Below are 60,948 nucleotides of genomic sequence, written 5' to 3' on the forward strand. Positions count from 1 at the left end.
TTTTTTGGCCGTGTTTTTGGACCTGAGCTTTAGGCGTGGTGACAGGAGCAGCTCTCAGACATGCACAGGCACGCACCCACGAGAGGATAAGGCAAAAAAAACGTCTTTACCTGTCTGCGAAAATATGATTATTTTGACAGAATGATTTGAACGGGAGCCCCAGGGAGCAGGTAGGAGCAGGCAGCTTCTCATCACGCTTGGCAAAGCTGACAAAAATTAAAGAAGAAAAAAAAAAGAAAAAGGTGTGTGTATGTGTGTGTGTGTGCGTGCGTGTGCGCATGTATGTGAATGTGCAATCTAACGCGTGTGAGCCGCGCAAGTTTGCCTTAAGCTGTGGCTTAAACCATGGCTAGATCTTGAATGAAAAGGATAAAAGCTATTTACAGATCTGTCATTTATAATGGCAGCTTCAACTTTCAAAGAACATGAAACAAGTATATAAACAGTGAACAAATAATAACCCTTTAAAAATTCTAAACTCTGGTTTTAAACTGAATAATGACATCAATATATAAATAATGATGGTTTATTTACTTAACTGGCATAGATTTAATATTATGGATGGATGAAAAGAAAAAAAGGAGTTGGAGTTAGTTGCAAGGAAATTATAACTCACGTCTATGCACAATTGCAGTTACAAATTTATCATTTTATTTTATTTACTAATACATTAGATAATAGACACAAGAGATTGATCAGATAGCTTCGAAATAGACTTTATGTAAACCTGAAAAAGACCCATAAAGGGTTTTTTACATGAAGGGTTCAAATTCAAAATTCATAAAATTCCTTTAGTGGGTCAATGACCTAATGAATCTAGAAACACATATTACTAGACTTATGACCTTTTCTATATCAACAAATGCAGCTCATTTATTTTAAACACTACTAATGCTACTACTACTTTGATACAATAAGGAAACAATTTAATATTTGATGATGCCACTGAATATGTTATGATACATGTTATGATACAGGCGATCTAATCCACCATGAGACATTTTTGTTTAGAATTTGTCTACTATTAATTTTTGGATGATGACTATTGCTAAAGCAGTACAGAGGATCTATGAGAGTATCAGTAATTCCCAATTATTCCTTATTTTCAAATTTTTATATATATAAATGGATAAAAGTTTAAAAATAATCAAACCGGCCAATCGTCCAAACAGTACTTTTTTAATTCATCCGTGGGGTTTCGTCTTAAAGCCGAGATCACGATCAGATCGGTGCAGCAACATGCAGACTTGAACTAAGTGGGCCAAAAGCTTTTGTCTATCATCAGTGCCGGATTAATGCACCTGTGCAAGATTTCATTTAATGGGATTAATAATTAATAAAGCTGCATGAGTTTAATGAGCTCAATCATTACCCGAGAAATGCCAGGTTAATGGGCTTAATCATTAATTATTAGAAATATACTGTGTGCCAGCTTGGCTGCATTTACACAAAGGCAAATGATGGATTAAAGAGTCTGATGAAATCAAAGGCTACGTATACACTTCCACTTTGGCTCTGGTTTAAGAAGGTGCTTATAAAGGACTTGGCTTCGGACAAAAGAAAAATAATGTGTGCTCTCAGCTTCTGTACCCGAGCAATACGATGAAAATATCATATCGCGGTACTTAACGGCATTTCTGTGATACGTAATGTGCGTCATGATAAACTGTCAGATTGATAAGACCCTGCTAAACAAAACGGCTGTGCTGCATTTAAAATATAATGATAATTTAATTGATTTTTAACTGAAATTCAAATAGAAAACAAAGAACAATTGAAGATCTAGTAAAAAATAAAAAGATAAAATCATGGAATTTTAAAAATGATCATTTTAGAATATACTGTATCAAGATTTCTTAAAATATATTGTTATACAATGTATATATACTTTTATAGGCCAGATAAAATTTAATGTAAATTTCTCAGCTTTAAAAATATTCATATGGACTAAATTAGACCTTAAAGATCTTTTATAGCAAGCCTTAAAACTAACATTAGCCACAAATTTAGTACACTTTCTCCACCTAAGTTTGTGCTATTCATTTGCGTGAAAGTTTTTCTTAACCGCCCTGCATATTCAAGCCCTCGTGTAGACATGATTCATGATTCCGTATGTTCTTGTTTTTCCTTCTGAAGCAGGAAGTCAGGGTGACGGCGTGTTAAACTGCCTGACTGCTTGATTTACACAGCAGCCAATAAGCGTTCAAGATAGGACAAACCTAGACAAGTCTGACAGTAGATAAGTGAGATAGCTCACAATTGACAACAGCCAAAGAGTCTTTTCCTGACCCTTACTGATGGAGAAGGCCAGATGGCGTTCTCATTCAGTCTGAGGAAGCGACCTGTATGTCAGCAGAAAGAGCCGCGAGTCAGTAAAACATCTCGGAGAAGTGTGTCACTTGACCTATGGCCTCGTACGAACTTCCCCGTCTCCCTCTTTCTAGCGAATGAACCAGTTACAGCAAATCATTTGCTTCTTAACCAAGTGATAAAGAAACAAAGCTTGCCTACTGCTAAAAAGCTGCAGGACACACCCCCAGGGCGGGGCATATCGATCCTAGTTAATTAAGTTATAATTAAGTTATGCCTAGATTTTCTGCTATCATTAATAACGTTAAAAGACAGGTTTAAAAAAGTTTAAAACCTAAATTATGCGATGAAATTTCTGCTTAGACTTTCCACTTTCGCATTAATGCAAGAAGCATTAAAATGTCATGAATCTGTTTTTTTCTATTCTACAAATCAAATATAATGTCAACATAATTATATAATTAAGAAAATTAATAAAAAAACATAGAGCTTTTTTAATTTGGCCTTTAATTTCTTTCTCTGTTTATGATCACCACTGTGAGCACCAGGTCACACTCGAGCGAATGGCTCTTCTGTACGTCACACCACCTGCGATGGAAAGAACAAAGGTTCCGAGCGAGAGTCAATAAATAGTCCACAGCTGATGAGCAACACGAGAAGAAACCACTAATGCAAAATATATCCTGGCGCCTCACGCCGCAAACACAAATAACCCCAGTGACAACAGGTCGATGAAGTTGTGAAAGCCGTGTTCTCACATACGCCCGGGCCTTTCAGCAGGTGATCCTGTCGCGGCCTAATAAAAATGTCTGGTTTTAATTGCTCCCTTCTTTTATTTCGAGAACATGCAAGAGTAAAGAATTATGGCCTGTACCGCATGTAAAACAAAAGGTTGGAAATATCCCCTGTGATCATGATCATTTCTGTCCACGTTCGCTGCATGTTCCCGGGCTTCTCGTCAATCCGTCGTCGCTCTTCAGGATCTGCGTTTTATCACGCTGAACGCATGGGAAGGCCAGCTGAGCTCCAGGAATGAGACTTTGTCCCCAGGAATTTTTTTTATTTTTTTTCCTTTCTGCAGTGATTTGGCAGATTTGCAATCTGCACTATCAAGACTATCTGCTTATCGTGCAGGTATAAGCAGTCAGGCTGAATATACTGTATATATTACAACAAAGAGGCTGTTGTTTGAATAAATATTGGCACCTGCTCAAAAAAACCCAAACAAACGCAGATTAGCATTTCATGTATGGTTTGTTTTAACGGAGGCTATGAGTGTAGCTGAGTATTTCCTGCATTTCCCGACATGAACACACACAGTTCCTGTGTTTCTAAGCACATCTTAGCACAGTTAATGACAAGAAGACGCATTTAGGCTCAGTCTTCTGTCCTCACTCCATATCTGTTGAAGATATATATATATATATATATATATATATATATATATAGACGCCGTACAGAAAATACACTGACTTAGAGACATCACATATTGAATAATTAATTAGTGTTAATGTGTATTTTCTGGGTGCGTGTGAGATCTTGTACAGGTTACAAGAACAACCATGCTGTCCAGCCAATGCTCAAGGGAGAAACTGAGAAAAGACTGCCCTCTAGAGTTAAAACGAGATCTGTAAAGGCGTCATTCTCATGAGTTGTCCTAGCCTTATTTTTTTATTCCTTATATTTCTGACAAAACGCTTTTCCCCCAAGTTATTCAAATGATTTTAACATACGTGGATAATATTCGTATAAGTATCGACTCGTCTCAGTTTTGACCAGATGTATAAGGAACACCTGGGCGCCTGAGACGTAACAGGCGTTAGACCTATTTCATGCTAATAATTATTAATAAATATCTGTGTATATGTGTGTATACTTTTAACAAGTAATCATGTAATTACACCAGGACTGAGCTGCGACCATGTAAAGCCAACGCTGTCTTCTTAACCTTTAGGAAATAATGGTGTGTAACTGAACCAAGACTCGTCTGTTTTGAAATTTTTTTTTTTTTTTTTTTTTGCATGTAATGGCTGCTCTTCAGAGAGCAGTGTAAGAAAGAATTCCTTAAAGTGAAATGAAATCTCCTGATTGTGAAATTACTCTGGATAAACATGCCTTTCAACAGGCTGTCACAAGCACCCTGTGATGCAGAACTGAGAAATGTGTAAATAGCAAATATTGGTGTAAACACAAGCGACGTGGGGGCCTTGCTTTCCTCTCCAAGTGTTCTGTTTAGATCTCGTTACTCAAACGGATTTTTTTGTTTTTTGTTTGTTTCTTACAAAAGAGGAAATGTAAACTTTGGCGAAATGTTCAGAAATGTTCTAAAAAAAAAAAAAAAATGTCCGGAACTGTTGAATACGTGAAAAAAGTAAAGGTGTCTATGATTAACTTTCGTCTCGTATAGAGCCTTTCATGCGGTAAGTCACATCAGGCTAAGCTGTGCTTACGGGCCCAGCGCTTAGGGGCCGCGGCAAGGTAATTCAACACAAACTTACTGTAACTCCCGTGAGTCGGTGAAAAAAAAAAAAAGTTCCCAGTCCAAATCCCACAGTCTCTATCTCCGTGTTTCGTTAGCCCTAGCGACTGGAAGGTACGTGTTCGCACAAAGAATGAAATTAAAGGGAGGCAGAGGAAACGAAAGATAAAACGCGAGGCACCACAAACAAAGATCTCTCTCCAAGGTCTCGCCAAGTGTTCCCACATGAGGAAAAAAAACTCTTGCGTGTGGTTTATCAGGTGTTTTGTTTCTCAAAGGTTTTTGTTATGAATGTGAGCATCATACAAGCAGCTGGTTGTGATATTCTCAGCTTTGGGGGGGTTTTAGACTGTATTGTAATTATAATCGTATGTGTACAGAGTGAACTCAGACCAACAATGACCATGCGAAACATTAGATGCTGAGTAAAATCACTTCAAGAGATACTATAAATACAGTTCTGTGCAAAAGTTTTGACCCCTCCATCATTTCTTCATATTTTGCTTCCAAAGAGGCAGAATTTCTTGTAGTCTTGATGACCATCAAAAACACTTTATTTTTTGTAATTAGATTTAATACGAAGAAATTAGGGGTGGCTCAAGACCTTCGCATGAGACTGCTGAATGGTTCAACCAGCAGAGATGTCTGAGACGCGATAAGATCAGCAAGGACGGCTGGTCTAGTCTGGTCAGTGATGTCATGCCACTAGTCAGAATGTGGACGAGATAGAGGATGAGGATGAGGATGGTGTAAAGGAGGTTATCAGACCAGCTGAGTGGTGATATGAGTGCGTCAGGAACAAGGAGGTGTCCGTCACATCCACAAAATTAGCCCTTGTCAACAGGTTAGATTTGGCGTGACCCACCATGAGGAAAATGGTGCAAATGAAAACTCATATGAGTGCTTGTGCATAAATAAAAATATAGCAATGTACAGAAATTCAGACAATCAGATGGTATCAATGGCAATGCACATACCCAGTCATACCCAGTCGTATTCCCAGTCGTATCTTAACTCAAGTGCATGAAAGGAAAGGGCAAGCTTTTTAAAAGCATGCCGTATCACTGCTCAATCCAGCCATTAAACTGCTTTTATCTGCTCCTGAACCCTTCTTTCAAATCATTTGTTTTAACCCAGACATCTGCCCTTGCTGCCATTAACATCCCCAGAGTGGACACTTGTTTGGATGGGAAGTTCTAAGTGTGTTTTTGACGAGCTTGTGAAACGGCCTATTTTTATAAGATGCTCTTAAGAGAGACCTAGAAACCCAGCGTGAGTCTGAGCAATGCCACAACCGTCTCCTTCAATCTACCCCCCTCACATGTCACCGTGTCCCTGACCCGTCTGACCCTGGGGTGAGAGGGAAAGATAATGTTGTAGTTAGCCGGCCCCTCAGAGTTCTCTCGACCCTCCAGTAAGCTCTTCAAGAACTTCTCAGCAGTTCCACTCTGTTTATGTTTATCTTGTTTGTGCTTACCAGATGCGTAAAACAAACAGATGGTTAGGATGGGTCGCTGAACCCGTGGAATGATGCAGAGATGCTCTGTTTAGTTAGTTTTGGATGAATTTTAGAATGTGTCTTCACTCTTTGTTTCATTTTTTTTTTTTTTTTTTTTTTTCATTCTGTATTTGGAAATGGGTTTAGCTCATGGAAACACTAAGGAAAGTATTTGGATCTCGCACAGAATTATGTAGATATGATATAACAATATGCAGCTTAAAAGCTCACTAAAGTTGTGAATATATAAAATTTATGATGTCGCATTAAATCCAATTGTGTTTTTTATTCAGGGCATTTAATACATTCACATTTTTAGCTTTTGATGACAAGTTATGGTATTAGTCTTTTTAAAATCAGTTAATAATGTTTGCAAAAACATTCAGAGCTCATGTAAAAAGTACAAATTTAATGGGATTTAGGACAAAAGTTGAGCATCCAATCCTAGTTTGTACAACATTTGTATCCGTGATCATGAAGTGATGGTGTATTCAAAGCGCATCACTTTTTCCACATTTTGTTATGTCACAGCTTTATTCTAAAATGGATTAAATTATTATTTTTTCATCTACACACAACACCCCATAATGACAACATGAAAAAGGTTTACTTGAGATTTTTGCAAATTTATTAAAAATAAAAAAGCACATGTACATAACAATGGCAATGCACATGGCAAACAATGCAATTATTTGCCATGAAGCTCAAAATTGATCTTGTTTCCCCTGATCATCCTGTTTCCCCTGATCATCCTCGAGATGTTTCTGCAGCTTAATTGGAGTCCACCTGTTGTATATTCAGTTGATTGGACATGATTTGACAAGACACACACCTGTCTATATAAGGTCAACAGTTGGCAGTTCATGTCAGAGCACAAACCAAGCATGAAGTAAAAGGAATTGTCTGTAGACCTCCAAGACAGGATTGTCTTGAGGCACAAATCTGGGGAAGGTTACAGAAAAGTTTTTGCTGCTTAGAAGGTCCCAATGAGCACAGTGGCCTCCATCATCCGCAAGTGGAAGAAGTTCGAAACCACCAGGACTCTTCCTAGAGCTGGCCGGCCATCTAAACTGAGCGATTGGGAGATCAGGGAGAGATCCTTAGTCAGGGAGGTCACCAAGAGCCCGATGGTCACTCTGTCAGAGATCCAGAGGTCCTCTGTGGAGAAAGGAGAACCTTCCAGAAGGACAACCATCTCTGCAGCAATCCACCAATCAGGCCTATATGGTAGAGTGGCCAGAGAGTCTCATCAGACCTGAGAACTTTGTTTCTCATGGTCTGAAAGTCCTTCAGGTGCCTTTTGGCCAATTCCAGACGGGCTGCCAGGTGCCTTTCACTAAGTAGTGGCTTCCGTCTGGCTACTCTACTTCAAAGGCTTTGAATACTTATGTACATGTGCTTACTCATTTGTTTTATTTTTAATAAATTTGCAAAATCCTCAAGTAAACTTTTATGTTGTCATTATGGGGTGTGGTGTGTAGAATTCCGAGGGAAAAAATGTATTTAATCTATTTTAGGACAAGGCTGTAACTTTATTATAACTTAATGATGACTTATATTGCATGTTGTTATTAAAGGCACATCTTAAACCAGATGATTTAAAAACAAAGCAAAAACCATGAATTAAAATATATTATTATATATATTGAATGCGATGTTTATATTTATATATACCTATATACAGGTGGTGTAGTGGTTAGCACTGTCGCCTTGTCCACTTCCAGGGTCAGGGTTTGATTCCCAGCCAGGCTCGATTCCCGTCTCTGTATGCATGGAGTTTGTATGTTCTCCCCGTGCTCGGTTGGTTTCCTCCGGGTACTCTGGTTTCCTCCACAGTCCAAAGATATGCAGGTTAAGCGTTGCCCGTAGTGTGTTAATGGGTGTGTGAGTGTATGTGTGTGTGCCCTGCGATGGATTGGCACCCTGTCCAGGGTGTACCCTGTCTTGTGCCCTAAGCCTCCTGGGATAGGCTCCAGGCCCGCGACCCTAAATACAGGATGAAGCGGTATAGATGATGAGTGAGTATATATAACCTTAAGCAGCTTGGATTCTGTGCCTCACCTCTCTTCCTCCAGACTCTGGGTTTCCAAATGAAATGCCTGTAACGCTGTTTCTGGTTCAAGAGTGGCTTGACACAAGGAATACGGCAGTTGAAGACCACTGCAAAATAATCAAAATGAAGGATAGCGCTGTCCTCTGAGTGTGTTACTCCGCCCCTAACGGTGCGTGAGCGAGCAGTTCGAAAAGATGCGGTCGGCTGGCATCGCGTGGTTCGAAGGAAACACGTGATAGTCTTCGGCCCTCCCGGCTGAGTGGTAGTAGTAGCCTTAATGTGGGAGCCCCCTAGTTGCGGGGAGGTATAGGACACGACTAAATTAGGGAGAAAATCTGGAAAAAATCCAAAATACAAAAACATAATAAAAAAAAAACAAGTGCATGTATTGATGAGATGAACAATTTAATTTTAGTTTTTGTGAACTGCTGACAATATTTCTCTATTGTAATTTAGAGTGTATATATAAAGGAAATGAGATCACAACACATTAAATTAACCCAAGATCATGCAGTATTTGCAGAGCTTAAATAACTCAAATAAAACAAAATGCAAATAATTTGTATAACAAATTGTGAAAATGATTTGGCTAAATAACATTAAAAAATCAATAATTGATGGACTAGTCCTGATTTTCAATTACAGCTTTCATGCATATTGGCTCTCCACCAGTTTTTCTCATTGCTGTTGTGTAACTTTATACCACTCTTTTTGCAAAAAAAGCAAACAGCTCAGCTTTGCTTGATGGATTGTGATCATCCATCTTCCTCTTGATTGCATTCCAGATGTTTTCTGGAGTAAATTGCAGTGCTCTCTTATTTTTATCCAGAGCTGTATATGATATATGGGTTTCACGTTTTGAATTGAATTACTAAATAAGTCAACTTTTCGATGATACTCTAATTTATTGAGATGCACCTGTAATCTAAACATAAGAAACTTATATATTTAGAAACAATACCACATTATACCGTACAATTCCGGACTGAATGACTATTTTTATTTTTCAATTCCAAAGTGTAATTTTTTTATTCAAAATTGGAGTTCACTTCTTTTTTTATGTTTGAGTTACCTCGATATAAAACTTCGACATACAGTATACTGGCGAAGGTATTTGCCTGCATGTCTTTATGGACCTTTATGGCTTTGTGCACCGGTGCGCAGCTAATCGTTTCTGAGGACTGAATAAGTGAATACAAGTTACCATGAGTTTAATGATCAGATGATACAACTCAGATATCGGTACGGACAACAAAACCTGTTGTCATCAATATTCTTCACTTTCTTTTTGCTATTCTTATCCTCACACTGTACTTGAGTTTCAGCTTTAAATATACACTTGTCCGAATGGTTTTCCTGAGCTTGTTTGAATCCCTTCCAATTTTTTTCCCTGAAGCTATCTGGCCAAGCTGTCGTCCGTGGGGAGCATCTCTGACGAGGAGACCTGTGAAAAGCTGCGAGGTCTCATCCAAAGGCAGGTGCAGATCTGCAAACGCAACGTGGAGGTGATGGACGCCGTACGTCGGGGGGCTCAGCTTGCCATCGACGAGTGCCAGTACCAGTTTCGTAACCGGCGGTGGAACTGCTCTACTTTAGACTCCATGCCTGTCTTCGGCAAGGTGGTCACCCAAGGTATCAGCGGAAGACATTGATATATTGTACACCACCATTTTTTATATCTAGCTCACATTTGACAAATTCTTTTGACAGGCACGAGGGAGGCAGCGTTTGTCTACGCCATTTCTGCTGCAAGCGTTGCGTATGCGGTGACGAGGGCATGCAGCAGCGGGGAGCTTGAGAAGTGCGGCTGCGACCGCAACGTGCACGGCGTGAGCCCTCAGGGTACGACGAAAGGGAAATGCTTTAAGACCTGGCGATTAATCAAAAAGACAAAAGCTCATTCCAGATACAAAAGGCTTGTCATGAAGATTAATGAATGATCATGTAAGAATGTGGAATCATTTTACTTTCCTTGTTCTTTTTCGCTCTCTAGGGTTCCAGTGGTCAGGGTGCTCAGACAACATCGCCTACGGAGTCGCATTCTCCCAGTCCTTTGTGGACGTTAGAGAAAGAAGCAAAGGCCAGTCGTCTAACCGAGCTCTAATGAATCTCCATAATAATGAGGCAGGGAGGAAGGTGAGTCCTACCGAGGCTTAATTGGACACCATTCCAAGATTATTAGTAATTCTGAGAGCAAATGCCCACGGATTAATAGCATGTGAATCATGCTGATAAGCTGAACCGAGTAGTAGTCTGGCTGTTCTTAGATTAGCTGCCATAACAAGATATAACGCAAGTCCTCAAGGTCGAGATAAACCCCTGGTCCGAACGTGGGAAGAACTTTTTATTTGTAATGAGTAGGATTCCAGACAGGTTTACTCATCCGATTTATATGCAGAAGTTAAATATAAAACCAGGATGAAAGAGTTAGTTATTTAAATCATGTTGCTAAATAATCAATTAAACTCTAGACATTTTTAGCATCCTTAAATCTTTAACATTGAAACATTTCAAGCCAAAAATGATGGAATAGTAGGATAAAATCTTTACCAAAAGTTTAATTTTACCCATTTGGCGATATTCTATGTGCGCTGTTCACAAATGAATATAAAAATGTGTCTATTCGTCCTCAGGCGATTCTGAACCACATGCGAGTGGACTGCAAGTGCCATGGCGTTTCTGGCTCATGCGAGGTAAAGACCTGCTGGAAAGCCATGCCCCCTTTCCGCAAAGTTGGCAACATCATTAAGGAGAAATTTGATGGTGCCACCGAGGTCGAGCAGCGCAAGGTAGGCACCACCCGAGTTCTGGTCCCGCGCAACTCGCAGTTCAAGCCGCACACAGACGAGGACCTGGTCTACTTGGACTCGAGTCCCGATTTCTGTGAGCACGACCCGAGGACACCGGGAATGCTGGGGACAGTGGGACGGTACTGCAACAAGACCTCGAAAGCCATCGACGGCTGCGAGCTCATGTGCTGCGGGCGCGGCTTCCACACGCAAGAGGTGGAGGTGGTAGACAGGTGCAGCTGCAAGTTCCACTGGTGCTGCTACGTCAAGTGCAAACAGTGCCGCAAGATGGTGGAGATGCACACGTGTCGGTGATACTCTCCTTCAAACCCTCACTTTCTCTCCACTGAACTTAACGAGGGGGGGAAAAAAAACTCCCTCTTTCCTTCTTTGACTCCAAATAGAATAAAAGAAAAGAAAAAAGGGGAAAATGGAGATATCCACCGATTCATCCGAGTATAAAAGAACATGTCATACATGGGACACACTTTTAGGGGCAAATAGAGTTCTTGTTGTTTTTATTATTTTAAGTCCCACTTGAGAGTATTTTTCTCTCCATTTTTTGTGGTTACTTTCTTATTTTTGTATTGTTTTCTAACTTATTGGAATCAGAGTGATTTTTTTTTCCTTTTTCTTTTTTTTTTGTAATGTGACGAGCTCCAGTGGGAGTGGTCTTTTTGATTGGAGGAGGGTTAGATGGACAAATGAACTTTGGTGTGGTTGAAGGAGACGAGGAGACTTTTCCCCTCCTACTATTGATGCTGCTTTAGGATCTTATCTGGAGTCACGGACATCAAGGGAATTTCTAACAGACTGAGATGCAGTCCAGGTGTACATCTATATTATTATTATTATTTTTTTCATTCGTCAACAGCATTTAAGATAGAGGTGGCCATTTTATGCTGCTTTTAAAAAAAAATCACTCAAGTAAATGTACAGAGTCTGTGTTTTATATAAATTTATATAATTATAGTATTAATTTTGAAAGAGTTTCTTGTTTTTCATAGGGAAGAAATCCAAGAAAAGCTTTGTGTTATTTCCATAGGGTGTTGTCAGAAGGCAGGATTTATTATTATTATTATTATTATTTTATTTTTATTTTATTTTTTTCAAAGTTGTGTATTAGATCAATCTGTTAGTTAGCGTTATTGGCATGGATATGTATTGCGACCATTGAAACCTAGTGACCTGTGCACGGTGACTCGAGCACTTTTCATCTCCTGATGCACATACCGCAAAGATAAAAATCTCAGAGCATTCCCTCTTCCACTAAACGTGAAGCAGAGTGACTGAACTATTTATGACCTTGTAAAAAAAAAAAAAAAGAAAGAAAGTAAAAACAACATAATTCCACATTTTTCTATAGTACAACCTTGCTATACAGCACGCTTCTAAGGAACCATAGCTCTGTAAAAGACTTTATACACTGAAGAGGACTATACGCATATGAATGTACGTTGAAATTAAATATATGCCTTTTGAAAGACGAGAGAACGGGACCTGGTGTATTTTTTGATGCTCGTGCAATACCATATCACATATACATGCAAACAATTCTCTCATTAACTGACTTCAAAAAATAACTAGTAAGAAAAAGTAACATTTTAGTTCCATATGCCTGGGACTGTTTACACACTTTAATATTACTAAATTATTGAAAGCTATTATTTCTATTTGAACACAATACCCATCGACAACACCACATTCTTGTTCTTATTTTCAAAAGCTCAACATTGGAAGTAGACTCAGGCTTGTGGAGCGTGAATAATAACACTGCGTGACATGTCCAGCTCACACACCCAGCTGCCTGGTGACACGGCCTGGACGGCACCCATCATACCAAGAACAATAAATATTTATGGAAACTATGCAGCAGGAATGAGGGATGTTGGCCATCACGTACGTGCGGTTTGGTGCTTTAAAATACTAAAGATGGTTCTGCCCTCACCTCAACACCACCACTGGCTCAGCTGTTGCCCCCAATGAAGCTTTTTATAAGTGCTATGTTTCTAAATGAGCTCAGTGCCACGGCAGACATGAGCCAGTAAATATACCAGTAGTTGGAAAAGTTTAATATCTGCATTACCAGCCTTACACTATAGATCACGTAAGGACAATGTGCATGGTGACGGAAGAAATACAAGCTATTGTATTATTGTAGTGACTGGAAAAAACCTTAAAACATGACATGAGGACTTAAGACAGGAGGACACTGTTAAGTATGGTGTCTTAGATATCACCAAGACGTAAATACCATCCAACACTGTAAATTCATGAAAAGCACTGATCGAAACATACACATATTTGGCTGCATCAAGCAAAGGAAACAACTAGGGAGATTTAAAATGACTAATTAGGTTAAAAACTGTCCAGAATATTATTAAAATATGGATGGATCGTGCTGAATCATCATCTTTATCAGGGGAAGAAAAATCAATGAAGTAGAAAATTACAGCTTTGTTTAATAGTTAAAATAAGAGCACTTCTACACATTTCTACAAACAGCTGTGTGTCCATAAGAAAACTACTTGCTAGTAAGACTTATCTGAAAAAAAGGCTTCAGTTTGCTAGGCAGCATAAAGATTGAACTTTAGAGCAATGGAAAAAGGTCATGTGATGTGATGAATCCAGATCCCGGAGCAATGGGTACGTAAGGGTAAGAAGGTAAGAAGCGATGCACCCATCATGCATAATGGACGATGTACGGGCCTCTTTGGTACAAGCCTCTTTGTAGGCATTTTTATGATCTGTGGTTGCTCAGCAAAGTTGGTCAGCAACGTTATTTTGCAATAAAACGAAGTCAGCTGATGACCTGACTGTCCGGAGTGACCAGGGTATCACATTTTTTTTTCATTTGAAAATGAAAGGTTTCAGGTTGTGAAATAGTGATACTAGTGTAAACTGTGCCCTGTAATCGAAGCTAAACTTTACTGCATTGATGCTCCTCATTTCTCCCACTTTTTCAAATACACTTACATCGCTCTTTCCCAGCTCAGATGATTGGCATAAATAAAGAGCACTTGGTTTCCAGAGCTTCTTTTTTAGCTCTATAGCAGGTTCCCTCAAAGGTCTGGCTCTAATAAGCTTAGGGTTTATGAAGTTCAGGGCAGTTTGAGAAGAGAAAGTAGTTGTCAGTTATTTTGGTAGGAAAAGTTAACATGAAGGCACTGTGACCACGAAATCCTTGTAATAACAGTAAATCCTGTGGATTTCTTTTGGACACTGGATGTTTTTGTTGTTGTTGTTGTTGTTGTTCATCGCACCTACTGTAGATGCACCAAATTTGAAGAAAAAAAATTTAATACATTAAGAATGGCCTGATTGAGGATCACCAAAAAACAAATGGAAAGGGAAAACGTGTGTGCACGGTATATAGACCCAGAGGGAGTTTGCATGGTGAAATCCAATCCTGTCGTACCATCCAGAACGGTCCTGTTACAGCCTCTGCCCGAAATTACCACACAGTAATTTAATATTTGTAAAGGCTTTTCCTGAGACATAACACGATTATCAAGATAGAATTCAATAAAGGTTGTATGAGATCAAAGGCTTTAGCCTTTCAGCCTACATTTTCAGAAATGAAAGCTTTCTGTAATTAGACGTAGCAATTCTAGGACTCCTGATAATCACCTGCATTTTGGAAAAGTTTTTTTATTATTTATTTATTTCCATTTGATTTACATCACAGTTTCAGCTTTAAGCTCTGGGTTTCATCTGACAAATTCGGCATTGTGGCCATTACAAAACCATGCCTGAATCTCAGAAAGGAAAGGGGGACTCCGGACTCTCCTTCAAGGCTCGCCTCGAAACTCACGGATCTCCACTAACATACTTCTCATATTAAAAGAAAACAAGTTACACAAATCAGACAGATGTTTCTTGTTTGTGATGACAGTTTCTTACTCCCCCCATGTCCCCTACCTCCATTGCCCTCCTGCATCCATTTTTCCCCATGTGCAATACACATCCAAGGCCCTTATAATATGGGACTGAATATTACGTACTTGGACATGTGATGCCAGTAAATTCCTCATAATAAAAAGGTCCAGTTGAGATATCACCACCTCAGGTGAGTCGAACTCTTGCTTAACTGACACAAGTGAATGCACATACCCTCTGAGGCATTCTTAAAATTCCAGGACAAGCTTATTAAAGTCCATCAGAGACACAGCATCTATACCATATTATGAAGAGTGACTAGAGAAGCCCGTGCACGTACACAGCAAACAATACTTTTAATCCTCCGCTTCTCCAAACCCCAGCCTGTTGGATGAACTCCCAGGTGAAAGCCAGTATGGATTTTCTGTTTCTGTTGTAAAGAATGCACACCGGCACGCAGCCTCTCAGGAACGTGGCAGAAAGTGGCAGCGCACGTCTGAATTTCACGCTTCCTTATTCCCATTCTTTTTGAAAAACATGCCATCTCGAACATGGGCATCTCGAACAATCATTGCGACTGAAATTCAAGTCGAGGCAAGCCCCCAGGTTTTTGCTACGGCAGCCCCTCAATGTGTAGCATTGTTTCAGCACGAACCACAAGAATGCTTTCACAATGGGTCATCCATCAAGAATTGATATATGAAGCCTTTTCCAATCCATGTACTTACGCTTGGGAAGCTAAATTTGAATCCGCATATCAGAACAGTGATGCAACTGTCAAATCTGGAATAGTGCCGAAAAAGGAGGAGGTGGCAGGAGGTGAAATAGAGTCTTGGGACGTTGAGTATACAGAGAGGTTGTACAGGACAGGAGTGGTAGGGGTGTCTGGGGGCTTTATAAGTATCGTCCATGTACTTCTGGGATGTGACCTGTTCAATACTGAGGGGCGTGAATAGATAGAGGTGAGTCATTATACAGTAGGAATGATTTCCTGAACCATTGTGACAGAGAAGCCGGATCAGTCTGCTGGAGAATGAACTCAGCTACCTCTGTATGGCATCACGCTGGAAGGGATGGGATAGATCGTCCATGATTGACAGGAGTTTGTTCACTGTGTCCGCTTATGTGTTCAAATCTGTACATGTGCCATGACCTGTACACCCCAGGACAAACATTATGGAAATTCTCATTGTGAAATCCCAAAACAGCCTAGTAGTAGAAGTAGGTTATGAGTACATGAAGGAGACAGGAAGCTGAGCAGGGTCCATAAATATCCTTGATTAAAGTCTGAGCTTTTATCAGTGCGACTGCAGCCTTGTAAAGATCATGCCCAGATTTGATTGAAAGAATTGATTCTTTTGGTCAAAAGTAGACTAGAAACACACGGGTATACAAAATTGTCCATGATAGTGTCTCCCGAAACCTGACCACGTTCCTATCGGTTCTGCTGGAACAGGTAGAATGCTATCTGTTTAACCCAGTACTACGCCCCGTGATCAAGAACACAGGGGTGGAGAAGATTTTCAATTTGTAATCCAAGACAAGATGGTAACACATAGGATGATGGCAGGGTGTAAGGGGTTGATTGGAAGTTCATAGGGCCCCTGTAGAGGTGGAATGCAACCTGGATAACCCAATATTCTGTTAGGTGATGGTGAGCACAGGTGTGGAGAACATTCAAATATATTGTTATTCAAGGGAAGGACGTAATAAAGAGAATATGCAAAACAAATTCTTCACCCTGGATTTCTTCAGCCACCTGTACCGTCACTCCATGCTGGCTAGCATGACTATTTTGGATTTGGTTGTCCTGTGTTCACGTTATGGATGCTCGACGATCACGGTCACACCAAACACCTGCTGAGATCGGAATCCTGCACCAATGGAGACGGCCCGTAGATGAAACTTATGTATCCCAAAACCGTAAGCGAAAAACATTGTCATAATAAGCCACAGTGATACATGGTGCTCGTCACTGTTGGCTTGCCTGCATGTTAAACATCCCTGTTGCGCTAAGGGGGCTCACGTTCATGCCGAAGCTGGCACAGGGCCACATACTGACAGGGTGAGAAATGCACTGCGCAGGCCCTCTGACTCTGTCTGCTTTTCTTACCATCACACCCACTGAAGTGATTTAGAAGGAAAATCCCATTCTTGGTTTGAACAATGCATCAAAGGAAAGCATTAAACGTTCTCATGATGCGTGCACATGATGTAAAAGCAGACTTGTGTTAAAGTTTAATTACCTTTCAGATTTCGGCATTAGTTTAAAAAGAACAGAACACACGCACACACACACACACACACACACACACACACACAAAGCAGCTCAAAAGAAACCTCTTATTGGGGTCCAGCAAAAATGAGAAATTTTATGTCTGTAAGATGTTTCAGCTTTGCACAAAGTGCTGGCGTGGTGTTATGGTTGAATAGGTCCAGATAAACATTGCATTAAAAAAAAAGCATGCAGGATATAAAAATAAAAATAAAAAAAAAAGTTCATCCTGCTTGCTCTTGTGTCATGTGTGAAGAAGCAAATGATGAGATTCCTTTAGCCGATCCACTGTGACGACAGCATGCGTGTTCCTACAATGCAGCTACGGTAAGTATGAGTTCAGGCTTCACACGTTGCCATGGCGCAGATGGCGAAAGGGTGGGAGGAGAGGAGGGCTGTGAGATGTGGGCTTTTTGATTTATGACTCTGCGATATATTTCATCTCGGCACAGCCTGTCTCACTCCACAGATTCGCTTTTCAACAAATCCCAAGCATGTTCGGCTTTGACTGGCGTATGGGATCAGATGCTTCCCGTAGCCCTTTTCCAAAGGACAAGGGGGCTTATCTACACGTCATCTCCCACTGCGCCGACTTACTCCTGACACACCACTAACAGCACCCTCATGCTCTAACTGGAACTGGAGTTCCATCGATGCTCAGTTCTTTGGCTTACCTAGCATTTTGGAATTGCGTTAGCGCACCAGGTTTGGCCTTTTTGTCCGGTTAAAACAAGGTGCGATCAGGGCATAATCATAAAAAATATTATGCTGAGGAATAGATCACGCTGCTGAGAGTGGAAACAAAAGTCAAATGAGTTTGCTTTGAATTTGAGTCAGGTCTACAATGGTTCAAATTATGGCCAGACAAAAAGGAAATAGGCCAGGGCAGCCTCATGAACAAAACTTAAGTTTACATCTGATGACTAGCTTCTCGTTTTATCTGATAGATGCACCATTTAAATGAGACCTTTGGGAACATAAGTGGGGTGAGCAAAGTGAAATCCTATTGCAGTAGACCTGGAAAGCATCAATTCCGCTCCGGTCACACCTCTGAGGATACATGTCCAGTGTGAAGACAGCATATTGACAGACGTGTGGAAAAGCAGCAACATCAGTTTACCAGTTTCTCAGTTTATAAGAACCACTCAGAACTTGTGATTTTTCCATTATTTTGACAACATTTATAAAAAAAAATATATATATATACAAACAGTTCCATCCTGAAGTGTTTAAAAAAAAAAAAAAAAAACTCTTGCAAACAAGATAGAAATGATAACAGTAAAATGATGAAACATTAGAATGAGCGCATTCATACTACATTACGAGTTTATGTTAAAAAGTCTAGTGTTTCCTTTATTAAAAATATTTTTCTTTAACAAGTTACATCATGTCTAAACTCCCCTAAAGTGTGTGCGTTAATGCTCCGTTAGATAATGCAGTTTTTTCATGCCTCTGTCTCGCTCCACCTGCAAATATGCAGTTTTAGTGTTTGTATTATATTACACTTATTTGGCAGATGTCTTTATCCAGAGTGACTTACATTAGACTGGTAAGCAGTTAAGGGGTTGGGGGCCTTGCTCAAGGGCCCAACAGTGGCAACTCGGTGGTCGGGTTTGTAGCTGGGACCTTCCAATCAGGAGTCAAATGCCGTATCCACCAAGCTTCCCCCGACCCGAAATGAGCTGCTACTGTTGAGCCACAACCCCTAGAGCACAGCAGAGTTAAGAGCTAGGGTTTTTCTTATTAAAAAAAAATATCTGTCTGGCTTGTTTAAACACCAGCCCAAACAAAAACAGAATGGAATGGTCCCTATCCCACACATTATTATGTTTAGACAGGTCTCTGGTGTATGTATAAATGTGCCTGGAAAACAAAAAAAGAGAGACAATCAACACTTGCTGACCAATCAGAATTAAGAATTTTAAAGCAAAGCCGAAACTGTAACACATAATGAGTTCTCAAAAAGTAATCATCAAGTAAACAATTGAGATCAGTCTTCGAGATCCAACTCGTCCTTTACAGGGTAAATATTAAACAAAACAGCTCATTCTTGGTTCTACAATCAATCAACAAACAAGCTTTTATTGGTGATTGTGAATGAGCATGACTAAAGTTTTGGTAATGACAGCACGGTTGGCCATGGATCCGCCACCGGAGCGTGGAAACGACTTCATGCATACACAGCGGCCTGTCACTAGGAGCAGCCTGCATCATGATACTCCCGCTGATAACCACGATTCTGGTGCAGGTGGTCACCCCCACCTAGTTTGGGGAAAAAAAAAAAAAAAAAACAACAAAGAATACCAGGCATTCCACATGCGGCATAATTAATCGCTTTCTGCAGCTATTTAGTGCAAGTGCTTGCTGACAGACATCGTCCAAAGACACTCGAGGAATGTGTAAAGGGACCCAGTACAGTCAACTCGACACATCTCAACCCCAAACCCCCTCCCCCCCTGCGGTGAAGCTCAAACCGTGGTATGTGTCTTAAGGGGCTTTGGTTTCGTCGTGTATGTGGGATTTTACCCTATTGTCACATACACCTAAGCATGAACGAAGAGATTACGGCCTCATTTAGATGAGCTTAGAATCACTGAAAACAAATCTCTGGTTAAGGTGGAGGAAAAAAATGTTGTTTTTGACTCGGAGATGCTTGCATTTAATCTTTACTATAAATATTGTGAATTTTATTAGTGCCAGATGTAGAGAACATGACTGAAGAGATTTTACATTAGACCATGAAAAAATCCTTGATATTCAAACGTAAGCAAAAGTTCCACAGTAATTTTTTTTATTACACTTTTAATTTATATTTTTAATAATTGGTGGACCCTTTGAAAACAGCTGCTTCAAGACATCCTAAATTTTGCAAAATTATGGTGCAAAACGATCACAAATTATTTTATTTTTAAAATGAAATAATGTTTAGTTATTTTTTTCCTACACACTGACAATGTATTTATGTTTATGTAAGTGATATGTATAAAAACAAAAAATAAGAATATCCTTATACATAAAATACTTCAGACTCCAGTGCAGACAAGTGAGCCGAGCTCTAAAAAAAGCATGTCCTGCATAAATTCACTAATCAGAGCTCAGCTATTTGTTATAAACCAAGAAGAAAAACAACAAGGTAAAAGGGCAACATGCATGCCCATTTCTGATGACAGGTGATTTATCAACACCTCAGTGAGCCAGTGTTGATCTAGACCCGGGGTAGTGCTCCAAAGTATCCCCGTCATCCATCATGATCGAGCACAATGTTCCAGTGTTTCTGTATGTGTGTGTATATATATATATATATATATATATATATATATAGAGAGAGAGAGAGAGATGTGTGTGTGTGTGTGTGTGTGTATTGACAATCGGTGCAACATTTAACAAAACAGATACGGATCAGCACGTCACAGCTTAGGTCTACTAGGTGTTTTAAAGTCCTGGTGCTTACACAAACACATTGCACGCTTGGAGACGGACAACTGTTTAAACACGTATTCTGCAAAGAGACTTTTAAACCTTTGAAATGACAAAAAAAAAATATTTTAGTAAAAATCAGCCAGGATTAGTAGACATCATTGTGATTTGATCCTGTAGTCAAATTCACAGAAGAGAAGGAAACAATAGATCAAGTGTCCATGTTCAGGAAATCTCATAAAATTATGCCAAACAGCACCCTCTGCTGGCAGAAGTATAATTGACACGTTCAATTTGTTATATAAAATAAATTGTACAACTATTGGAACTTTACACGGGCTTATTGTTAAGTAGCTTTCATACTACTCATGGATGGAGTAAAAATAAAAGGAGGGCAATGAACATGTAATAATCCAAAGTGTGTCAGAAAGATGGGGGGGAAAAAACAATATGAAGGCAATTATGGTATAAGTTTAATAATCTTTAAAAGAATGCATATACAGTACAAAGGACAGACTTCATACAGAGCATTTGGTCTTACACAAATGAAAACCAAAAACAAAGTGTGATAACTGACTGGAAATTAGATCAACCGTGATCCACCTGGGCAACAGCTATACTACAGTAAATGTGGTGCTTTTACATCATCGTGGGAAAAAACTAAAAGGCAGAATTTTTTTTTTTTTTTTTTTTGGTAAAGCCATTACTTCTTTTTTTTTTTCCTGCATGTTGCTCATTAAATAACAGGTGGATCAGTGTTTCGCTAAGATCCGGGCCATAATTGATGGGAAAGCGGAAAAAAAAAAAAAAAAAAAAAGGTGGGGAGGGCAAAAAAGAAAAACAATTTTGGGAAAAACAAGAGTCTACAACAGGTTGTCAGCTTACATTATTAATTGAAGAAGTAGTTAAACTAGGTAAAGGAAATCAGAGGCGCACACCTTGCCTCCATGCATTACAAGTTTTCTTTTGTGGAGGAAAAATAAAAAGAAACAAAAAAAATTCTGTGGTCCCTGGCAATGTAGTAGGACACGCCACTTGTTCTGCTAACACTGTTAAAAGTTCTCTGCGTGAGAAAACCTGATTCTGTGCGACAAGTCCTTTATTATAACCCGCTCTTATTTACATGGTCACTCTTTCAAACTGCCTATAACGTGGGGATATTGGCAAAAAAAAAAAAAAAAAAAAGATCTTATTTATTTTTTTAAACATTTTTTTAACAAGCACTTCTGGTGACGTCCTAGTGGAAAAGTAATGGTTAGAGGTTTAGCTTGAACGACACAGGAGGATTCACATATGCCTCTGGTACTAGGAACCACTCAGCGGGCTCCACGCATCAGTGAGCAATTAGCCAGTACAAACTTGGTTAAATGACAAAATCCATGTCTCTATGGTTCACTGTGAAATAACATTTACAGAATTACATTTAAAATGTAAATCTAGATTAATCTGTGGTATGGTGATGCAGAGCTCAAAACGCATCCAAGCCCTGCATGTGTGTGAAGGGTATTCTTTAGATTATATTTTACTGCAGAGCAAAAAATTAACTCACTTCTTTTCTTTTTTTTAGGCATTGCTTTTTAAGAGTACAAAGCTGTTGGCCAGCCTTAGCAGGAGGGGGGAGAGAAAGAAAAAAAAAGAAAAAGAAAAAAAAAAGTACTCATAGCAGCACGCATTTGCGCTTCTTCTTGGGCTCAGGGGGTTCCAGGGCTGCCAAAATCGCCTCATCAAATACATTCTTTAGGCCTTTCTGTGGACACAAAGGGGGGAAAATACTCAATGTGGGTCAACAATGACGCAGACAAATAAATAAATAAATAAATAAAAATAATTTAAAAAATGTGAACGAAAATGAAACACTGGAATTTGATGCAAAAAATTTAAACATGCTTGATGGATTCTGAAGTAAGAAAGCATCGCAGCACATCATCTTTAAGCGGGTAATGCAAAAATAAATGAATAAATAAATAAATAAATAAACTCCACAAACAAAGCATAATTTTTCTTTCCTCAACATCCAAATTCACATATACATATCTGATTCAAGTCAAACCCGGACTTGTGACATTTCAGGTGAATGGAGGTGTAAAAGCAAATGACATTTACAGGAGGACCGCCGTAAAACATTTGAATGGTGCTAGCGTTTTAAAGAAGGTCATACGTCTGTGAATGATGATCCTGGCCGAGGTGGCTCAGAGCCCACTACAGTCAATCTTGTAAACACTGAGCAAGTGGAACACGTGATCCTTAAAAATCGACAGGTAACTTGAGAGGCATCGCTCACCAACACCACTTCCACGTTACAGGAACTCGGCTAGGAGTTATTACGATCCCCAGTACAGTCATGACTTCACTTCAAGCTATGTCCACATGTTTGAGCCATTAAAGGAGTTGTTTGGAGGCCAATATTTCATGTGACGTGAAGCAGGCAGTCCAATCATGGCGCTGCCATACTGAGGAATTGTTTTTTACCTTGATGGTATCCAAGCACTAGTGAAATCCTGGGCTAAGTGCATTAATGTAGCGAGAGATTATATAGAGAAATACGTTTTTACTCTCAGAATTGTGTTGCTAATGTACATATCAAAAGTCCCAATTTGACTTGAACATCTATTGTTTAAAATAATAAATAAATAAAAGGAGGTTAAACTGAATCGTAACATGCTAATAGGTCACTCTAGGACAAAAAGTGGATATGATAACAGAGCTCAGAGACACATAAGGATTGGTTAAGGGAATGAAAAATAATAGAAAAAAGAAAAGGACTAAAATAAAACACAGTCTGTGTGGGGAGAGGGGAAAAATTAGGGGGAAGAAAAAAAGCAATAGAGTCATTTGTTCTTGTAAATCAGCACACTTGCTGCACTAAATACATTGACCACAAAGCAATTTTGACAAGGAGGATTAGTTGACATTGAGACTAATGGACAAATATTTACACATACAGTCAAAAGTATGTGGACACTTCTCACCCATTTGTGGGTGAACAATGAGCCACACTGAACATCTTTTAAATGAACTGGAATGAAGTGTTTCCTTTGCTTTTTAGCAAACCATCTTGTTATACCATCATGTTTGCTATCACTTTTTAGCCTTGTCAGGTTCAAAACATGAGAGCTGTGTTAAGGTAATACATTTCTGATTTGATGACCCACATCTGAATGGTAAAAGACATGAGCAGTTACTTTTTATGAGGATGATGTGCAAATTTTAAAAAGGTTTTTAAAAATTGATGACACACTCACGATGGCAATTTTAGCTGACCTTTATTAATGACAAATAATTTCACAAGATAAGGAAATCCCATACGGTGCATCTAATCAGTGTCACCTGATCATAAGGTGTAGCTTTAATATTATTTTCAGAATTTCATATGATACAGTATAAAATAATACACTGAAATAAGGAATGAAGAGGAAAAGACTTGAGCGCAATGCATTTGTTTCAGCTGCTTGATAAGTGTACCTCTTTGGCTCCGCCCAATCTTATAGCAGAAATAAAGAGGCATGTGACCTACGTAATCAATGTTACAGGGTTCAATGGAAAAAAAAAAAAAAAATAAATAAATAAATAAAGGGTCACCAGACTAACAATAGTGCAGTTGTAATTCTCCATAACTGGAGAGGACAAAACAACCTCCATTTAATACAAGAGGAGATGTAAATGCAAAAAAAAAGAAAGAAATCTTGAGTTAAATGATTGCACACAGAAAGATGTAAAAAAAAAAAAAAAAAAAAAAAAAACACTTCAATAATATGAAGCAAGAAACATAAAAATGGGCTTATTTTGTCAGCAATCAGGAGCAAGAGGTAAACTAGGAAGCAGCAAAACATCTGAGGGAGAAGTTAGGCGTAAGAAAGAGAGAAAGCGAGACTTTAGAATATACAGCACTTCCTTTTTCTCTGCGTTTCGGGCGGTTCGAGAGCAGCTAGGATAGCTTCGTCAAATACATTCTTCAGACCTCTCTACAAAGACAGAGGAAGAAGGGAAAGAATAAGCAGCAAGGTTAGCAGTTACAAGAAAACAAACGTTAAGAAGAGAAAAAAAAACAGACTAAGAAGAACAGAGTAGATAAGATATAAGAAAAAGTAAGGAGCTAAAAGCCTTAAAGAGGAAGGAAACCCAAAGAACCGCAGGGGCACATAATGTAAATGATGCGGAGGAACTTGTGTCGAAAGCTCTTACACCACTGGCAGAAGAGCTTGTGAATTTGCAACTATTTGTTTTTGAACTCATCTTAAATATAATGCGAGGTCATTTCCGGATTTTGAAATGTGCAATAATTAAACTGATGCTTACCACGAGTGTGCAAATTCAGATTTTAACAAGATCATATAGTGAAGTATTTAAAAAAAAAATTAGCTCTTTAGTATCTTTCCAGATCAATATAAACATATGCTTACTTCATGCAATATGTTGAAAAAAATTGGTGCTTAAAGCTTTGTCAAATACAAGGGGTGAACAAATCAAAATAAAAGCTATCAGAATATATGTTAAGCTAATTAGCTTTGTGTAAAAATAGCATCGAAAAGGGTTTTAATCAGGGTTATATGGATTTATCCTCTTCTAACAAAGTTTAAAATGCAAAATGGTGCGACAAATTTATAATACGTTAGCAGACAAAAGACCTAGTGTTCTGTCCTCGCATTGCACTTAAGAGATCATTCGACCATTATCTCAAAGCATTTAAGTGTGATGTGCTGCACATCTTCACAATTTACACATGGTAAATTAATTTAAAAGTCTTGGGTGTGGGCAACAATATGTTAAATCTAAACAGTTTTCTGTCAGAAATTATTCTTAAATATTGAAAGAATATTTATGTTTGCTTTTTCCTACATTACATGTGCATACATATACAAACACACATACACAACCTTTAGTGGTAGAAAGGGTTTGTATAAATACATTTTTAATTAGCTTCTGAATGTTTTAGACATATTTTAACTGACAATGTGTGTAGTGCATCAGGCTGTTAGTTCCAACAGTAATGTGATGTATTAAAAAGTTACAGCAATGGCCATAGTTAAGTATGCAATAATTAGACATAGCTACAAAAAAATAAATAAATAAATAAAAAAAACATAGGCTTTTGTGGCTAATGATTAATGATTTGTCCATTCCTGAATAAAGGCTTATATACTGCTGACACAAAGTTTAAGCTTCCCACATTTAGTTTTCACGCGCATCATCTTAAACTGCCCCCCCCCTTTCAATCAACACACAATACTCCACAATGACAAAGTAAAAAAAATTTTGTTTGGAGAGTTTTGTTATTTTACAGAAAAAGATAAACAAAAAAATATTCCACTTTCAGAATTACTCGGACCCATCACTTAGTACTTCGTTAAAGCAGCTTTGTTAGTAATGACAAGTTTGAACAATGAAGACTGCTTGTGAATGATGCTACACCTTTCTTGGCACACCTTTCTTTTAGAATTTTTTTAAATTCTTCTTGGCACAATCACTAAAGCTCAGGTAGGTAGGATGAGCAAGGTCAGTGCACAGCCATTTTCAGGTCTCTACAGAAATGCACTGTTGGGCTTAGCTTTAGTGTTCTGAAGCCACTCCTTTGTTTTCTTGCTGGTATGCCTCGAGTTTTTGCCTTTTGAAATGTAAACCCGCTGCCCAGCCCGAGATCCTGAACACTTTGGAGGCGTTTTTTTTTCTGAAGCTAGAACTCCCAGCCGGCTGTCATGTGCCTTATAGTGAGGAATGGCTTCTGTCAGGCAGGTCTACCATGGAGGTCTGATTGGCGGAGTTGCCCGTCTAACCAACACCCTTCGTCCCGAATTTCTCAGTTTGCCTGGCTGGCCAGGTCTGGGAGGACCGTTTTTTTTAATTTTTTTTAATTTTTTTTTTATCTCTTCCATTTGAGAATGATGGAGGTGGCCATGCTCTTAGGCACTTTCAATGTTTGTGTTCTTCCACAGATCCATCTCTTGACACAATCCAAACTCACAGGTCTGCAGATAATTCTTCTGACCTCATGGCTTTGATTTCATTCTGACATAGCATCTACTTGTGAAACCTTACACAGATGCGTTTTCCCTAATTATATTTAATGAATTCAATTAGGAAACGATTGATACACCAGATCAATGTCCAAAATCCAAATGTCAATTTTAAGAAGTTCACAGGAAGAGAAAAAAAAGAAAGAAAAAAAAAAACTCCAACCACCTGTTTTTTTTTTCTCTCTCATTGTAGAGTATATAACAGAATGCAGGGGAAAAACTTGAAAATGGTATAAAAACTTTCTGTTGGAACTGTGCTTTGCCAAAATACACAACAATCCAAAACTGGACAAAAAGCTTGGAGAGAAATCTAGACACTAAAAGCGCAGAAACCGCATGAAAAACACCACAATGGAATGAAGCAACTGTGTCTCTGAGCATCTGTACAAATACTTCCACTTTGTTCACTAGCTGTGTTTTTATTTAACTTACCTTAAAGCAGAAGCCATAATAGGCATCAATGACAAATTAGCACAATTTAAGCCTTAAGAAGTCCTCATTCACATCTAACAAAGCAACAGTCTGCACAAATGCAACAACTGTAAAGTGATCAGCATGTTCTTGGCATTGTGATTTGTTCAATGTGCCAGCAGAAACTTTAATTTTAACATGTCTATTTACACAAGTAAAAAGTATTTAAATGTTATAAAAGTCTTACCTGCGTGAGAGCGGAGCACTCCACATACTTGACTGCTTTCAGGTCTCGAGCCAGCTTCTCTGCCGTCTCCGGAGTGATTGGCTTCTGTTTGTTTTTTGCAAGCTTCTCGATGGTGGAGGGGTCATCCCTCAGATCGATTTGCGTCCCCACAAGCAGGAAGGGAGTCTTTGGACAGTGGTGGGTGATCTCCGGTACCCACTGGAATCAAAATAAATGTACTTTCAATACAGACGAAATAGACAAGAAGGATCAAGAAGCATAACTGATGCATGAGACCAACCTTTTCTTTGACGTTTTCGAACGAAGAAGGAGAAACGACGGAAAAACAAACTAAAAAGACATCAGTTTGGGGGTAACTCAGAGGTCGTAATCTATCATAATCTTCCTGACCTGTGGGAAGATGGTGAGATAAGGTTAATTGTAGACAGACCCACAAATTGGAAACAAGATTGAATTTCATTTCATAAAAATTCTGGCACATATTTATGGTTGTTTGCACAAAATCGCTAACTGAGGATGAAGGGCAGGAAGTGATTTTCTACACAGGAAGCACTCTCACAAGCTCTCAAAATATCTAAAGTTTGTATTGTTCACAGTTGTTCAAATCAATAAACAAAGAAAGCACAAAAAGCTTTTACCAAAATGAGGACATACAAGAACTTTAAAAAATTCTTCCACAAAGACCTTCATCTGCAGACATAATAAATCTTGTGCGCAGGGACTACTTTGTTAAAGATAATCTATCTTGTGTATGCAGCTGTTTATTTGTTTCTCTACTTTAATCAAACAGCCATAAAGTTAATAATGACAGACTCAACGGCGTTGAATGTTTGTTGCTTGGTTAATTAAAAGGTCACCAAAAGGTGAGGCACACCCTGGCAAAAATTTTATCACAGCTGCTGTGCAGCACCATGGTATTAAGCTCATGGACTTAAGATCATGGACCTAACCACTAACAAAAAAAGTTGCATTTCTTCGCACTGTTACATGATTTATTTTTCTCTTTTAGTTGAATGAATCTACTGCCTTGATTGCAGACACCTCTTTCAATTCTGTGGAAAAATAGCTTGTCTTCATAACTTACAACATACTTTGATTTACTCGTTATTCTCTTATAATACTGTGCAAACCTGTCTAAAGGCTTTTCTTCAACTGAATCACTCTTGCTTTTGACCTTCTGTCTTCCATTTGAACTTTAAACACTATAACAGTAATTTAATTGCAAACAACCCATTAGACAACACTTGTGACTCTATTGCAAATCTCCTAATTTCAGTCAACTTTAAAAATATTTACTTGCAGTGAAAGTGATTCAACTTTAAATTGACTCAAGTAAATCAAAGCATACTATATATATTTTTTTCTTTTTCCCCTCCACATTCTTAACTGACCCATAAACCACAAACTGAGCTCATAGAACTGCAGTAAATTCTAGAGACATAAATGGTAGATAGAGCACAAAATATTCTTGACACATCAACCACTGATCTGGAGGAAACCGAAACAATAAACATCTGATTCCGAAGTCATTGTGAAGCCTTTTTTTCACATTACAACAACACAACACCTTCCACCAAAAAAAAAAAAAAAAAAAAAAAAAACTGCACTTGGATGTTGTGGAAAATTCACCTCAAGGGCAACAATCAAAGAAAAAAAAAATGCAGCCCAAACACTGATTGTTCGGTCTAATTTCAGTAAAATAAGCTTTAACAATATATCTCTTCAATATTGATACATTTATCAAAATATTGTTAAATCTCACATAATGAGTATCCACTAAAGAAGTTCTTCATGCAACACTACCTAAGAGACTTAATTAGCACTTAACCTGATTAGATTTTACTGCTTGTCAGTTATGTGCATGATTTTAACATTATTTCAAAAGCATACTGTATTACTAAAAACAATCAAACATTTGTCAGCACAGAGCATTCAGAAATGTGAGAGGCGTGGAAATTTCATAACACCCTACATAACACCATGTAAAAACCAAAAGGATTTAATATTTTAACCTAAAGCATATGGTGATAATATTAATATACAAATATATAATATTATCATACGCATGAGATTCCCATTGTATTAAGGGGGATCTCTAGAAACAAATAGTCACCAATCACCCCACCAAAAATGTTAATAATAAAACTGATGACTTCAATATGCTTGAGATATCACAAAAAAGATCATTTTTAAAAACTAATGAAATCAAAGCAGTTGACTTGGTTGAAATGTTGTATTTTACCTTGCAGGCTGTAAAGCTAAACTTTTTGTCAGTGTTATAAATATTATAAATTATACCATGAATGTATTCTAAATGACTAAATGACTGATAAATACTAATGGCAGTTTTACAACTACTTTTAATTACTGTACTGAACTGCAGATTATATCCTGAAATGTTATGCATAGTAGAAATGCCTTCCAAAACCAAGATACTATAATTCTGTCATTCTGACAAGCAGCTCATCCATGTGTTTAAATTTGTAAAATCCACAACCCAGCAGAGACCACCACACACTTAAAAGTCTCGCAGGTGGGACTCAACCACGTATGCGTGTGCAACCATGACAGGAAGCAAGAAAGGAAGGCCTGGGTTGAAAACGACTCAACATACATGTAGAAGATTCCCTAAACTCAAACCGCCTTCCACAAGAATCTATGGAATGTAGTGCGACATGTTTGTTATTCCTACAACAATGGCAATGAGCAATTTGGTGCTGATCAACACCAGTGCTCCTCCCTTTCCTGTGTGACTATGCATCCTGACAAAAAGCACTATTTTTAATTTTCTAATTGTACTGTACCTGCAGTATCAAACAGTCCCAAGGTGTAGGGTTCTCCACCAATCATAACTGTGACTGCATAGTTATCAAAGACCTGAAAACAAGGACCACATGTTTAATCCTTAAACAATGTCATACTCATCTCCTTTAGAAGAGCAATAAAAAAAGAAATGTTATAAGTGTTACATGTCATACAAAAAAAAAATATATTTTAACAATGCTTTTAAAGTTCCATGAAAAAACATTTAAACAAGAAAGAGAGAGAGAGAGATACTCACCGTTGGTACATATTCAGAAGGGAATTTGTTAGTTGTGTAGGAGATTAATAGGCAGGTTTTACCAACGGCACCATCGCCAACCACAACGCACTTGATCGTCTGCATAACTGTGCTTTGTTTTTGTTTAACCGTCTACTCTTCTCATTCAAGATCTGCAAAACAGAACGAGAGAAAATTAAAAAATTGCTGGTGGCCAGAGATACTAATTAACATTAAATTACAATCTACTTAAACCAAAAGATAGACATTTGAACTGAACTGAACATGTGCTTGTAAAAATGTAACGAAACAATGGGTTCTCTTGTTAAAAAAAAATATTAACGAGTTTGACATCACATTAGGGCTGCAACTAACGATAATTTTTAATAATCTATTATTCTGCCGATTATTTTTTCAATTAATCTGATAAAAAAAAAAAACAGAAAAAGGCATTAATTTCCAACCCTTTATTTAAAAAAACCCTTTATCTAAAAACTTTAGAAAGTGCACAAACTGCACACATCTGAGGCGCCGAACTCTGCTAGCATCAGTGCGCGAGACCGAGTGTGTTCACTCCGCGCTCAACTAAACTGTTTTATTTTTTTTTTTATAATCAAATGTCTCCGCGTTGTGCGACATTTGTTGCAGCCCTACATCACATTAGCCTCCATTTGTTGAAATTCTAACAGCAAGCTGACAGAGTTCCAGTTCCTATAAACGATAGTCAGATGGATTACAAATTAAAAGAAAAACCCTCAATGCTTTATTAGTTCCACCTGAGCCCTAGAGATTAGTTTAGCAGCTGGGAGATGTGCAATTTTTTTAATATGCTTTATTCACAACACAGACTACAAAGCAGTCAAGAAGGCAACTAAGTAGAGAAGATTTGTCGCCTCTTATTTCAGGAAAAGGTGTATAAAAGTTCCACCCACAATTTAAAAATTATTTTTAACAAACATTTTTTTCTTTTTAAAAAAGTATCCTGACTTGGGAAATGTCAAATGAAAGAAAACGCAGACATTGATCTGGACGGAAATAAAGTAGTGATTGTTAAACGTTAAGCAGGAAATGACCTCGGACCCCAAAGCAAATTTGCTGAGAAAGGGCTTTGGAGGAACTGCAAATGAATCCAAAACTCTTCTGGTTGATCCCCTTTACCCTGCAATGATTGTGGCATTTTCAGGATGACTTTGCCCCATCTCAATGCCTTACTGAATTAGTTTTTGGAATGGTCAACTGCTATGAACCTCATTTTTACTGGCTCTCATACTGAAGCAGATTTTTAGATTGAACATTCTCCTCCACCAGGACGAAAACAATCAAGTAGCACTAAAGCTCTAGTTGCTCGACATCTTACAATCATGCTTTCCATTAGGCTTTTCCTTTCCTTGTTTTAAAAGATATAAAAGAGTACCAGTAGCTTTCTAAGAATGAATCTCAATTTGAATCAAAAGAACTTGCGGAGAGTTTATCACAGTTAAGACAACGGCTCTAGCATCAGATGCTATGAGCATGTCATGTCATGAACATGAAGACATAAGACGAAAGAGACAAAGAGCATTAAGTTTCCCTGCTGGTGCAGACTGTAACACACAAACTCACAGTATGTATACTAGCGGTTCAGTTAAAAATATTTAATAGACATCAGTATATAATTTGACAATTTTTCTCCACGCATAAAAAGCGCAGCAGTCATTTCAGGCAAAAGTTTGGAAACAAACCTGAATACCACAACTTGTCAATGCACTCCATACACATTGAAGTAATCAGTTACAGTAACATCCTTCCAGCTGTAATTATTTACTTTGCTCATTTTTCAGATCTGCTCTACCATATAGCACCTAACAAATACTATACTCTTGCATTCACTGTAGCAAGCAAAAAAACGACTGTAGTCTCTCTCATGGGTGTGGGTAGAAGATTAGCAAAGCAAACCAAATGTTGTAGCCATGTATAATTATTAAATTACCAAAAATCCAACCTTAATTTTTCTTCGTAACACATGTATACACATATAATAATTGGTTAAAGAAAGGACAGAATGCAACCACATTTATAGGTTTTTCTACCATTCCTGAGCATCAAACAGTAAAATGACAGACAGAAACTAATGTTGAAGAAATGCCTAACTACACAATCATCTAAATGCATTGTTCGGATTTCCACTTTACTGAATTAAACAAAATTTGCATGGAACTGAGACAATCTTAACACACTTGTTGCAGAAGTCATAGTTAACTATAAATGACAGGAACAATATTACAATGAAAAAAAAATATATTTAAAGGTTTTAAGTATTTAACCAAAAACATTCCGGTACATTTTTAACCATTTTAATCAGGGGAATGAATCAACCTTTGCTGTGATTAAATATTTATGTCACACTGAGACATATTGATTTGGCACTTGCACTTAAGTTGACTGCAGGATATACAATGTTTGAAGACTCATGTGATGTGAAGTTAAAATAATAATGATAATAATAATAATACTTGCCTGGAATTTATTAAGTCTTGTTTTATGGCTCAGCTCAGACTGATCACATGAAATCTTTTTTGCATAATTTCCAGAGCTTCTTTTAGATTCATAAAATGTAATCTAAATCACTACAGAAATGCAAGCAAAATACAGAGGGGCCAAGCCTTAACACTTGGTCCAACTGTAGGTCACTGCAGCTTTAAGCTCCAGCATAACGTCATCTGTTCAGCTGTGAACGTGCACACACTGGCAGAAAGACAATACTGTAACAGGCACAGAGAGGCAGAGACGGCACATCAGACGCGATTCCTGCCTATCTCACTGCGTAAGAGGAAGTGCTACGTCTCAGTTGGGTTTTCTTTTGCCTCAGTAGTTAGCTGAGAGAGAGAGAGAGAGAGAGAGAGAGAAAGAGAGAGCGAGCAGAATCACAGATGGAGTGGGGCAGGGAGGGACACCCGTTTCCTTCCAGCAATCTGCGGAAGTCAGGCTTGACCTCGTCCCGCTATTCTTATAGAGTCCACCCAAGCAAGCTCGCTTTCTTTCTCCCAGGTGGATATTGTTATCAAGTGACTGCCTCAACGATGTAAAATTGAGGATGTGCAACAGCCTTGAAAGTTGCATCCTCAAGTAATAAACAAAGTATTTTATTTGTGATAAATGTGAGTTAAAGAAAATTCCTGTTTGGAAAGTCTGGATCCTAGAGAAGAGCAGAATTTAGGGAAATTGAGAAATTTGGGCAATCAAGACAAATCTGAGCATCTGTGCAAGAAAGTTAAAAATTTAGCAGAACACTTCTGACCGTTAACACCAACTACACGATCAAAAACGTGAAATTCAAGTGTCGTGTATAGATCTGCTGGAAGACAGAGATTTGGGTATAAAATATATAATTGAAATTGACTTCTCTATCTCTCTCTGTCCATCTCTCTCTGTGACAGTTCTTTGGGAGAAAAAAAAAAACAAATTAACTAGCCAAGCCAGCTTTTTCCCTAAAAAACTAGATGACGACTTATATACAGTACATCTGCCTACCAACGTATTACATCCATCCTTCTGAGCCTTCCTTTATTATAAAATTTTATTTAAATTTTTTTTTGCAAACCAGACCATCAGTGGTATGCTCAACACTGAGTATCAGATGGAAAGTAATAATTACAATATGATTCATAATAAAAACAATAATATTAGGTACCTAAATTAAAGCCCTAAATAAAGCATGTTGTGCAACATTCCTGATACTGACGTTTACCCGCTGAATCATTAATACTCAGGATAAATGAACAATAATGTGTAAACAAATATATACACACGCACTAAAATCCCAATTTTTGTTTATATTTTAAACTCAATTCAAATTGAAGAAATTGTATAAATAGTTTAAAAGCTGTAGAATTAAATTAAAGCAAAAATGAGCTTAAGTGTTTTTTTTTTTTTTTACAAATTATTTACAAAAATAATATATTAATAATAATATATAATATTTTACAAAAATATTTTTAGTCTTTATGATCGGTAGGGATGTGAATCCCCAGGAACGACCAGATACGATTTAAATCACGATAACTTGGTGCTGATTCGATCTGTACTGCATTGACTTACATAAAAACCTAGCAAATCATTTGCTCCTACCACACAGGATACAGTGCTGCCAGCCAACGTGTGAATAGTTCAGAGCTTCGCACTTGTACAATTACAGAAGATCTGCAATATTTTATTGCCTATTACATTTTGGTGTCAGTGCAGCGTTACATGTATTGCAGCACAAAAGAAACCCAGATACATCACTGAACAGACCCTCTCCCAACTTTAATGATCAGGATGTTTGTTTTTCATAAGCCATGACCAAGCTTACACTCTAGAGTCAGGAAATTATATTTAATACATTAATAACAATAAACATGGGTGTACACTAATGACTAAATTTAGGTACATTCTAAATATAGATTATTAGTAGTATACACTCAGTATACCAAGGACTACATTTTGTTTTAGTTTTAAATTCGAATTCCAGCGTCCAGGCTTACATTCTAGATTTTCTATTATATCAATACCTCAAGCGAAAAAAAAACACCTTCATTTCATAACATTTCTTTTGTAGATTATACTGTTAGATATTTAACTTAAATCATTCGATTCAAATGAACCTGACGTTTTGATGTAAACCTATACGTTTTTCTACAATAAGTAAACATTTTAAATAAGGTTAGCATGATGATGATTTGGGAGGCTAACTTTCTCTTTTTCTGGCTAGCTAGCCAACTTTGTCAGCCTTTATTGGCACCACCAGACACAAAACTCTCAAGTTAAATCTTACTAGCCGTACCAATAATCAAAATACTAATTTATCCGCTAATTACACTAGTTTACATGAAGCATGGTGTTAATTTTCCCGAATTTAACCGGTACGGCTAGTAAGGTGGGATAGCTAGCTTGTTAGCAGAAATGCCTGCTCATTTAAAACGGAATGATGTCACCCTGGAGAATGACCGAATATCAAATATTTCAATATACATTTCAATTTATCCCAGGGAAATAATCACAATGGAATATAAAACTCACAACCTGGACCATTTTTTTTTCATATAAAAACCGAAAAGCTCTTATTTTCTCAGCAGTTATGAGAAACTCGCTAGCCTGGCTGCTAACTTTTAACGGATGTCATCTGAGATGCTTTGTTAATAACGAAAACGAGGCGCTCGCACGCTTTTTTTTTAAACGCGACACAATTTTAACCATGTCTCGCTCATAACATCATCAATTTCGTGACTCGAAGGTCTGAAGAAACAAACAAAACAAAAAAAATGAAGATGTAAAGCTTAATCTCAGCCGCACTTACCGTATTCCGCTCTGTTTGTTTCTCTGCGCCGGGCGTTGGCAGCTCGCGCACGGGGTTTCCAAGGGAAAAGAGCAGGGGCACGAGCCCTCAGCGGAACAGCGCCATTTTACTCTCGTTGAAATATTACAGATAATAAAGCTCAGTGTAGTAATAATAACCTGTACATCACACCTCATATCGCTTTAAATAATACACCACATACCCTGAGTGCTCCTAAATATTGAAAAAAAAAATAGATATAAAACCAGGCCTTCATGCGCATAATGTATTCGTCTGTCTTTCTGTCTCTTACCAAATTATGTGTAAAATTCTTTTATTAATAATAAAGAGTTTGTAAAAATTGTTTAAAGGTTAAAGCTAAAATAGTAACAGCTTGATTTTCCTTATGGTGCAGGTTAAACTTTAGGCAGATACCTAAGGACTGCAAAAGTTTCATTAACTTCTGTCCAGACAGTTTTACGTGATGCTGTGACAAAATCTGGCTGGACAAACAAGGGGGAGGAAACCAGAGTACCCGGAGGAAACCCACCATGCACAGGGAAAACATACAAACACTAAAACACTAAAAATCACACAGATCCCAAGGCAGGAACAGAACCCGTACCCTAGAGATGTAAGGCCACAGTGCTAACCACTATTCCACCGTGCCACCTAATGAGGCACTTTTGCTTCTAAATTTATCAATGTCTGAACAAAAAAAATTACATAAAACAATAATCCGATTATTTTGAACTACAAATCTTTTTTTTTTTTTTTTACGAGAGGCATTTAAGTCAAAACAGGGCTTGTGATAAAATTTCTGGTAAGTGAACGCATGAAAGCTGTTGGCATGTACAGAAGACTTTTAGGCGCAGTAAAACATTTGAATGGTGTAAATGTGCATTGTTGTTCGAACCTCATTGCAGTCGTAAACATTCAGCGAGTGGAACCCCTGATCCTTGTCGCCAACTTGCGGAAAACTGTCTGTGGGAACTGTAAAACACAATAATGAATAAGCACCACTTGCACATTATAGGCCTTTAAAGGAATTCTTGCCAGGCCAGAGTGTTACATGAGGAGCAGACTGCCTGATAATGGCTTTGGTGAAAACTTTGTATCTTGATGGCATCCAAGCACTCATGAAATAATGGAATAAGTGCATTAGTGTAGCAGGAGAGTAAATTAAGTAATGAAGGGAGTTTTTATAATTGTTTTCTGGTATTCTGCACATTTAAAAGTCATTTAAAAAATGAACTAAATATAAAGAAACATTTAAAAAATCATTGTACAAAGCATATAAATCTGTCTGTTTCTCAGATGAATCTTGTAATTATTTGGCAAATATGGAGGGAATTTTAATAGAAATACAAATGCTGTACAATGACAATTGCTTATCAGGGTGTGGTGGTACGAGAGGAAGACCAGAGGCTAAAGACATTCTTGATGACATAAAAGCCACAATCATGGATCATGTCTTACTGGAAATCACAGTCTCACTATGGAAAAAGCAGGCTGAAGAGCGCAGCCAAATGTACCCGGCTTAATCTATTGTTTAAAAAATTTCAGAAGGAAACCGGAAACAGCCAAATGAACATAAAAGAGATGAGTTCAATCTTCCACATATCTTACTATACATTACAGTTCTTTGTAGACAGTTCACTTGCTCATAACTACTGAGCCACAATATATACAGTATGTATGTATATATATTCTTCTACTGTAAATGCCCTTACACATCAATTAATTTTAAACTTTTGCGTGCTTGTACACTTTATGAATTGTTTTTTTTTTTGTCCATATTGCTTGTATTGACCTGATACCCATACATGCCACTAGTCAAACACCAAATGTCATAAAATCCTATAGATACAGGTATTCAAATGAAACAAAAAACAAAAATTAGGGGCATAATGTGACACTTTTTGTCAGAAGTACAGGGATTTTTATACAACATCAGTGTCTATTGTTTACCCAGAATGTGTGTGGGGAAGAAAAAAAAGACACCCACATCCATTCCAGTAAGTGAGCAGATCTATTGATGAGAGAGGTCAAGCTTCCAAGAAGACCACAGAAAATGCCTAGCACTGATAGGGATGCCCCTGTGATCACGCTTTCTCCCATCATGATGTTTGATGTGAATATTAACTAAAGCTCTTTATTTGTAACTGCATGAAGTGTGATTTATGTTACCCAGTGTTTTTTTTTTTCGTTACCCAACATTTCAATTTAAAGTCCTCTCATCACATTGGTCAGCTTTGACTGTTTTAAATGTGGTCTGGAAATAAATTAGATTAAATTATTCTCCTTATTTGTTGTTAAACGGTGGTTGGAATTCAGTTGGTTACATTATCGACAACTGTAGGTCTCACTGTCCCTTATCTTCCCAGCGTCTTTAGCTTTCCTTAAAAAAAAACATGACCTTGTCTTGTTCTGTGTCCTGAACTCTTCGTCTGCTTTATCTGTCACTTTCACATACTCTTAGTTCTTCAACACATTTCCTCTCATCACTCTGTGCCTTCATTAGTATAGAGTTATGTACATTGCATTACCGCCATCTGTTGATCTCACTCCCTTTTCAGCTTCCCTATCCTTTAAAGCTGACTTTAGAGTCCTGTCTTCCTCTTAAAAAAAAAAAAAAAAAAAAAATTAAAAATAAGTGCTTCCTTCTCTGATCAATGACTCCACTGCACTGAATGGATTAAATTGATCTGAATTTTATGTTTGCCATGCTGCCAGATAATTGCATGAATACAGAATAGAACACTACTGCTATTACTACTACTAGGCTACTAATAAAAATAATAATAATAGTCATAATAATAATCAGAGTTGTTTATTTTACAATACTTAATCATACTTAAATTGAGGAAAAGCTGGTTTTAGCAGAAAGGTGTCAGAACACACAATGCATCACTGTTTCGGTGGCAAGAAAGGGGACCTTCTCAATATTAGGCAGATGATAAGCGTATTATTTTAAATCTCTTTCTTTCTGTATATAAATTCGCCATTAGGGGGCAGCAGAGCGACTTTTTCTTCTTCTCATTTTCTTTTCTTTCACGTCAGATTAAAAGTCGTTTTAAATGTATTTTAAAAGTTCACATTTTTGGTGCTTAAATTATAAGGAAAAAAAAGTATATAATATAAAAATATAAAAAATATTACATCTACGATGTTATAGTAGTATATATCATACATGCAATGACTTTCGAAAATACCACAAATGTAGTATCAGGTTGAGTCACGTGACATGAAATAAGAATCACATGTCTTAGCCAGCAGGGAAGAGAGAGGCGGGTGGGGATGGGGTGTAAAATCAAGCCGAAAACTGCACATTTCTCCATCGATTTTAACCCGAATGTGAACTGAATGTGAGTAGATGTTGGTCGTACGCGTGTTGTGATGTTTATTATTAAGTTGTTGCAGAGTAGTGGACTGCTCTCACCTACTGCTCAGTGCACTAGGGTGCATTTACTTTTGCTTGTCTTCTTTAAAGTGACAGAGCTGACATGATTAAGAGGACAACCTGTTGATTGTAAAAGAAAAACAAAACAAACCCCTGTTGGTTGTTTCCCTACAGCGCCACCGTCAGTATCACCTTTATCATGGCGTCCTGGGAGCAGAGAATTTCCTCTTTTTTACTAAGTCCATCTCAGTATCTGTCCTGCACCACGCCGGAGAGCTTTCTAGCTGAACTTCTTGACAAACTGAGGGATGGCAAAGCGCATGACAGCAAGAAGGTAAGTCAAAAAAGGATACAAGGGGGGTTTAAGTCAAACTGGGACTCGTGATGAAATTTCTGGTTAATGAAGGAGTAAAACTGATTAACATTAAAGAAGACTTCGATCACAGTAGGCAATTAAATAAATAAATCATTTTTATATTATATATCTATTTAGATTTTAAAATGGCGAATTTGAAGATAAATATTAACTTGCCAGATCTATTTCTCGCTATAATCCCCTGCTACACTAATGCACGTATCCCATGCATTTCACTAGTGCTTGGATACCATCAAGGTAGAAAGTTTTCTTGGTATGTCAGAGCCATGATCGGAAACTTCTCCCAGGTACCCCGTGTCCATGTGGAAATGGCTTGGAGCGTGGTCAGGACTATACTCAATTCAATTTTATTTGTATAGCGCTTTTAGCAATTGTCATTGTCGCAAAGCAGCTTTACACAATCAAAAGAATTATTTAAGTTTGTATGGAATGTGAATTTGTATGAATCAAAATGGTCAGTTTGTCCCTGATGAGCAAGCCGAGGGCGACAGTGGCAAGGAAAAACTCCCCGAGATGGTAATAAGAAGAAACCTTGAGAGGAACCAGACTCAACCAGAATCCTCATTTGGGTGAAACAGAAAGCAGTAAATGATCTGCATTTATACAGTGTGTTAGGTGGCAGGCAGGTCAGCTATAATAGCTGATGTTAATTGATGTTAATATGGAGTCCAGGTAGTTATTGAAGACCCAGGTAGACTTGTAGGAAGTTCCAGTCCTGAACTATCGAACTGTCTAATCCCCAGAGAAACAGTTGCCAACACCAGTCAAGGCCAGAACCATTTTCTAGGTAGAGAGAATCATCCCCAGACACCAGACGCATCCCAGAGAGACACACTGGCGTGTGACGAGATCTTCAGCCAGAAGCGGGGCACCAGGATGGGTCAGACAGGTCCGGAGGGCAGAGGGAGTCTGGATCACTGGCAGCTCGGGAACAACATGTGTAGCTCGACAGAGAGAGAGAAAGAGTGAAAGGGGGGGACAGGAGGAGAGAGGAAAGAGAAAGAGAAGAAGAGGAGTTCACATACGGTGGATGTGGCTTCACAACTGCAGTTGACTCAGAGCTCCCTTGGCGAGGATCGCCGTTCCCAGATATTCAGCCTTCTATAAAACGTTTGCACTGTTCAGTTATTTTACTGCGATTAGAGTCTCTTCACAGTACTGTGCTTAAAGTCTTCTGTAAAGGTCAATCACTTTCAGGGCTTTATTCACCAGAAATCTCACCACCACATGTCCCGGTTTGACTCAAACGCACCCTGTATGAAAAATAAAAATATGAGAGTAAACAGTAAGAACAAGATGCCTAATGTTAAAGATTTTTTTTTTTTTTTGAGTGAATTTATATTTTGAGTGAAACGGCCTGCTTGGAAAAAAAGGCAGCGGGCACAGGAATGGTTAATCTAAGATACAATTTTGATAACAGCTGCTTAAATTTTTTTAATAGAATTTTAGAACATACCTTGCTTGTTAGTTTTTTTTTCTCAAAAAAAAAAACATTTAAAATTGTTAAACTTTATATAAGATTATGCATTTTTTAAAATGTTTTTTTATTTTTATTTTTATGTTAGATACTCCTGCTCTCCATATTATTGGAGCATCCCACAATCCTTTGCCCGACCATGTTAGCGGGAGAAGAGGTGGCGCAGGAGCTTGTGTCCATTCTCAACTGTATTCCGCCCAAATCCATTAATCTAAAATGCCACCTCATGTTGGCCATCACCAACATTCTGATATGCACGTTGGGCTTGTCTAACCGAACAAAAGTTGCAGAGGAGTATTTGCACTTCCTCTTTACATTGATTCGGGACACTAACGATAACGTGGGTGGTCTAAGTCTCCACTCTGTCCGAGCCACCGCTTGCGAGTGTCTTCGAGAAATGGAAACCTGCCAACCAGGTCTTCTGTCACAGAAGCTAGAAGCTCTTTATTATCTAAAGCAGCAAGAAACTACTGTTTTGCACCAGGCTTACTCCATGCTCTACACACAGGCACTCAAGAACGCAGTCTGGATATTGACCCAACAAAACGACATGGATAACGGCAAGCTTAGGAGCGTCTTATCTGGAAATGAAGGATTTGTATGGAAACCTGCAAAGTTTGCAAAGTCTTTAAGCGTGGCACAAGTTCCACAGCTCCCAACCACGCTGGATTACAAAGAACTGAAGTCTGTAACATCCTTGCTTTTGGAGGAATCCTACTTGATGACGTCTCCATCGCAGGGTGCCCTGCTGCGAGGACTCGTCGAGATGGTGGCGATGGTACCAGGCATCTCTCCGGCCATATTTAAGTCTCAGCTGCTCAGGCTTTTCGGGACGACCGAGGTGGAGCTGATGCACGCCACGCTGTTTATGAAAGGCATGTTCACCGACAGCCTCTTCACTGCTGAGGATGAGCATTTCTTGCTTAAACGACTAGTTGGCATGGCGCAACATCCCCTGCTTAGAATTCCAGAGAAGCTCTTTTACATGGACTGCATTCTTCACTTTCCCGAGAACAGACCCATATCTAGCAGTGGAGAGGAATGCTTACCCGTTCTCATTACACCTCAGTTTACTCTATCCCTCTTCCCTAATGTGTTCAACGACAGTACCACAATGCTCTGTAGACTGAACCTTCTCTGCATGGTGCATCTCGAGGCAAATGAGGAAGAGGACGGCCAAGGTCTGAGATATTTAATTGATCACATGATGGCCCTGCTCAGAATAGTAGACAATCATGGGAGCAGAGAATCTGTGGTGACGTCTTTCAGAGCAGTTTACATTTTCCTCCTGCAATTCAGCCATATGGAGAACCTCTCAGAGAAACTTGTCCACCAGTTACGTGAGCTGTACTCCAGAAACTGTCACCTTGCGCCAAATCTGATCAACCTTGCAGATCGAATCCAGGAACGCTTGGAGGATTCGCTTTGGCCAGTCCAGCTGTTAAAGGCACTTCAAAGGTGCATAGTGGAAATGCCTCCTGTGCAACTGACCCTTCAGAGTTTGGGCTGGCACCTAAAAATCTTGGCTCGAGTCGCACAGGAGAGTCAGATTACCCAGAGAAGTACTATTTGCTTCCTTCTTGACATCCTCGTCAATTCCAACCTTTGTGAAAGAAGGAGCTGGAATGTCGGCGCCGCCATTCTCGCGGTATGCCGTAACTTGCTCCAGCACCCTACTCTCAACCAGATGTTCATCGAACTCTCAGATCTCCTGCAGCACATGTCCAGGCGTTATGAGGACACGGATATTCAAGACCACGCCCGGTTCTACTACACCCTTCTTACTAACTTGTCCTTGGAAAAACTTGCAAGCATCCTTGCCAAGGCACCTATAGGAGGACAGATGAAAGTGCGATCTTTGTCAGCCATCACTGCAAGTGAAGAACTTGGCAGTTGTTTGACGGTTCTTCAGACTGAGAGTTGTATCCTCGAGCTTATAAAAGTTCACAAAAATGGTTCTCAGGATGCAGGTCCAAGTGCCGAAGTCCTGAGTGATGCAGACTTATATGAGTTTTACCAGGAGCAACTGAAAACCCCAGGCTTTGCCTCAGAGGTCATTTTGATGTACAACCTCGTTCATGCTAACATGCCGGATCCTAGATTCGATCGAATCTTCACCATATGCCTTCATTTTGACGTTGACACTATGCACTATTCGGATGTAAATGACATCTACGTGCCGTGCCTTTTTAGAGACAGGAAGCCGCATAGCGTCAGCGTGACGCTGAAGCCGCATCATCCATACCCGACGAGTTTACGAGTAAGTGCCATTTTCACCACGGAAGATGGCCAGTCTTGGCACACTCGCTTACCAGACGTTAAAGTTTCGTTCCATGAGATATTTCTTCCCGTGCCTTTACCCCTAGGGACACCACTTCAGGGCAAAGCAGAGGTGTTTGACCGGATTTGGGACACTATATCCTTAAAGGAACCTAGAACTTCAGAGACAAGCCTGTTCTGTTTTAAGACTGGAAGTGAACCTCTTGCGGATCTGATTGAGAAGAATTTCCAAAGTTATCTGATTTCACGAAAAGTAAATGGGTGGAAGGTTCTGTTTTTCCTTCCGCCGCTTTATCACATTTTATTGATGATCAGAGAGGGTGAGGACGCTGTTCAGGTCAGCATCGCTACAGACAACTGGGAACTGCTGCCCCATGTCAACTCCTACTTACAAATCATAACCGCACACTGCAGCACGACAACCGATGATGTTTGAGGACATGGTATTGGAATATGTCTTTAAGCGTGTATTGAATTTTAATTGAAATAATTAAATATGCATTTTTATTATGTTTCTATTATAATCGATTGCCCCAAGTTATATTTCAATGGGTTTGCGTCAAAGGTAGCTACGTACAAAACGTGGCCCAGAAGAATGTATATCAAAATAAATAATTGAAACTGCTATAATAAAATATAATCACAAACTTTAATTTTTATTCTTTTTAAATTACAGCAGCAATGTTGTATTATACAATTTGTAAAAGGTGGTACAACTGAGAAATAAATCAACACGAAACAGACACTGGAGACTCCTTCTGTAAAAGATAAAATAAACTTCTCTTTACAGAATACTGTACAATGTTTAACTGGTATTCACAGATTCTGACCAATAAGGATCGAAAACTCCACAGTGGTGAACATGGTTTAAATCCTTCTCAGTCATATCTTATGGAAAAACATGCAGTACTGGCTTGACTATATTATAATGTGGTCTCTTATACAATACTGTGCGAAAGTCTTTAGTACAAATTTTGTTATACGTGTTTATCATGTCTGCATTATTATGTACAAAACCATTTACTATTTCCAAAATTTATAAAGCAACATATTACATGAGAAACTAGTTTTTAGATGGTTGGTAACTCATTCTCTCATCGTCTATACCACTTTATCCTGTATACATGATCGCTGGGGCCAGGAGCCTATCCCAGGAGACTTAGTTTAAAAGAACCTTCTATAAAGAGTACTAAAGATTATAAGTAGTGTGAAACCCAGGAGCCTACATCTATTTTTGGTTATGTAATATGCTGTTTACTTTACAGGCCATAAATATGTTTCTATGATTTATTAATTTTACATTATGTTCTACCATAAATAGTAAATGTTTTTTTACATAATAAAACACACATTGAACATATAAAACATTTGTACTACAGATGCCTAAACCTGTTCTACAGAACTAGTTATTTATCAATTTTCTGTATTATTGGATTGTGGCCATGGAAACAGCATGATGCGATCATCTAAATCGACTTGTACAGTGGCCCTGAAGTACAGACCATAACAACACCAAGTTGCAACATTTTTCGAAAAGCTAGGGACCCCATTCTTGTTTTTGATTGGACAGAACCAGAGTCGATTCAGAGGTAAGACTGACCAGCATAACTGCTGTAGTGGCTTAGAGTGTATGTGCACGCTTGATGGCTGCCTCGCATATCCTGCATTTGTTTCATGTAGCTTCCACCAGAGGAAGTGTCACCAGAAATTAATACAATGTGCCCATACGTGCCTGCAAGATGCATGTAAATGAGAGGGTTCATATAATGGTAGTGGAGACAGCAGGAACATGGTTTCACACGGGCCATGCGGAAGGTCCTGGTCCGAATCCCAGCCAATGCCCAAACCCAAGCCACTACATGTAGTGTCAGTCCCAAGCCGGGTAAGATGGGATGGTCGGGACTCCGGCATAAAACCTGCGCCAAGCGTGCGTGCAAATTGGATGGCTCACTGTGGCGACCGAGAAAAATCAGCAGGTCAATCAGACAGTATAGCATAAAGTTAACAAACGTGGCAACATTTACGAGAGTACTCAGTTCTCACCAACTGTTTTGACGTGTGTCTTTACCAGTGCACAGTGACAAATATGCATCATATACATTGTGGTGTACATGAAGAAATACGCTCACAACATTGCAGGTTGACAACACAAACACACGGAGAACAGCGTGTTGAGTACATTTCTGCCATTAGACATCACAGCAAAAAATTCTACCTTAAGTCTTTATGTTTTGTGAAATGTTGGCTAAATGTCAGTTTGTACTTCAAGGTCACTGAAGAGTTGATTTCTGGAGTCTGAATTTTTGTTTAAAATCAAGTGTATACTGCTAACATGGTTTGACGCTCTAAAACTTATTTTAAAAGTTGAGGCAGCTCCAATGAGAGAGGCATTGTGTGCAATCTGCAATCAGATACCACTGAAATACACAATAAAGCATGTTTGGTTCAGAAACATATTCTCATAGAATTCTGAATCGATGACTTAATTTCCTGGACACAGATTTAACTTATTTTGTTTTCAGTTATCAGATTTGGTTGTACTCTGTTAGTTTGGAAGACCCTCGAAATTTGGTTCTGTGCTGGCTGGTAGGGCCGTTTGTCTGTTCAGGAGTTTGTCCATTATGCTAATTTCTGCGTCCCGCTTTTGAATGTCTTCCATCGGAGTCCAGGACATGTCGTGCTGCAGTTTGTAAGCGCCGAGGAACTTGTGGGGACAACTAGGACCCCATTCCTTTGGAAGGAAAAAGAGATAAAAGTAGTTATATAAAATAAACATGCAGTGTCATGCAGATGATCATTAAGACATTCATCATTCCTGTCAGATTCTGTTCATCAGTTTTATATTTCACACTGCTGGCTTTTTCCTTTACTGTATAAGCTACAACTTACTCGCTTTAATTACACTTCTAACTCAAGTACCATGCAACCAATTGTGTTAAAAAAAAAAAAAAAAGAACAGAAATAATTTCAGAACCATTTGATTTTTAATTTCAGGGTTTTGCGTAGTAGTAGTTCATTTCTTTGCATGCGTCAAACCATAGCTCTATAACCTCCATAGAAACATTACCCACTTTTGTGGCTCAGTTGTGGTATGGACAATTCGCTGGTGGAAGATGCTTCATACTGCGTTCTAAGGTCTTGTTAATTTGGCTCTTCGCGACAAAGAACATTTTACCTTCGGGGAGAGTATCGAGAAGTACCGCTGGCCGGATTCACGCGTGTACAGATAGTACATGTTTCCTGGCTTCTTCACAACATTACAGGCTGCGTGGTGAAGATCGGCGTCCCTCTTAGCGTCCTCTAACACCTAAAACCAGATATGTTTTAAAATATGTTATTGGTGTGTACAAAAAAAAAAAAGACACATAAAACGAATATGATAAAACCAAGCGATTAAGGAACTGAAGTGGTTTAATGAAGCGATGTGAATTAGTAAAGTGTTTTAGTCTTCTTCCCTCCACAATTATGTTCATATTTATTAAAGAATGTGTATGCTCCTGCTCTCACTTTCTGTACATTATATACAGCTGTCCGCACTTGTTTCCACAGCAACCTCTTGTAGCACACACACACACTTTGCATGAGCTCCGAGACTTGTATTAACCTTATCAAAGAAAGAGTAAAATACGGGACCTTTATACTTCACCAGCTCCGAGATGACACACGTTTTTAAATTTAACGTGTTAATGTGGCAGATGCACTTGTTTGTGTTTTTGCAAATTAAGTGTTACTAAAAAAACAATAATAAGCACAATAACATGAACATGCATCACTTTCAGAGCTGCTGTTCTAGAAAGTTAATCAACACCTTCTGACCAATCAGAATCGAGAACTCGCCAGAACCATGATATTACCTTTCTCGCCTGCTCTTGCAGGTATCTTATTTGCTCAGCGATGACGGTCAGCTTGTTGCATGCGTTTGCTCGGACAAATTCATCTCCCTGAAAAAGAAGAGAAAAAAAAACAACAACAACGCTGTATTGATCAGCAGGAGGAGAATTGTGAATTATGCGAGAGGTGGTGTTTATAATCCTGGCGTACCTTCTGAACCTGTTGAGCCAGAGCCACCAGGTCCATGGGATCTCCAACTCGATTGGTGTGATAAGAGTTGACCAGAACCATGCCGCTCGGGTTGCTGTTGGTTTCCACCATCGTGACTGAAACATGATGGTGAAACGTCAATACCAGCAGGATAGGGTGCTATGTATCGTAAGTCTAACATGTGCACGGTTTATTTGTTGTAACAGTCAGCGAGGATTGGGGCTAACAGCTGTGTGTACATAAGAAAACCACTCGTTAATGAGACTCCTCAGAAAAATTACTTCAGTTTGGGACTGTGTTATGATCTGGGGCTGCTTCAATTGCTAAAGTCTAAGCTTAGCGACAAAATGTGGCAATTAAATGTCAATAAAAAGTCTGCTGATGACCTGAATGTACTGAATGACCAGGTTATCACATCTATGGAGTTTTTCTTCCCTGGTGGAACGGGTATGTTCCACTCTAAGAGATCTCGTTCTGGTTCGTGATTGTTTCTATACTAACCGCAATTTCATCACAGGGACATGGTGGATATGTTTTCTGTAAGGAGGCATTTATTTAATATTTATAAAAGGAATCTCCAGTGTAATTGTCTCTTTCTGTTTGTAACAGCCCGAGGTGCCTTAAGAGAGATATGAATATTTCTATCGCTATTATTATTGCTAATCATTGTCATACAGTCCTTCACATTTTATAAAACACAACTAAGATTATTTTGAACTGAGTGGCACTAACTTACCTGTTGTTAGTTTATCAGGTTGATTCTTTAAACTGACAGCTTTATCCATTTGGCAGCGACAATGTTCACTTGTATTTAATTAATAAAATACAAAAGTTTTAGCTTCAGTTAAAATGGTATCAAAATAGTTGTTTAACCTTTAACTTAAACTATTCTCGAGAAATTCCCTGATTCAGCAAAGCAGCCTGGCTGTGGGGATACCGGAAATGCTACGGGGTCCTGCGCATGTTGATGACATCACACATTTGCACATTGATATAGCGACGTATCCATCGGGGAAAAAATGCGTTTATTTCATATCTGTTTTGTCAAAATATACTTCTTTTAGGCTTTGTTTTATTTAATTTTTATTCATGTATAAATAAAAGCTTACAATTAAGCGCGTCCGTGTAATTATTCTAGTCCTGTAATTACTATCGTAGCAATCTTACTACTACACCGTTTTTAGCACTCCAAATTAAACGCCTGACTAAATACACAAAACATATAGTTTTTCACAATAAACCTTTTTATTTAGAAAGTATTTTCCATACATATAAATATTTTGTTATTATGCACGTTTGTGTAGGAAGCATTAATAAAATAAAAAAAACCGTTCTTTTTGTCTTGTTTTATGACGGTTGGCATTCAATAAATTGCATTACCGCCACCTTGTGGTCTTCATCTCCCTCATCTTCCCTCAAGTAATTTTTTTTTCAATAAAAACTTTACAGAATATTTTCTCCATTGTCCTCTTTCTTTATTTTCCAACACACCTTTTGATTTTGTGACTTTAAAATAATTAATCGGGCAATTTTGTGGTCACATATAAAATATTTTTAGGACCAAACCCCTAATGTAATTATATAATTACATTAATTACATGACTGTTTTGCTTGAAAAAAAAAAAGGAATTCATTTCATTTTTCAGTCATATTAGTTTTGCCCATTGTATGCATATATGACTTTGATAAATAATTATTGTTAAGTAATTCTAATTGGAAAATAATTCTTAGTTAGGTATGCACATTAGAGAGCTTACTATCAATCAAACTATACTTTAACTCTCTGATTTTGACAGTTTGAGATTGACCTCAACATCCACTTTTTACTTGCTTCTTTTGCCAACTTGTGACATGACCCACAGGAATGAGAAATTCTATAATTGTCTCTATTTTTGAGTTAGCAAACAAAATTTCATACACCAGATCCTGGTGGCACATGATTATAGCGCTTACTACAACTCAAACTACACATTTACATTTTATTTAATGATGACTTTATTTGTCTAGCAATGATAGACTGTCCCATGTCTCTAATGCCATTTCTTCTTCTTCATTGTTTAATGGTGGTTGGAAACCAGTACTGCCAACTGTATGTCTTATTCCCCCTTATCTTCCAGTCCAGCCTTCCTTGAAATGTCTAATGCCTCTTTCTGGTGTTGTTTTGATGTTGTCTGGTTTTGTGTCTCAGACTCTTCGTCTCAACACATTTCCTCTCAGTACCACTCGGCATCTAGTTCTATAAGTTGCGTTACTGCTACCTATTGATCTCTCTCTTTCCTCGGCTTCCCAGTCCTTTAAAGAGGACTTTCCAGTCCAGTCTTCCTCAAAAACATCATCAAATGCTTTCTTCCCTAATCAGTGACTCCACAGTCTAAGACTCTCAACATTGCTTTATACTCTCCCTAGGTCTTGGCCGTTTGGTAAAGATTTTAGTGCAACTGTATAGTGGCCTATAGACCCCTCTGGCCTAATTAGCCACAATAAAATATCTCATTTTCACGCCTTAGCAAGTCATGGCCACGAAAAGTGACCAAAGGGTCACATAGTTGTCTCATCAACTGTAATAATTAATAATAATTTTAAATTAACATTTGGTGTTACTAATAACCAGGAGTCTAAGGGGCCACACTACAGTTGCATCCAAATTTTTACCCTACGCCCCGCCCTCTGCATACGCGGCACTGCCCCTCGCTACAGTCCCGCCCCCTTAAGGGCAAAAAGTTTGCATCTCTTGGTGAGGGTCTGTGCTGAGGTGCGCTACGGGTCGGTGTCCATCATGTCCTCCTGCGCCGTGTCTCTCCTCGCTCTACTCCTGGGTTTGTCCATGTCGGAGCCCGGTGCGTGCGAAGCGGATTTCAGCGGTGTTTTGGAGCCGTACGACCTGCTGTTCGACAGCGCCGTGGAGGCGTATTACAGGCAGGACTGGCCCTCGGTCATCCTTAACATGGAACGCGCACTGAGGAACAAGGGCTTAGTGCGCAAAGTGAAGGCTCAGTGCCGGGTGTCCTGCGCCAACCTCACCGCCTTCCATCAGCACGGAGATCCCGGAGAGCTCACCCCGCTCCCCGGCGCCGGGCCCGTGCAGGACCTGGGCTTCTTTCAGCGCGTGCTGAAGCGGGCCGAGTGCGTGACCCGGTGCGAGGCGGAGAAGCTCGGGCCGCCATCCATGCACAAAGTCAGCGAGGAGGTTAAGCTCGAGTTTAAAAAGAGAACTCCGTACAATTACCTGCAAGTCGCTTATTTTAAGGTGAACCATTAATTTTTTTATGAATGAGTTTCTTCATCATCACATCCATGCATCATGCACAGCCTCACCATTATGCATGAAAAATAACACATTATTTATTATTATTTTGTAATAATTCCCCAACAATAACAAAAAAACATATTCATGAGCGCGTTATTAAACCACAAATCACTTTTCTTAACTCTGAACTAGTAATTTTGATTCTTTTTCCACTGAATCGATTCATGAATCACCATGCTTAGCTCGACTCTTTCAGCTACATAAGCGATTCAATGCATTTATGATAACAATGCATTTATTCCTTTAAATATTATTATTGTAATCCTTTTATTGGGATCTATTCTCATTAAATAAAAAACAAGTATTTTTTGTTAATGAGGACGCAAGTAGTTTGCGTTATACAAATTTACACGAGCTGAACATGAATGAGTCGACTCACAGAACGGACTTCTTGTATGAACGGCACATCCCCCCCACCTCCTCCCCCTCGCTGAGATTTAGGTGCCACGTCTTTAGGTGGAGTTACGCTACACGTCGAGACACATTTAAACTTCCCTTACTTAAATCACAGAGATTACATTACTGTTAATTACTGTGAATTTAAATATTTTACTATTTAAATGTCCAGTACGCCATCAGAACATAAGAACGGTGTTTTAAGCGCTAGCATAAGATGCTAACATCACAAACCATTTTTTAAAATATCAGCCTAGTAATAGAAGCACTGGTTACCATGGTTACTGTTTTTTTAGTCGTACGCAGAGGTACTTAGATTCAAGAATTTTATTTGAAAAAAAAAGACAAATAATGAGTATTGTATGTACTAAATAAAAAAAAATAAGACTAAGGAGACAATGATATAAATTATATACCACATAATATAAATATAAAATTATAGAGTTATGTCATAAAAATGTAAAACCAGTGCACTGATGCACATAGTATAGCACTTAGCATGTACTTTACCTTGCTGTAATTTAAACAAGTAAACTGTCACAGATATGTTGTTGTTGGTCTTTCGGCTGCTCCTGGCATGGCTTGGCACAAGTTTTACGCCGGATGCCCTTCCTGACGCAACCCTCCCATTTATCCGGGCTTGGAACCGGCACTGATCCAGTGGCTTGGCGGTTTGGGGATTGGCTGTGATTCAGACCCGGGCCTTACGCATGGCAGGCGAAACACCTACCACTGAGCCACCAGTGCCCATAAACTGTCACAAATATAAAACTCCCACAAAACATCAAGTATTGATATTAATTTAATTAAAGCCATGAGTGAATTAATGAATGAGTGAACAAGTAAATCAATGTACTGTTATTTTTCTTCTACTTTTATTGTTTAAAGGCGGTTGAAATCCTAAAGGTTACATTACTGCCAACTGTAGGTCTTAATCTCCCTCATCTTCCCGGCTTCTTAAAGCCGATTTTTTCAGTTCAGCATTCTTTAAAAAAATGTCTATTACTCCCTTGACTTGTCTTTATAACTACATTTGTACCTCAGCATACAAATTTTATCTGTTCCAGAGGCAAGTTTTAAGACGAAAATTTACATTGCGAAATGCATTTTCCCAATGGAAATACTGTAATATAAATGCAGATAATCTGTTCCAACCACCCTTGATCATTACCAATATTGTCAATTTCCAACACTATAATCATATTTTGTGCATATAAAACAATCAAAACATTTAGAAAAGACATGTTAATTAAGTAAAATATAAAATAAATATATATCACAACCCTTAATTTATGATTAAAATTAAAAATTAAACTGAAAGTGGCTCCTTTTTCTTCTTGCTACCATCCTTGATTACATTCTTAGGACTCATGTTGCTATGTCTTAACTAAATCTTGCTCAGAATGGCAAAAAAACACAAACATATGTACACTTTCTTCGCTCCCACTGGTTGGGCTTGATTCGTTCGTTCGTATGCAGAAAATGCTCCGTATGCCGAGGCAAATTTCATGAGGAGTTTCAGTTCTTAACTACTGTAGTAGACTTGTGACGTAACAAAGCCTCATCTGTCCACATACACAGATGAACAAGCTCGACAAAGCTGTGGCAGCAGCAAACACATTCTATGTAGCAAACCCGGACCACATGGAGATGAGACAGAACCTGGAGTACTACAGCATGATGGCTGGTGTGCAAGAGACAGACTTTAAAGACCGCGAAGCCAGATCGCACATGGTAAAAACAAACAAAAAACACCCCAACAACTTTAAGTCAAGTGTCATTTTATTAAGCATGACATGATATGACATTTTGGTGCAATGTTTCAGGCGGAGTTCCTGGAAGGAAAGCATCTCTACAGCACGGATGAATTTTCCTCATCCATCGAACACTTCGAGACTGCGCTCGAGGAGTATTTTAGCGCAGACGCAGAGTGCCGGGCGCTGTGCGAGGGCGCGTACGACTACGACGGATACAACTACATGGAATACGGCGCTGACCTCTTTCAGTCAATCACAGGCATGCGGCAGATAACGTTTCATTTTCAAAACTTTTACCATGTCAGGGTTTAGTGTGTGTGTCGGTGTGTGGATTGTCGTTGATTGTGTGTGTTTCATTACAGATCACTATCTGTACGTTCTGAACTGTAAGCAGAATTGCGCCATGGAGCTGGCGTCCACCGCAGGGACAGAGAAACCCTTTGAAGACTTCCTTCCGTCGCATTTTAACTATCTCCAGTTCTCCTACTATAACAGTACAATACTTTTTCAGCTCATCCCTGCTACCTGATGTCCAATTATGTAATCTAAATATATATATAATATAACTGAGCAAATGTCCAAATGCTTTTCTTTTTCAGGTGAGCAATACGAGAAAGCCATTGAATGTGCAAAAACCTTCCTTCTTTTTCATCCCAATGATGAAGTGATGAAACAGAACCTTGCGTATTACTCGACCATGCTGGGAGAAGAAAAGGCCGCTGCTGTTGCAGCCAGAGAGGTTCTTACCGACTCCGCTACATGACTAAACTATTTCAGCTCCATGTAGGCGTGTTTGATTATAAAGTATTATGTAATTCTTGACAACGCCACTGCATCACGCTAGAGTTAGAAATGTAGGAATGACAAAGAGGTGCTTTGACAGTGTTTTGGCACACGTGTCATGAATTTTGCATGATGTGAGGGAGTATTCTGTACTTATTTTTAGAGAAAATAAATAAATAAAAGGTAAGCCTGTCTTTTGCGGACGTTACAATGCAGCATCAGGTTGATTAAACACAATAAAATTAGTTTTACTGTCCTGTATTTACACTTTTCACCTTGAGATATATCCAAATGAGTCGAAACACACCACTAGAAGTCATGGAAGAACGTTCTTTCAGCTTTATAGTAGAACTGCTTTACATTTTGCAAAGAAGATGTGCAGCCTACAGTGACATAAACACACGCTTGTCATGAGTGTTAGAAATTGTTAGGGTTTTTTGACATTGTATGAACTTTCCCATGACTCCATCACTTATATCTCTCTTTGTTTTTATCCTTAGGCTGTTCAGCAGTATATCAAGAACTCCTTGCTGGAGAAAGAGCTCTTGTATTTCGGATATGAAATTTTCGGAATAACATTTGTTGATCCTGTAAGTTCCTATTAAACCCTAAAGATCCTTTAAGCATTTAATCACAACTCTGATAAACAAAGTGATATTCTACATTTAAATCCAATTGTTTTATTAGTCCTGGTTACTAATAAAACAATTGGAAGTTTTTAATGGAAATTTTTAAACCTAATTACAAAATTAAGAACTTTGGCCAACACTGCAACTCTCTCTTTGTTGTTGTTTTTCAGGACATGTGGACACCAGAAGAAATCATGCCTAAGAAACTCAGGGACAAACAAAAGTAATACGTTAAACTTAATAATGAGATTTGTTTAAATATAATTATACCACAGCATTGCTGATTTCTCAAATCAGATGCCGTTCATTAATTTGTATAATCGGTTTATATTAAATGTTTTTTTTTCTTTTTTTCTCCTATTGTTTTGTACACATGATTGTACACTCTGCATTTAATCCCGAATTGCCTTCTGTAAGCATCCCACTCGAACGAGCACTGTTGATTGCTGAACCTTTTTTCTTATAATGTTCCAAAACTGGCCCTTGAGAATCCCAGACAACTATAAGCATTGATGAATTTTCCACCTGATGGTTGTCTTTTGAACTTTTTCTCAGTTGACTGAGAATGTTTCCGTTCCATACTCTGCTATTTACTCTCGGGCTTGTAGTGAAGAATCCGTCAGTAATGATTCTCTTTAGAAAACTTTCACCTTCCTAGTATCATTCCGAATTTTACAGATAACCCAACGCTCAATGAGCTGTTTTGTCTTCAGTTATACCCTCAGACCACAAAGAAAAACAACAAAAAAAAGAATCTTTGCATACTTTTCTTCTTTCTTGCAATTCACAAGCCGGGCATCCATTTTTGCTCGCACCGCAGTTACAAATAAACTGATATAACTGATGAAAGAGACAATAAGGATGTAAAATGCAGTGTCTGGAAATTTGCTGTTGTGTTTTGTCTGTTCTGTGTTTAAGCACACCATTTTAGCCTTGATCAATTTCTTTTAACAGTGTTTTTCTTTCCATCACCCTAATAAACGATTATAAGTGCGATTCACACTGTGTCTCTGTGCTGCTCAGGGCTGATCGAGAGACAGCGGCTCGCATCACAGAGGAGATCGGCAATCTCATGAAGGAAATCGAGACGTTGGTGGAGGAGAAGACCAAGGAATCATCCGACATTACCAAGATGATTAAAGATGGTATGAATTGTACATAGAAGTGCAAAAGTTTGTACACCGCAGGAGAAAAAAAAGGAGGAAATGAACATAAAAATGTTTGCAGAATCTCTTTAACTATCTTTAATCCTTTTTAAAAACTATCAGAACTGTTCAGTTGTAATAACTCTTCTGCCCACTTCCGTAGAATATTTATCTGATGTTTTAATTCCAGGAAACAGTAAATCTACACTTACTCCAGAGGCAAGCTCGGCACTCGATGGCATCACGGTTAGCATGGCGTCCAAAGCTCTGAATGGTTCACAGAGAGTTGTCCTGGACGGAGTCATCACCGACGACGAATGTCGGGAATTACACCGGCTTTCAAATGTAGGTGATAACAGTGAGAAATAAACACAGACCATTTTCTGTACTAAATCCAGTGACCTAGCCAGCATGCTAACATGAATTACCCTCCTATTTTACTCTCATCAAAGGGTTCAGTTTCTATGAATATGCATGAACTCACCCAGGTTTTCAACAGACAGGGGTGTTTCATGAGTGTCTGTAAATTATAGTTAGACTGTTGATCCAATTCAGATGGATTTTTTATTTTTAAGATTTGATTTAATAGCACTAATGTCACATCATCTTTATTCCTGCCAAGTTTGTGCTTTACCTTTAAGTCCTGTAGGGGGCGGTATTGCATCAACTGCTCATAAAAATCAAACGATGAAGGAGACATGCATTACTCTCAAGACAGTATATTTGTGGAGGACCGAACAAAATTTTCACCTTTTATTTTTTGTTTCAGTTCAATTTATTTTTTAAGGAACCTGTTAATTTTAGTTAATCTAATAATTTTATTTATCTCACTCTTTTTCTTACATATGCTTTAAAAATATATTATTATCATCATTATTATTAATTGCATCGTTTGATATGTATTATGTGCTGTTCGTTTTTTTTTTGTCATGGTGTAGCTAAAAAATATTCTTACAAACGACACTAAAGTGGTTGTTCTGGACAGAAAAGTGTTGAAGTGGAAACAAGCATTGTAAATTTGTTCAGCTATATCACTTTTTTTTTCCCTTTTTTTTTTGCTTCAGACAGCAGCAAAGAAAGGTGATGGCTACAGAGGAAGGCCAAGTCCACACTCTCCCAGTGAGATGTTCCAGGGCGTGACTATTCTCAAAGCTCTTAAGGTAAGACTTCTGCTCTGTCATGTCTTTACTTTTTATAGATAATACTCTTAGCTGTAATCAGGTGCCACTGCTATCCTTTGTATGCTACTGTTTAGTGAAGTTTGTTTAGAATTGCAACGAAATCTGAGATTTTTTTTTCTGTTTAATTTACTGTTTAGTTTTAACAAAACTGAACAAATAATTCATTTCCACTATGTGTCAATAGTTTACATTATACCAAATGTAGAATTATAAAGGAACTGCACTATGTCATAAACTCAAATGCAAACATACTGTATATAAATTCACCATTTACATTTAGAAATCCATTTTGGAGTCACATTTTGTGGCGATACTGTACATGAACTGCCTCTAACTAAATTGATCCCAATCCAAATTCTGTGTTTTATGTGGTGGTTGTGGTGTGTGTGTGTGTGTGACAGCTCGGTCAGGATGGTGTGCTTCCTCTGAAGAGCGCTCGTCTGTTTTTTGACCTCAGCGAGAGAGTGCGGAAACTAGTGGAGTCATATTTCAGTCTCCAGTCTTCTCTCTACTTCTCTTACTCACACCTGGTCTGCCGCTCCGCCATCGACGGTAAGAGGAGCGCCGTTCACACGGGAATGTCCAATTTTAGCAAATACTTATAAGGCCTAACCTCCAGAGTTTCTGTCTCAGTTTTTTATGTCATGTTATAATACAGTGGAACCTCGGATTACGAGTAACGCGGTTTGTGAGTGTGCCCGCAAGACGAGCAAAGATTTGTAATAAATTTTGACTTGAAAAACGAGCATTGTCTTGGTTTACGAGTACCAAGTATCACATGATCACAACTGAGCCAACGGTTTTTCTCTCTCTCTTGCGCTGCGAAATTGTGGGTAATCGTCTCCCCTGCTGGGTCTTAGTGCGCATCTCTTACTTGTATAATCAACAGCCATGCATTCGTGTACTGTTTACTATAACACTGTGACCACATGTGTATACGTAAAACATATTTTATTTCGTGTTTGTAAGCGTGTACTATTTCTTATAACACACGTGTGTACAGCGCGAGTGTAAAGCAAAAGAAATTCTCATTACAGAGGTTAAAGATACATTATCTCTGTCTCTGTTTCAGCCTGTATGAGCTTATGGGTGTGCTCGCGCGTAATTTGACACTGTGCCGCACCCCCTTTCTGCTTCACACACACACAAACACTCCCCGGTCTACACAGAAACACTGCTCTGTCGTCATTCTTTTTAAAGGTAAAGTGCGGGTTCATTTGTTTTTGTTTAACTTTACAGCAGTGATTCCGTTAGTATGCGCTCACACGAGTGTCATTAGCGATGTTCCATGAAATGTTTCCGACAGTGTTGCGGGAGAGGGAGGTTGATTTATAACAGCTGTTTATGGAAGTGTAGTCCAGCGCGGGAGATGCATTGTGGGTAATGCAGTCCGGTGTGTTGTGAACGCGGATGCAAGATGTAAGCTAAGCTATAGAGCCCGAGTTTTGTTTTCTGTTTAGTAGTTGTTGTTCTTTTTGGATTTAAGTGCAGGATCCACCGGAAAGTTTGTACTATAGCCCGACAATGCAGCAAAAAAAAGAACAGGCGGGCATCGACCAGTTTGTCCATCTCATCATTACACACACACACACAGCGCCTGCGTGCACAAACGGAAACACTTATCCGTCTGTATTTATTTTTAAAAGTACAGGTTAATTTTTTTTTATTTTGTATTAATGATTTTTACGTATTGATATTTTGGGCTGTGGAACGAATAATTTAAATTTCCATTATTTCCAATGGGAAAATTTAATTTGGTTCACGAGTGTTTTGGAAATGGAGCCCGCTTCCACGAACGAATTCTGTTCTTAATCCAAGGTTCCACTGTACTTAGTTTTTTTAAGTTAGTGCATCATCTTCATTCACTTCAGCAAAAAGCTTGGAAATAAAAGAGCCAGAAATCGGTGTAATGACCTTTTAGAAGCTTTTGATTTTCCAGTCATTCTAATTAGGATTTATTTAAGAGTCCACCCTTTATATATACTTATATATATTTATTATACCCAGTGCCTTTTTGCCAGGAAAATCCAAGCAGCTCATCTAACACCTCAAGAAAAAAGAAATAAATGGTCTCTTTTTTTTTTTTTTTTTTTTTGGAAGCAATTTCCAAATAATTAAAGGTACAAGAAGTGCCTGTTCGAATGACTACACAAACACAAAAGATCATGGTTGACGCAGATGTACACACAAAATGGCTTAATAATGTCGAAGTGAACGTATTTATGACCAAGTCGTCATGACCAAGCTCTGATCTGAATTCCAAATACACAAAAAGTAGACAATTTTACCAACCAAGGGTTTAGTGCATTGTATAATCTGTGTCTTTCTGTCCAGAGAAACAAGAAGACAGAGATGACCTGAGCCACCCTGTACACGTCGACAACTGTCTTCTGATCTCCGAGCTCAACGAGTGTGTCAAAGAGCCACCAGCATATACACACCGGGACTATAGGTACATAGAAACCCGGCACAACATGCAGCCATGGTTTAGTTATTACTGTTTTTACTATACTCCATTCTGCTTTCAGTGCCATTCTGTACCTCAATGATGACTTCGAAGGAGGAGACTTCATCTTTACAGAACTCGATGCCAAAACCATCACAGTAAGAGCTGCACATTGTTCAAAATATTTATGGCCATGTAATAATCTGCATCTAGTTAGTAAAAAAATATATTGTAATTATTGTGTGTGTAACACACAGGTATGTTTATTATGTAACATTTACTTGCCATGATTGTAGAATTCATTTAAATTTATTAGTTGTTGTTAAGAATGAGGTGTGAACACAATGTGAACCAGGAGGTTTTTCTCTCCTCTCTGCAGGCGGTGGTGAAACCTCAGTGCGGTCGCATTGTGGCATTTAGTGCCGGTAAGGAGAACCCTCACGGGGTCAGAGCTGTGACGAAAGGTCAAAGATGTGCGGTGGCTCTGTGGTTCACTCTGGATCCTCGACATGACGAAAAGGTTAGTTTCAGTGGAGAGTTGGTGATCACCGCTTACACCTTCATCTTCACACGGCTTGTCATCATAACACTTATTAATAACTAGTTCCGGCACTGTACATGCATAAGTTTGTCTTGCTGATGCTTGGGCATATATTTTGTCTCTTTGTCTTTCTGTCTCTATTAAAACCTGTTTGTCTAACATTTGTCTCTCATACATTCTGTCTCATTTGATGTCTGTTTCTCTCTTATTGTTTGTTTTTTTGGATTAACACTAGTGACCAATATGACAAAGTAGCCCAGTTTTTTTTAACACATTATGACTTAAATGTAAGAAAAGAATTAGTTATTAATTATTGTTATTTTAACGTGATCATACAGGTTACAAGTAGGAAATGGAAGTTTTTAGGCTGTAAAACTACAGTTTAAACGTTATTTTTAATCATTTAACTTATCTATTACCTATTACTTTTGTTTGGCTCCTTAGGAGCGAATTCAGGCAGAAGAGCTGTTAAAAATGCTCTCCAGCCCACTGAACGCAGACTTCCAGAAAAGAGAGGATGATGGCAGTAAAGAGACGCTGTTGGAGAAAGACAGCGTGATGTCTGACGAAGGAAAAACGACTAGAGAAACTAAAACGCCTGCAGAAGAGCAGGCAAGCAAAACCACAGAGGAAAAGACAGACACGAACGCTGACACTAAGACAGACAGCAAAGACAAACAGCCAAAAGCCACAAAAACAGAAAAAAACAAGGCCAAAACAGCGACGAAAACAAAACCAGCAGGGAAAGCAAAGACGAAAACAAAAGAGACAGAAAAATCGAAGGACAAAACTACAGTGAAAAAGGAAAAACCAGCTGCAAAGAAGACACACAAGCCATCCAAAAAGACACAAAGCAAACAGCCTAAAGCAAGCTTAAAGCCAGACTCTGAAAAGAAAAAGGAGGAATTATGAGCATTGGGCTATTTTCTATTTTTATTATTATTTTTTTTAAGTGCTGTTTTATACATTTTGAATATGTTAACGTGTGTGTATGGGGGTATTATTTTTTTATTATTTTTTTTTTAACTGTCTGACAATCTGATTTCAATTTTTAAAGACTTTTTTTTTTTTTTTTTTTACTTAAAACTGAAAAAAGTCCTTACCAAAAATATTGAGCCATCACTGAAATAAATTTCAAATAATTTAATTAAAAAATGTCTGTGCTGTGTTTTTTTTTTTTTTTTGCTTTTTTGAAATATATATTTTTTTAAAAGATTATTATTATTGGTAATTTTTTTTATTTATTTGTTTATTTTTACTATGTGATCGCTGCAAGTGTATCATACACCTAAGAACTTGTCTGCTCCTTAAATATTTACACCCTCTTGTCCTTCCCCATCTTTAAAGAAAAAATACACTCTGTAAGGACATCCCAATTAAGTAATTTGTTTATTATATGATAATAAGTGAAGTTTTAATTTTCAAAAAAAAAAAAATTTCAAAAAAAAATTCTTATTTTTTGCCCTTGATAAGGGCAGCTAAAA

General features: G+C 38.4%; 5 protein-coding genes across 6 annotated transcripts in view; 3 read left to right on the forward strand and 2 right to left on the reverse strand.

Moving 5' to 3' along the window:
• Window positions 1–12,623, forward strand: part of wnt4 (wingless-type MMTV integration site family, member 4) — a 15,640-nt gene extending 3,017 nt beyond the window's left edge. Inside the window, exons 2-5 of the mRNA XM_053484484.1 lie at window positions 9,737–9,972; window positions 10,051–10,182; window positions 10,334–10,476; window positions 10,974–12,623. Coding sequence (XP_053340459.1) covers window positions 9,737–9,972; window positions 10,051–10,182; window positions 10,334–10,476; window positions 10,974–11,444 — 982 coding nt within the window. The 3' untranslated portion in view covers window positions 11,445–12,623. The remainder of the gene's footprint in view (window positions 1–9,736; window positions 9,973–10,050; window positions 10,183–10,333; window positions 10,477–10,973) is intronic.
• Window positions 12,624–22,252: 9,629 nt separating this feature from the next.
• On the reverse strand, window positions 22,253–35,824 carry cdc42 (cell division cycle 42). Of its 2 annotated transcripts, none has more exons than XM_053484278.1 (6): window positions 35,724–35,824; window positions 30,431–30,582; window positions 30,174–30,246; window positions 27,650–27,759; window positions 27,370–27,567; window positions 22,253–22,447 (listed from the first exon to the last, which is right to left on the reverse strand). In XM_053484278.1, the coding sequence occupies exons 2-6, from the start codon at window positions 30,533–30,535 to the stop codon at window positions 22,358–22,360; spliced, it is 576 nt and encodes a 191-aa protein (XP_053340253.1). In that variant the 5' UTR covers window positions 30,536–30,582; window positions 35,724–35,824; the 3' UTR covers window positions 22,253–22,357. The 2 variants fall into 2 exon arrangements, with proteins under 2 accessions (XP_053340253.1, XP_053340254.1); XM_053484279.1 differs by lacking the exon at window positions 22,253–22,447 and adding an exon at window positions 23,944–24,662.
• Window positions 35,825–38,981: 3,157 nt separating this feature from the next.
• ap5b1 (adaptor related protein complex 5 subunit beta 1) lies at window positions 38,982–43,885 on the forward strand. Its single transcript, XM_053484277.1, has 3 exons — window positions 38,982–39,070; window positions 39,280–39,439; window positions 41,047–43,885. The coding sequence occupies exons 2-3, from the start codon at window positions 39,305–39,307 to the stop codon at window positions 43,672–43,674; spliced, it is 2,763 nt and encodes a 920-aa protein (XP_053340252.1). The 5' UTR covers window positions 38,982–39,070; window positions 39,280–39,304; the 3' UTR covers window positions 43,675–43,885.
• Window positions 43,886–45,221: 1,336 nt separating this feature from the next.
• On the reverse strand, window positions 45,222–48,222 carry c23h1orf50 (chromosome 23 C1orf50 homolog). The gene is made up of 5 exons (XM_053484280.1): window positions 48,016–48,222; window positions 47,280–47,395; window positions 47,093–47,179; window positions 46,414–46,545; window positions 45,222–45,969 (listed from the first exon to the last, which is right to left on the reverse strand). The coding sequence occupies exons 1-5, from the start codon at window positions 48,062–48,064 to the stop codon at window positions 45,784–45,786; spliced, it is 570 nt and encodes a 189-aa protein (XP_053340255.1). The 5' UTR covers window positions 48,065–48,222; the 3' UTR covers window positions 45,222–45,783.
• A 1,778-nt stretch (window positions 48,223–50,000) lies between these two features.
• Window positions 50,001–60,578, forward strand: p3h1 (prolyl 3-hydroxylase 1). The gene is made up of 15 exons (XM_053483603.1): window positions 50,001–50,526; window positions 52,564–52,716; window positions 52,809–52,998; window positions 53,102–53,233; window positions 53,339–53,478; window positions 54,023–54,112; window positions 54,322–54,374; window positions 55,175–55,296; window positions 55,487–55,641; window positions 56,361–56,456; window positions 56,879–57,029; window positions 58,812–58,929; window positions 59,006–59,081; window positions 59,303–59,443; window positions 59,909–60,578. The coding sequence occupies exons 1-15, from the start codon at window positions 50,056–50,058 to the stop codon at window positions 60,374–60,376; spliced, it is 2,556 nt and encodes an 851-aa protein (XP_053339578.1). The 5' UTR covers window positions 50,001–50,055; the 3' UTR covers window positions 60,377–60,578.
• Window positions 60,579–60,948: the final 370 nt, after the last annotated feature.

Source organism: Clarias gariepinus, chromosome 23 (assembly GCF_024256425.1).
Source record: "Clarias gariepinus isolate MV-2021 ecotype Netherlands chromosome 23, CGAR_prim_01v2, whole genome shotgun sequence".
In the NCBI taxonomy this organism is placed as follows: domain Eukaryota; kingdom Metazoa; phylum Chordata; class Actinopteri; order Siluriformes; family Clariidae; genus Clarias; species Clarias gariepinus.

What these genes read in the sequence shown, in the direction of transcription:
- cdc42 (XM_053484278.1), bottom strand. Translation starts at nt 30,535, where the DNA reads ATGCAGACGATCAAGTGCGTTGTGGTTGGCGATGGTGCCGTTGGTAAA. An exon ending in CTTCTGAATATGTACCAACG is followed by an intron (nt 30,247 to 30,430) that starts GTGAGTATCTCT and finishes CCTTGTTTTCAG; the next exon opens with GTCTTTGATAACTATGCAGT. An exon ending in AGTGCTCCGCTCTCACGCAG is followed by an intron (nt 22,448 to 27,369) that starts GTAAGACTTTTA and finishes TTGTGTCCACAG; the next exon opens with AAAGGCCTAAAGAATGTATT.
- ap5b1 (XM_053484277.1), top strand. Translation starts at nt 39,305, where the DNA reads ATGGCGTCCTGGGAGCAGAGAATTTCCTCTTTTTTACTAAGTCCATCT. An exon ending in AAGCGCATGACAGCAAGAAG is followed by an intron (nt 39,440 to 41,046) that starts GTAAGTCAAAAA and finishes TTTTTATGTTAG; the next exon opens with ATACTCCTGCTCTCCATATT.
- c23h1orf50 (XM_053484280.1), bottom strand. Translation starts at nt 48,064, where the DNA reads ATGGATAAAGCTGTCAGTTTAAAGAATCAACCTGATAAACTAACAACA. An exon ending in TGCAAGAGCAGGCGAGAAAG is followed by an intron (nt 46,546 to 47,092) that starts GTAATATCATGG and finishes ATCTGGTTTTAG; the next exon opens with GTGTTAGAGGACGCTAAGAG. An exon ending in TCTCGATACTCTCCCCGAAG is followed by an intron (nt 45,970 to 46,413) that starts GTAAAATGTTCT and finishes TTCCTTCCAAAG; the next exon opens with GAATGGGGTCCTAGTTGTCC.
- p3h1 (XM_053483603.1), top strand. Translation starts at nt 50,056, where the DNA reads ATGTCCTCCTGCGCCGTGTCTCTCCTCGCTCTACTCCTGGGTTTGTCC. An exon ending in CTGCTGTTGCAGCCAGAGAG is followed by an intron (nt 53,479 to 54,022) that starts GTTCTTACCGAC and finishes TTTTATCCTTAG; the next exon opens with GCTGTTCAGCAGTATATCAA. An exon ending in CTATTCTCAAAGCTCTTAAG is followed by an intron (nt 56,457 to 56,878) that starts GTAAGACTTCTG and finishes TGTGTGTGACAG; the next exon opens with CTCGGTCAGGATGGTGTGCT.